This window comes from Ovis canadensis, chromosome 8 (assembly GCF_042477335.2).
Source record: "Ovis canadensis isolate MfBH-ARS-UI-01 breed Bighorn chromosome 8, ARS-UI_OviCan_v2, whole genome shotgun sequence".
Classification (NCBI taxonomy): Eukaryota; Metazoa; Chordata; class Mammalia; order Artiodactyla; family Bovidae; genus Ovis; species Ovis canadensis.
Genome location: NC_091252.1, coordinates 36,878,153 through 36,933,603, shown reverse-complemented (window position 1 = coordinate 36,933,603; position 55,451 = coordinate 36,878,153). Strand labels below are relative to the sequence as shown.

Genomic DNA, 55,451 nt, shown 5'->3' with positions numbered 1-55,451 from the left:
CTCTCTGCAAGTTTCTGAGTAACTGAACTTTGTTATAGCAACAGACTGGGAGATAGAATCAGTTAATCCCTGAACCCAAGGAACCCTTGGCCCATATCCCAGATAATGCAAGATACTGAAAACTGGTTGGGTCCCAGACTCACCTAAACACATTTCCCCTCCCCCTGGAAGATTGCAGCTTTTGACCACCACCAGCATGAGAGCCCCACCTCCCCATCACACCGTTGAACGCATGAACAGGCGGATTTCTGGGCCAGGCATCACCTGGAAGGTGGCAAAGGCCAGACAGGTACCTGTAGCCCAGCTGCTGCTCAGCGATGAGGCTGGCGGCCAAGCCGAGTGCCAGCTTTTCAAAAACAGCCCTTTTGATAACACTGATTACATTTCCCTCACCAGAGCCTTGGGCTGATTGAGCAACAGCCAGCTTCTCCGGGTAACAAAGAGGAGGGGGAAAGTAATCCAAACACAGGTTTTATTATAAAAACCTGGGAGTGAGAGAAGTCTGTTTATTCTGTAAGATAACACACCTGCTCAGGGCCCCGGAGGCTCATTTCCATCAGTTGCCATGGCAAACTCGTTATACTTCAAGGCCATGTGGCTTTGTTTCCTTTTGCGATCTGGTCCTTGTCCTACCTTTCCTAACAACTCCAGCACAATGACATGAGGCCTGCGACAGCATAATTGATTTCTCCTTCCCTCTATCAACAGTTCACATTTGCTGGGCACAGGACTGAGCCTGCCTCCTCCTTTGAACTCCTAGCTCACCATGAAGGCGTGCTTCAGAGAGCCATCCTCATTAACATTCCAGCTCCCCCTTCCCTGTCAGCGATAAACAAGCCCCGCATCAATGGCCTCCTTCCTTCCAGCTTTACAAACGAGTGGCTCAGTTCCCTGTCTCGCTGCCGATCCAGGTGCCCAGGCTTACAATGCGGGGCTGAGAAGCACGCGGGAGGGACTAAAAATAGAACAGCAGTTTTGGCCGCATACCAGAGCAGCTACTTCATCTCAACTTGCTTTGCACACTAAGCCTAATGGGATCCATCAGGCATGAGTTCTCTCGCCCTCCCTCTCTCTCTCCCCCGCTGCCATCTACCATCAGCACCTTCCTGGTGAAGGGAGCCAAGGGAAGTCAGGCAAAGGGCAAGAAGCCTGCGCCCTCCTGGTCTTGGTTCACAGGTCCTGAGAGACACAGGGGCTGCAATTACGCCTTCCATACAAGTGTTTCTGGAAAAGAGCAGGCAGGTCCAGACCATGGTCACCTTTGCCCAGGTACATGCCGATCCAAGACTTCCATTGTTTACCAAAGGCTCAAATATCACTTCCTAAACACCTGTGTAAGTGTAACTGAGCCCCAGACTCAGACAGTCCTTGGGAGATTCAATAGAGAACTGAACTACACTGAGCATCCCCCTTGCAGGTCCCACCTGCTTGGCTTGAGGCTAAAGATTTGTGAGTAAAAGCATGGCACAGATGGAGGGGCTGTGGCACACGTGGGTGGGTTGGCAGCACGTGACTGCCCAGGGTCTTTGAAAGCCTCCCACCAGCATCTCATGATTCTATCTGAAAGCCTTTTGCAATAGAAAATGAAACAAATCAGTATGATGTTAGGAACATGCTGTCCTGCCTGGGCACCAGGCCTTCCCAAATGCCAGCTGTATTGAATGAGCCGGGCTCCTTTATGTTGTTGACGTTCATCTCTTCCCAAAGCCTCCCCACTACCCACAGGAGAGGTAGCCAGACCCATCCATTTCTCATTGCTTCATCTGAAAGGTAGTGCAGGTGTTCCAAACAGTTATATATCACTCCAACCAGGGTCACTTTTATAGAATCAGAAGAGGGGAGAGGACAAAAGAAAAAAGGAGGGAGGGCGAGATGACCATCACAGTATTAAAAAATAAAAACCTTTGCTTTGTTGTTTTGGAAATTGACAGATACAACAAAAAGAAACCAATCTCCTAGCAGGTTTTGTCTGTAGGCTTCTGGAAGGTGTCAAGGTCTTTTCAACTGTGCCTGTTTCCTGGACGAGCAGGATAAAATAAATATGTCAAACGACTTCAAGAAAAGTCACACTCCATGTAATCACAACTATAATTAATTCCCCAAAGAATTTCCCACAGAACAAGTTGCAACGTGATCATTTAATCCTTTAGCCACCGCGGTGCAGCTTCCCTCAGGCCGCCTATGTTCATGAGGCTCAGTTTACCTCCAGGAGATACTGGGTCATTTGCTGAATAAATCTACCTTCAAACCCTAGAAAAGTTCTAGGTTCACAGAATAAATGTCTGCAGATGTGCAGCCAGGGTTATCTGGCTTCTAGCCCGAGGATGAGGCTTTGGTGGAGCCACGGTTTCTCTGTACCCCATTTTTCTCATGCATAAAACAAAACTGCAGAGGTGCGTGAGTTTTAGGTCCTTTCCAGACCAATGACTCCAGGGCAGAAATAAATGATACAAGAATTAAATTTGTATTGGTGATTTCATTCATCCTTTTTGGTTTGGGTGGTTGTTTATTGGTTGGTGGGCCTGGACAGAACTATTTATCTTGAAAAATACTGCATGATTCTTCAAGAGAAGAGGCATTTGTTCTTCGTGGGACATTTTCCCACAGTCTCACCTTCCTTCTCTTTCATTTGCCACTAGGAGGTGGGTCTCACTGATTCTTCTTGGTTAATTAAGAAGAAACAGAAAGATCCTGTGTTTTGAGAGACTTTCTGGATTGTTTCCCAGTGATCACAGGGCTTTGCAATTCATTTGGCAAACATGATGGTGACAATGGGGCATTTGGCAAAGTGGATGAGGTGGTTGATGAAGTGACTGAGGTTGAGAAGAATGCTGTTGGCAAAACATCATGAACCAAGTTCTGGAATGTTCAAAATGGAGAGCTTGCCCCTCTTGCTGACATGACTCTGAGAAAAACCCAGTCTTTAAATAGGTGATTTATTTAATAGGAAGCAAAGAAAAAGGGTATCAACAATTTTTCTGAGCACTGAGCTGAGAAAGACTTTGACTATAGTCTAATACTTTGACTATAGCCATGAACTGAGATGTCTTTGAATAATACAGAAGTTAAACAGATGCTTTGGAACTAGTCACTGACATTAAAAATTACATTTAAAATATTTAAAAGTTTGTTGTTTTTTTGGCCACCGTGCAGCTTGTGGGACCTTAGTTCCCCAACCAGGGATTGGACCTGGGTTCACAGCAGTGAAAGAGGCAAGTCCTAACCACTGGATCACCAGGGAACTCCCTAAACATTACATTTTAAATATTCAGGTCAGGTCTGAACAAAGCCTTGAGGCTAAGAGGTTTTTTTTTTATTGAGTCAGACCTACCCCACTTCCACCCCACAAATATCTGCAGATGAATGCAAGAGGACCAGGGTAATGTCTAAATAAACCAAGTGTTAATCTCTGTGTCGGTGCTCTAAAATAGTTGCTGTAATTCCTCTGATGTTTCTATCAGATTTCATAGAAACTCCAGGGGTCAAATATCCATCACTTGGCTAGTTGTTGTGTGTGTGTGTGTGTGTTTTTTCATTACCAGTGCTACCAGCTGTAACACTTTAATGACTATTCGTGGAACACAAGGGACTTTCCCTCATCATTCACCTTGGGGGAGGAATAGTGGCTGAGGGCTCAGGACAGGTCTCCAAGGAGAGGGAAAGGTAATAACATCACATTATTAAACCTCCGCAAACTAGAAACATTTCAGAGTAATCCTTGCTGATGCCTTTTTTTTTTTTTTACAACTGTGTGTAGAATCCTTGATGATGCTGTCACCTCCAAAAAAAGATAATAAAAGGAGAGAGAGAAGATTTAATGTTTGTGTGTGGGGTGTTTTCCAGGCAATTTGAGTTAATTAAACAAGCACATCAGTTTTATCAGGTCTCAAATGCTATGATGCTAAAGGTACTCATCAGAGAGTCTTAGGAAAGAGGACTTCCAGTATATGAGCTTTTCTTTTCCTAGTTTAAAAACCATTCACTGTACACAGTAGACATCTAGGTTATAATGTAAAGAAAACTAGTGTTCTTTGCAATTCATCAGCAAAATTCCTTACTTCTAATTGATAAGTATTTTTCTTTACTGAGTGACATATGGGCTTCACTGACAGCTTAGTTGTAAAGAATCTGCCTACAATGCAAGAGACTCTGGTTTTATTCCCGGGTCGGGAAGATCTGATGCAGAAGGGCTAGGCTATCCACTCTGGTGTTCTAGGGCTTCCCTTGTGGCTCAACTAGTAAAGAATACACCTGTAATATGGGAGATGTGGGTTTGATCCCTGGATTGAGAAGATTCCCTGGAGAAGGGAAAGGCTACCCACTCTAGTATTCTGGCCTAGAGAATACCATGGACTGTATATAGTCCATGGGGTTGCAAAGAGTTGGACACGACTGAGTGACTTTCACTTTCATGGTGACATATAAAGGTTGACCTATATTGTAATACAATTTAGCCTTGTTTGAGAGGTTAGGACTGCAAGGAGATCAAATCAGTCAGTCCTAAAGGAAATCAACCCTGAATATTCATTGGAAGGACTGGTGCTGAAGCTGAAGCTCCAATACTTTGGCCACTGATGCGAAGAGCCAACTCATTGGAAAAGACACTGATGCTGGGAAAGACTGAAGGCAAGAAGAGAAGGGAATGACAGAGGATGAAATGGTTGGATGGCATCATCGATTTAAGGGACATGAGTTTGAGCAAACTCTGGAAGATGGTGAAGGACAGGGAAGCCTGGTGTGCTGCAGTCCATGGGTTGTGAAGAGTTGGACATGGTTAAGTGACTAAATAACAGCAACAAAGAGGTTAGATAGACAGAGAAGAGGAAGCAATGGCTCTCAGCCCTGCCAAAAGTCTTCATATCAGCTTATTCTCTTGGACCATGATTAATTTCACCTTGTTCTATGTAGTAGACTATGTATACTATATATATTCATACACATACATATATGTACATATATATTTCATATGTGGGTATGCTTCTGTATGCTTTCTGTGGAGACCAGATGAGCAAGATATTATTCATGTGAAGGTACTGTTGAAGGTATTTTAAAAAGAAGAAGAAAATATCCCGGTTGAGAAAATGTAATTTCAGTCTGTTAGGAGATTATTATGAAAATGAAAACTCAGTTACTCCTCAAGAGTATTTATGACTTAGGTTCTAGGCTGTAAACCTTGTAGGATCATTAGGAATATTTTTGTCCACATAATTATAGAAATGAATCTCTGGTTTTTCAGAAAAGTGAAAGGACTTGCTTAAGGTCATGCAGCTCGTTAGTGTCAGGGGAGATCCCGGGTGGCCTAGTGGTTCGGATTTGGCACTTTTCATTGTGAGGGCACAGGTTTGACCCTGAACAGGGCACCGTCCCTCAGGCCATGTGGCATGAAACCATAGCTAGTTAGTGGCAGACCCAAGACTATAACTCAGGTCTCCCAATCCACAATTCTAGCCTGCACTGTATGTCCCCCCGTCTCTTCATACAATTCACAGACATTTTGATATATGTAGCCCAGGCCCTAAGAGCTATAATTTTACTTAGGATCATGGTAGTATGTGGTACAAAGTTGTATTGTTATTAAGTTCTACTAAAGGAATAAAACTTTCAAGATGAAGTTAAAAGGGGATGCTTAACTATCTGGCCTTCATCTTTTAATTCAAAGCAGTCTGTTACATCGGTCTAATGTTATACTGAAGTAGATTTATTGATGTCCCTGGAAGCAACTGCCCATAAAAATTAATATATCTATCTCCTTTGAGATAAGTGAAAACACAGTTTTACAAAAGAGTAAACCTTTTATTATTTGTACATGAATCAGTTTGGTCTGAGGACACACCGCATCTGGCGAACTCAGAAATGTTGCCCTAAGCGGAGAGTGTTTGTGGTCGCTGGTGTTTACAGTAACGTCACTTGTATTGTCTACTCGCTAGGTGCTGAGGGCCCATTCTGGATACTCAGAGTGTTGGGGGAACGTGCACGGCAGTGGGTTTAAGAAGCAGGGAATGCAGAACAGTCACGGCCTCCATCTCAAAGACAAGGTCCTTCAAGTTCTCAGGAGGAAGCGGCCCCTGCAGAACAGGTTTCCTGGGGGTTGGAAGGCCCCTCGAGGGACGGAAAACAACAGCCCTGAGTGCTGCCAGCTGGCCTCAGCCACAAGAGCTGTAATCTGGGGGTGGGGGTGCGGGGTCACAAGGGGACCACCTGAAGGGTGGGCAGAGGCCCTCGGGGAGGGGCCACGTACTCCTCCTCTCTGAGCAGCCGCAGAAGGATGTTCTTTTTATTCTTGGGCCAGCTGTAGATGTGAGTGTTCTGCAGCCAGGTGGGCACATGCTCCTAGGGCAAGGAGAGAACGACAAGCAAAAGTCTTCAGAGAAAAACCTGGATTCCAGACCCCGGGCTCAGTTCCCCAACACCCGCGGTTTTCCCTTCGCAGGCATCTCCTGCTGAACTCTCCTGGGGGCTGTGCTGTTTTGCTTTCGGAAGGGGTTTGCGTGTGAAATGCTCTTGGCTCCGGGTGCCAGCTGTGTAGCTCATTACAGTGAGCACATGTGCACGGCATGTCCCATCAGTCTCCCAGGCTACCTGCCCTTCGCCTTTCAGCATGCTTTTCAGCACCCTCCCCTGAAAGGGGTAGGACAGAGGTCACACAGAGCCACGTGAATTCCCCAGTGGCTCCGGCAGAAGTGTGCCAAGGCTGTGGGCATTCATCCAACTCATTATCCTTTCACTCCAGCCCCAGGTCTGACCCGCAGAAGAAGGAGGTTCCCCCACCACAGATCCCAGCGATCCGGCAAAAGCCGAACCTGTCAGCCAAGGATCGAAGAGAGCGCAGTTTCAGACTGCCCTCAGGGAGCGGACATTCTGTTGGGGGCAGACAGAGGATGCAGGGGGGCAGACAGAGGATGCAGAGGTGCAGTGTGTTTGACGGCAACGGAGGCCGTGGAGAAAAATAAAACAGAGATAAACAGGTGGGGAGTGCTGGGCAGGGAGGAAACATCTGCGGTTTTAAGGAGGGCACTAGGGAAAGATCTCCACAAAGCTTCCTCACTCTGCTTTTCTACATCTTGTTTTCTCAGTGAGACCTTTCCTTGTATGTTTTCAGTCGCTCAGTTGTGTACAGTTCTTTGAGACCCACGGACTGTAGCCCGCCAGGCTCCCCTGGTGTCCAAGGGTCGCAAAGAGTTGTATGCAACTGAGAGATTGAACACACACAGGGAAAGGTCTCACCGAGAAAACAAGTAAAGATGTTAAAAGTAGAGTGAGGAAACTTTGTGGAGCCAGCTTTGACCCCTGGTCAGAGAACTAAGATCTCACATGCCGTAGGGTAACTACTGACGCCACAACTAAGACCCAGTGCAGCCAAACAAACAAATATATTAAAAAAAAAAAAAGACAGTTACTGCCTTGAGGGGTTCATAGTCTTATGATGGAGTCAAAATGTAACTTCTCCAGGCAGTAGCATGCCAGGGGGACAGGTAGACGGGAGCAGTCTGCCCTGAGTGTGGGTAATAAGAGGATTGTTTGAAGAAGTTTAAAAAACATTAACAAAACCAACTAAAAGTGGGTCTGCTTGTTTTCTGTCACCATGCTCCAGAAATTCTAAACAATTACTCCCAACACTCCCACCCCAGCCACATACCGTTGTTGACTCCAGGTACTCTCAAGAGAGGGACTATTCAATATGTGGGGCATGAAGGGGAAGCAGTCAGGAAAGGCTAAGAGACTGGGTGCTAGAGGGCTGAGAGCTCACCAGACAGGCAAGCGGGGGAAGGGCGCTGCAAGCAGCCGGGACACAAGCACAAAGACAGAGGAAGAGGGTGGCATGCGGCAGGACACCTGAAACGGTCCACAGGGACCAGAGCACAGTGTCATTCATGTGCACAGTGGCAAGGCAGGAAGCTGAGCAGGCAGGCAGAGCCCTCTCCTCAAGGGCCTCGTATGCCACACAAGGAAGATGAGTGCGATCTGTAGTCGGTAGGAAACCCACCACGACACTTCTAAGCTGGAGACAGATAGATCAGATCTACATTTCGGATGCTCCTCTTTGATGGCAGAGCAGAGGATGGCTGGTACAGAATCGAAGTGGACACAGCACAGCGAGCAAGGAGATCGTGCAATGAGAGCAGTCAGAGGCTGGGCAAGGGACAGAAGGCACGCTGCTGGGCAGGCTGTGAACTGGGCCAGCCCAGGGGTCCTGGTCCCATAAACTGGACCCTCCTTCATTCAGGGCAGAAGTCTCAATGCAGTGCTGACATCCAGGGATACTCCAGGGCAGGGCTGGGCCTGAGCTCAGGGTGCTGGGATTTGCTCCCAAGACCTTCACTGCACAGCTGCCATCACTTCTCCAAGCCTGGCACAGGCTCTCAGATGATTTTCGTCCCTGTTCTCCAAATTCGCTGGCCTGCCCTTCTAGTGAACACAATCCCTCCTATGAGCCACAGCAAAGTTCCCTTTGGTAACTGTGTAGGTTTAATTCCTGTATTCTACAGCTTTGAGCACTGAGCTATGTTCAACAAAACATTTCCTTGCAACAGCCAGCCAAAAATGCTCACATCTTGACTTTTATGTACAAGAGATAAGAAGTATCAGATGAACAGCCTCTTTTTGTCTCATTGGCTAAAAACACAAACTACTTCTTTGTGTGTAATGGCTGTTTGAACAATTAGGGGAGCGATGGTCTATCAGATAAAGCTTTAAAATCTTCCTGATTCAGGCTTTTGCACCGAGTGCTACAACTTGTTGATCTTCCTGGCAACACTGCTAAGGATTGATAAAGAGCTGACAAGGTTTCCCACTTAAAATCCTGGAGATTTTAAACCAAAGCTGGACTTAAAGACTCGTTTGTTCATTTACCTTCTTAGCATTTGGGAAGAGCACAGGGATGAATCTGAAGTTCATGCTTCCTTGTTTGATGAACTCAATCTGCATCTGGAACAGAACACACTTGAAGGTTTAATTTCAGGACTGAGGATGAGGAATTAATGGTTCTCACAATCATGCAAGCCCACGAAGGATTTCTGTTCTGCTTCCCGTCAGTGCCGCACACTCCTAATTTTAAGCTGTCCATCACACATCCATGCCTTTTGCTCATTCGTCAATCACGTATTGAAAGCCTATTAAGAGTCAAGCTCTGTGTTAGACTTGGGGTTTCAAGGACTAGGATACTTTCCAAGGTGTGCTGAGCCGCCTCACAGCAGTTCACAGAAGCCTCGTGTGCATGTCTTCCCAAGTCTGTGTTCAGTGAAGTCAGTCCTGTGAGCATATTTGTACCATGGAAATGGACAAATGCTACAAATCAGGATTCTCCCTCCTTTTTGTTTTCTGAGGACCAGTTTACCAGGTACCACAGCTATAAAGCCAGCAGCTTACTGAGCAGATAGAAAGAAAATTACCGACCACAGTGCAGTGTGAAAAGAATGAACAAATTGCTGCGGTAGCCCAATGGGGCATCCTTTTCTCCATCAGTGGTCTGAAGGAGTTACAAGGGAGGTGTCATTTGGATACTAAAAGAAAAGAATTTGCTCAGGTAGGGAAAATGGAGGGAGGTGGGGGAAGGACGGCCTCAGCAAAGGAAATAGTATATGAGCAAATGTCTGGAGGTGTGAAGGAATGTTTGGGGGCTGGGACTGGTTAGGAATGCAGGGGGGGCGGGGAGGGTGAGGGAAGCGAAGCTGGAGGTCAATAAGATGAGCTCCATCTGCCAAGCCTTAGGTTCCCCACACCACTCTGACATAGCGGCAGCCCCCAAAAGATCTAGCTGCCAAGAACTCGATCAAAACCAGAAATTTCAGCATGAGAGGAGTTAGAGTCTTCCGAATCCTGTGACCAGCACAAAGCTTTCAGTCATCTGATGACAAAGGACATGAGGAATTATGTGTTCCCAACTATCTCATCTTCCAACTGAATTTTATAACTGAGAAATCTTCACCATGCATGGGAGTAAAAACAAAACCGAGAGGAAAGTGACAGTGGTAACGACTGAAATCACCATAGAAACCCCCTCATAAACACACACACACACAAATCTTCCAGGAGGTGTTTTCTCAGAATCACCTCCTGTTAAAAATCAGAAGATAACGCCAAAAGCCTATTTTAAAAGGGCGCTGGAGTGGTGTACTTAAAAGCACCAACCACACGAGTACAAACAGGCGAGAGGAAGGGCATAGCACTTCTAAGATAAACGTGAAGAACTGGATCAGTCTCTGACTCCCAGGACACGGCATCCTGTAAAAGTTTGCTTATCTACTAGGCTAGCCCAGCGACAGCGCTTTTTCATTCTCTCTCATGTTTCCAGAGATAGACCTTCTGGAAAGCTGTTGGCCCTAGAATGCAGTTATTCCAGGCTTTCTGTTTGACCCCTCTGCCCTGGAGTTTTCTTCTGCTTGGAGGGGACCAGGAGGTCAGCCAGCTGGGCAGAAAGGCACTTTCCTATCTGGCCTCTTTGATCCCTCCATCGATGAGGAAGGGCCTGAGACACTGTTGTTGCAAGAAACGGAGTTTGGAGACAGTCTGGTTCACGGCTGGGCGCTGTCAGACAAGCTCCGAGGTTCAGCTGCCTGTTACTGCCAGGCGACACCACACACCAGCAGAGCTTGACAGGTTTCCTGGGGAACTGGCAGCGACCTGGGGCCCTCAACACACACACGAGCTGACGGCCTGGGGACTGGCAGTTCCTAGAGATGGAGGGCTTTGGGGCCATGAAGTGCTTTGGCAGACAGTGAAGGGGAACAGCACCTAGAGCCAGCTGTGACCTTTTAGGGCAGAAACAGTACCCCTTTCTGGGCTCCCCCCAGGGGCTGCCAGGCTGGGTAAGTATGAAATAAGAGGGGTACTCATCTTACTCCTTGGCCTCACTCTTTGACCTCCCCACCTTGACTTGGCTTTTACTTTGGCTTGATTGTGAGCTCAAGTAAGGGGTCAGCACTTGGTAGAAGAGGAACCGGAGACTCTGAAGAACCAGATGGGGATATCCACGCATCCAGCCTGCCTTTCTCCTATGCTCCTCCTGAGGCATTGGATTTCAGTCCACTTCCCTTGAGGTAAAGCTGCGTGTCCTTGCCCCTCCTGATCCCTTGGTGCCCTGTGCTGCTTACTTATTCCACCTGAGCCACTTCTGCTTCCTGCCCCATCTTCCTGTCTTTATCAGGGACCTTTTATGTCCATTCCAGGGGCCTTCCCCACCTTATGGAATGTTCAAGCTGAAATGGAGCTTACAAGTTCTAGTCCAGTGAGTTTCGAGCCTTTTTAAGTCTCAGAATCCTTGGTAAACAAGCCTGAAAAAGGCAGACAGCTCTCGAGGAGGTGCCCAGCAGGTATGGGCACAAGGGCGGCTTCACAGGAGAATGTGACCGTCATAAGCCTAGTCTGGTATCCCAGTCAAGCAGGCGCCGTCTCCTCAAAGGTCAGTATGATCACAGAAAGCAGGGAGGCTGCTTGCCCATAACACAGTCCATTTCAAAACTGGATGATATTTTCAGCCAGAATGTTCTGTCAGATGCTAAGTCTAACTTCCTGTAAGGTTTCTCTGCTGGTTTTAGTTTGACCAGGCCCCCAGAGTTCAGGTGTTGCCTATCTATCATGACCTAGAACCATCCCTTCCCTTGACTGAGCATCTGATCTAGGCCTTATGCTCTACAGACTTTATTTCACCTAATCTTCACAACAACACTGTTCAGTTCAGTTCAGTTTAGTCGCTCAGCCGTGTCTAACTCTTTGAGACCCCATGAATCACAGCACGCCAGGCCTCCCTGTCCATCACCAACTCCCGGAGTTCACTCAAACTCGCGTCCATCGAGTCAGTGATGCCGTCCAGCCATCTCATCCTCTTCGTCCCCTTCTCCTCCTGCCCCCAATCTCTCCCAGCATCAGGGTCTTTTCCAGTGAGTCAACTCTTCGCATGAGGTGGCCAAAGTATTGGAGTTTCAGCTTCAGCATCAGTCCCTCCAATGAACACCCAGGACTGGTCTCCTTTAGGATGGACTGGTTGGATCTCCTTGCAGTCCAAGGGACTCTCAAGAGTCTTCTCCAACACCACAGCTCAAAAGCATCAATTCTTCGGTGCTCAGCTTTCCTCATAGTCCAACTCTCACATCCATACATGACCACTGAAAAACCATAGCCTTGACTAGATGGACCTTTGTTGGCAAAGTAATATCTCTGCTTTTCAATATGCTATCTAGGTTGGTCATAACTTTCCTTCCAAAGAGTAAGCGTCTTTCAATTTCATGGCTGCAGTCACCATCTGCAGTGATTTTGGAGCCCTAGAAAATAAAGTCTGACACTGTTTCCACTGTTTCCCCATCTATTTCCCATGAAGTGATGGGACCAGATGCCATGATTTTAGTTTTCTAAATGTTGAGCTTTAAGTCAACTTTTTCACTCTCCTCTTTAGTGACCCATTTTTTGAATAGTGACATGGAAGCACAAAGAGGTTTAATGGTAAAGAATCTTCCTGCAATTCAGGAGACCTGGGTTTGATCTCTGGGTCAGGAAGATCCCCTGGAGAGGAAAATGGCAACCCACTCCAGTATTCTTGCCTGGAGAATTCCATGGACAGAGGAGCCTGGCAGGCTACCGTCCGTTGGGTTACAAAGAGTTAGATACGATGGAGTGACTCACACTTTCACTTTCCATGGTCATACACCCTATACAGGAGGAAGCCAGATTTGAACACGGGCTATCTGACACTGTGTGTCTTCTCAGATGTGCTACTCTGGCTCTCTGAAAAGGCAGAGGACAGAACTGGACAGATGCAGGGAGTCTGCTCTCTTCACAGCCCTGTCTCCTGCCCTCCCAGGACTTCACATCTGTGGGTAAACAATTAAACCAGCAGAGTTCTGCTTTCCCGAATCTTGAAACTTAGAGATCACAGATTAATCTCCCTGTTACTGAGAAGGAACAGGGAGTCCCAGAGGCATGGGGACTTACCCCAGGTCCCCAAGGTAGATGGAGCCAGAACCAACACCGGCCTCTCCTGCCTCATTCTTCAACCATCAGCCCCCAACCTCAGTGGGTATCCAGTGAAGGACAGGCTTTCACAGAAGCAGAAGCCCGACTCCAAGGGCTGGCAAGGTACTGTGGTTTCATCACTCACCATTCGATGAATGTACTTAGTATGTAAGCCATGTTCATCCTCGTCCAGCTGCGACTCAGCGCCTTCCACATCCTGTTTGTATTTGGGGCTGATTGCTACGATTATCATCACTGTCTTCTGTTAATGAGAGGGAGAAAGCATGTTTATGGAAGTGTGGCGTGTGGTCCTTTTGGGGAAGGCAGGCTGGAAACTGGCCAGCAAGACTGTGAGCATCTTCTGATATATACTGCAGGGTGGAGGGCCAGCCCCCATCCATGGAAAGTGAAAGGCGAGGCCCCAACTCAGGCAGACTCCTGGCTCCCCACCCCTTTCCCCACTCCCCACTGCCCTGTCTCCCTCCCCAGCTCCCTTCAAACACAAGAGCCTCTCCTAAATGGACGCGGTTCTGCCCACCATCTTCCACAACCATCGCTAATAAAGGTCTAATGAAACCCAGAATGACTAAGTAAGTCTGCATTGTGGCAGAGAGGCTATGCCTCCCTCCGGCAGCGGGATCTAAGCTGTCAGTTACTGCACCCTTGACTGCCCTGCTTGCCGCTGACGCTTAGCCCAGTCGGGAGGAGCAGACCCTTCAGCACAAAGCAAACATCAGGCTGCAGACAAAAGGAAAAGCCTCAAAACCCCAGCCAGCTCAGACTCCGTCCCCCACTGGCTGACGCGGACAGGCTGGCGGCAATCAATTTCTATCTTGTTAAAGCACAACGTGTCCCAGTGGCCGGTATAGATTCTGTCCGTGAAAAACAAATCACAAGGCTGTGAGGGGGCGTCTGGGGTGGGGGGTGGGCGGCGTGCTGCCCTGCCTGTGAGGCTGCCCAGGAAGCCTCTTCAGGCTGGCTGATCCTGCAGAACACTTGGTGCTGGCCTCAGATTAAATTGAATTCTGCTGCTCCCTCCCTACTCCCCGCCTTCATTTCCTCCTTTCCTATTCTGGTCAAAAAATTGTTTGCTCTGATTATTATCAACCACCTGTGTCTGGTTCGACAGTTATTTCCTGCCTGTGCATGTCCAGGAGGGTGACCCCATCCTTCCTTTCCAAGTCTTTGCACGGCTGCCAACAAGGGAAGCTTTGTTGGGACTTGGTCAGCTTTGGCCTTGGTGGGTATGCCAGTGCTTCTTTCATAAAATAACTCCACAAGCTAATTGTCTTTCTCACCAGCAAACAAGCTCAGAATTTTGGAATGTACTTACATCCCTAAGGTAGCGTTCCATCCACTTAATGATATCAATGCCTCGGATTCTATCTTCAAATATGTCAATCTACAAGAAAAAAAGATGTGGAAAGTGGCTCATAATGAGAAGCTTTGTCTAGATGCAAAGCAAGAGAAAGCACAAGAGGCTGTATACATTTAAGGCTGAAAAAGTCACTAATGCTTTTTTGCAAAGAAGAGCCTGAAAGTCTAAAAATCAAGATGTAATTTTCTTAAAATGTTTATTTCAAGATTAGTAGGCATTTGAGTATTTAATATTTGTAATTATGTTTTAAAATTTTGAGGGACATAGTAGACCACCAAGTTGGATGTAAGCCAGCAACATATGCATTATATATATACACAAAACATATGCATATATATATATATATATGTATATCTGTAATTTGAAGGCAAACATGATTCTGGAGGATTTTAATGGATGTGTTGTATGCAAGTACTGAGATACAATATGGTACTTTGCTTGCATTAGCCAGTCATTACTATGGTATTATATCCAGTTTTGACCTACATATTTAAAAAGGATTGTGTGAAACTTGAAGCAAATCCAAGAAACAGTCACAAAAACAATTACTGAGATAGTGGGGGAAAGGTTTATGATGAAAGTTGAGAAGTAGAACTCTTGGGCCTTGAAAAGACTGGTATTAAATATCAAATTTTTGAAGGGGAGAAAAACCAGTTATTTTCCATTTTACAGAAGCCTAAACAAGACCTTTCTTGGGCTCAGGCTTGTCCTGCAGCCAGAGAGGAGTGTGTGTCTGCACAAGGTGCTCTTGATTGGAAGATGGATTATGTACAGGGATGGGTGATGCAGGGAGAGGGTACGTGAAGAGGGGTGATTTGATTCAGCCACACTGCTCCCACGTCCATTGTCCTCAGTGTCATGCTGCCGTTTAGGGCCAGTCAAGTTCCAGCCATTCAGCAAGCTTTCCATGCCGTCCATGATCCAGCGCCACCTCTTTTCCCCACACATGTCCTATCTACTCTACTCTCCACATTTGCGCTCCCTGCACCATAAAAGCACAGTGCAAGCCCCCCTGCTGTGTGAATCCTCCCCACTCACTGCCTTTCTCCTCCTCCCCTTAATGAACTCTACCCCGCTGTGACTACTGATGGTACTGGACAACAAGCACGTTATTATGGCATTCTTTCATGTACTGAATGTCTCATGGATGTCTGGCTTATCTCTTGAGCCGGGTTCTAAGCTTCCTATGGAACAAGATCCTGCTCTACACCAAACTCAGATATATACAGTATAGAATATGAATTTAGAATATGCGTTTTTAGACTGAAGGAACATAAAAGATGGAATGGCTTTCCTTTTGGTTTGGATGATTCCTGCTTTAAAATGTTCAATGGCCAATGACTACATTAGGTAACCTTGAGAGAGGCTTTGCAGTTCTCTGAGATTGCATCAGTTATCCATTTCTGTTTTATGAGAGAGAAGCAATGTATGTCAGGGCTGACAAGAGACCGGCAGCGTGGCTTTCCTCTTTCCACTTGGAAGGCTTTGAAAATGTTCCTGAAGTTCTCTAAGTCTTACTATTTTCATCTTGGTATGTGGTTAATAAACCTACTTCCTAGAGAGCTTGTGAGGATTATAATGAGTTAGAGTGGGAAAGGCACATCATAATGCCAGGCATAAAGTAAGTCCTCAATAAATGGTCATTCTTATTATTATCCCAGCACCTCAATCCTTCCTTGCTATGGAGGTAGGCATTCTGGAAGGAACAATGTGCTGGAGGTCTTCCACTGATCTCTCCAGACATCTACTAAAATATACAGCTTCTGTCAGGCCAACTTTTCCACCCAGCTCCTGTTACGAGCTGAATTGTGTCCCTCCAAATTCATGTTTCAGTATGTGTCTTAACCCCCTGTGTCCCAGACTATGACTGTATTTGGATATAGGGCTTTTAAAAGGTGATTAAAATAAAAGGGGTCTCGTAGGTGGGCCCTGATGCAGTATGACCGGTGTCCTTATAAGAGGAGACTATAAAGAAAGACCAAAGGAAAGACCAGGGGAAGACAGAGGGAGAAGATGGTCCTCTGCAAGGCAAGGGAGAGATTTCAGAATGAAACCGACCCTGCTGAAACCTTGATCTTATACTATGAGCCTCCACAACTGAGGAAATAAAGGACCGTTTAAGCTCCCTAATGGCACCCCACTCCAGTACTCTTGCCTGGAAAATCCCATGCACGGAGGAGCCTGGCAGGCTGCAGTCCACCGGGTTGCTCAGAGTCGGATACGACTGAGCAACTTCACTTTCACTTTTCACTTTTACGCATTGGAGAAGGAAATGGCAACCCATTCCAGTGTTCTTGCCTGGAGAATCCCAGGGACGGGGGAACCCGGGGGATGCCGTCTATGGGGTCGCCCAGAGTCGGACACGACTGAAGCGACTTAGCAGCAGCAGCAGCAGCCTGTGGTACTAGGTGGCAGACCCAGTAAACCAATATAGCGCCCCCTTTAGGTTGTAGGAGTCACTGTTTCCTTGCCTCTTTAGGCCTCGGGGTGGTAGACTCTCCTTGCTTTTGCTAGTCCTGGGATATTGCACTCCTCATTCTCTATGGGTTTCCTGTGACTCACCTAGAACTTTGAAAATGATCCATTTATTAAATTACCCATTAAATTAATTTTTATCCACTAAGGGGATTTTGATGTATAGATACAATAACTTAGCTATCCAGGATGAGGCTCTGGGATTTTACCACAAGCTTTAAGAACTTCCCTGGTGGCTTGGATGGTAAAGAATCCACCTGTAATGCAGGAGACCTGGATTCGATCCCTGGGTTGGGAAGATCCCCTGGAGAAGGAAATGGCAGCCCACTCCAGTATTCTTGCCTGGAAAATTCCATTCCCAGAGGAGCTAGGTGGGTTACAGTCCACAGGGTCACAAAGAGTCCGACATGACTGAACAACTCACACTTTCACTTTTCACTTCATAATGATGAGGATTAGGGTTTAGGGACAAATTTAAATGGGGCCTAAGCAGCCCCTAATTGTTAAGTTCACAAAAACCCGTCCTCTTCTCTGGGGGCAATCAGTATGCTTATGTGGAAAGGACTAAAAGTAAGATCTTTTCTACAATGTTGGCCTTATGTCCTGTAATTTGATTTTATATGACTTGCCCCAGTGTTTCTTATCCCAGAAACGAGAAATTGAAATGTTGATCTCTATATATTCATATATCTATATGGTCATGAAGTTGGGGTGTAGAGTGTATACTTGTAAAAATTTTCATATACTTCCATTTAAAAATAATTACAGACTAAAGAAATGTTTGAATAAAACTTCTGTTAGAAATGCTAAATAATCCTTAAAATGGACATTTAGTTACTAAGTATTCTTTCTTTATTCTTCAACATTTGTATTCATAGATATTTCCCTTAATTTTTCACTACTCTTTAGAATCCGCTGTTACTAAATACCCAGAGGAGGCCTCGGGGAAGGAAGAGAAGTGATATCAGTGTTTGAGGAAAGCCAGTCCTCCGAGTAGCCTCCTGCGGTATTCTATTTATCTTAAGGAAGACTTACATGGGTGTAAGCTGTGCTTTTCCAAGGCACTGCAGGGCACTTGAAGAGTGTGTGCTTCCTGAAATTTCTTGGCCTAAGTTCACAGTGGACTGCAGGGCTGGGGTGTCTACCTTCCTGAACTAGCCTAGACCAAACTGAGAACCCGGCCCTGGGTTGCAGAACCTGGCTCCCTGTTCAGAATTGTTGGTGCTGCGGCAGCAAAGTGTGGACTGCCAGCTGTGCACAGTGGGGTGGGGGGCCCTAGGCTGCCGGGCCTCCATTGCAAACCGTGCAACCCAATGCAGAATGAAAGGATCTTGTCAAATGAGCAGGTGACCTGGTAAGCCTCTTGCACCACAAGAAGCACAATCAAAGTGGGCATGATTGGTGAGGAAGGGCAAAGGTGCCAAGTGCAGTGAGAGCCGGCTTTCCTTTAGGCTGGGCACCAGCTGCATGCGTGCTGGGCGTTAACACCGTGCTAGCTGTTCAGAGGCACTTGTTTGTTGCTGCTGTTTAATTGCTTCTGTTGTGTCCAACTCCGTGTGACCCCATGGACTGTAGCCCACCAGGCTTCTCTGTCCATGGGATTCTCCAGGCAAGAATACTGGAGTGGGTTGCCGTGCCCTCCTCCGGGGGATCCTCTCAACCCAGGGATTGAACCCTGGCCTCCTGCACTGCAGGCAGATTCTTTGCTGTCTGAGCCACCAGGGAAGTCCTCAGAGGCACTTGGGGTCACTCAAAAGGCATGCAGGAAAAACATGCTGGAGAGTTTGGATAGTTTGAATTCTAGAAAACAGTTACCTAAATCCATAAGCATTTAGGTTATGATCACATAAATCAAATAATAGAGTTTAAGCCATCAACAACTTTTGACACGTTTCTCTTGTTTTTTTGTTTTCATTATACTCACTTTAATTGTTTGTTCTTTTCTTTGGATAAAATACTTACCGCAGTTTGGAAGCCGTTTACCAACAAAAAGTTCACGAATTTTACCACCTCCATGGCTGTGTCCATAGAATAAGTGATAAAGACTTTCCCTAAAGAGAGATTTTTGTCAATTATTAGAAACTAGTCAAATCATTCCACTCTAAACAACACTTGCAAATCGTATGCAGTGTCTTTCGGCCTTCTAGAAAAGTGTAGGGACTCCTCAGAATGAGGGGGGGGGGTGGTCTAAGGGCTTATAGCTGCAGCAGGGTGAACTGTCCTCAAGACATAGATCTGCAGGCCCAAAGAGGCAGGGGGTCCGTCCCAGGGTGTGCAGACTGCTCAGGGTGCATCAGAGAGAGTGCTGGCAAGCTGAGACAAGCAGAGAAGGTCTTCTGGAAAACCACATGATACATTAACAAAAAAAAAAATCCATCATCCAGAACCTGCAGGGCCTTAAGGTTAGGCCACCCCGGGTATATGAGACACACTTGGCACTGTGCCCAAGAAAATACTCTCACAGCAGGCCTGGAAGTTGAGCCCTGCTAAGAGGCCACCCAGCCGTGTCCTCTTTTGATCTCATGATGTGATGCTTTCTGCTACCCTGAACTTGATGAGAGCAAGTGAGGGGAGGGAGAAAGTGCTTCTCCACTGCCTCCTTCCCCTCACTACTTATTGGTCAGGGACTGGCCAGGAAGTTAAAGTAGACTAAAGTGCAGCTCAGAAATGTTATTAAGAACTTCAGTAGCTTGAAGCAGAGACCCTGCCTCTGGGCAGTCCAGCATCACTGACTCCCTTACTTGTCTGTGAGTCAGTCTAGAGCAGCAGATGGCATTGTGCCCACAAGCTTAACCCAGTCAGGATGAGAACCAGTGTTTTCCCAGGCTAATGTCTTGGGTAAATTATCTGGCTAGCGTGTTAACGTAGTAGATGAATAATCTCTCTCTGTTGGCATTTAGTCTGAAATCAGCTGGCTACATCTCAGGAAGCTCTGGGGCAGAGGGTGGAGAAGACAGTGGGGCCGGGTTGGCGAGAACCCACTTACTACGCTTGAAAGTGTTAGTTGCTCAGTCATGTCCAACTCTTTGCGACCCCATGCACTGTAGCACACCAGGCTCCTGTACTCATGGAATTCTCCAGGTAAGAGTACTGGAGGGAGTAGCCATTCCCTCCTCCAGGGGACCTAGGCTCTTGTTTTTGAAGCACCTCTCTCAAATGAGAGGATGTTCAGTGGTCATATCAACTCATTTAAGCAGCCAGGCATATTGATGGCACTCAATATATTTTCTTCTCGACACATACTATTCAACCAATTCCTCTGTATGAATTTTAGGACTCCCTTTATAGGTTATGGTAAAATTAATATGCTCTATACACTGATATCCAGACTATATCTCAACAGTATCCATTCTCCAGAAATGCTCAAAATTTAAATGTATAATATTTTAAGATTAAAACAAAATTTTTTAAATAAAAAACAATTGTCATAGAAATCTTTCAGAGCCTTAAATTACTAAAGAACATTGATTCCCCGGTTGGAATTAACAAATGCAAAGGGCTTAATTTTAAGTCTAGTTCAAAGCAGTGCCTAGATTTGTAAAGGGCTTATTAGAATTATGGCAAGCACAACAGAATATAACAATTTCATAACGGGTGACTGTTTTCTTAAGATTTCTGGAACTTACTGTCCTGACTGACCTTCATATGAGAACATTTTGGTGATATTTCAACATTTCTGGTTCTGGCTGCAAAATGTGGAAAAAGCATCATCACCTGACACTTAGTCGAATGTTTCTTTAAATAAAAGGCTTAGTTTGCATTTGGTTGTACAGCAGTATGGAGAATGTGAGACTGGTTTTTCCAAACACGATTGCTCATTCCTACAGGAAATGACCTCGTTCTTGAAGGCTGCTGCTAATTTATGGTGAGACACTAGGTCCCTGGCCAATACCACATGGACATCCAATCAATTTATCCAGGGACAAGTCCACTCAAGAGAATCATTTAGAAGAGGGAGAAAGCATGGGGGTTATTTGTTGTTGGAGTACAGTTGCAGAAAATCTAGTGGTAAGCACTTTGGGAGTATTGCAGGTAGTGTCAGAATCACTACAAACACACACAAAATCCTGGTTAGTTTTTAAACGAAAAGCAAAAGAGGACATTTCATTTCACTGTGTAGTATGTGAGAAATATCCAAGATTATAGATGAAGAATCATCAAGTACTCTCCAAGTGTAAGACGTGACCAAGAAGAAGGAAAAAACAACATTGCAAACAACTTACGCAATTCTTCTGGCAAATTGCTTGTTTTCAGAGTTCCTCTGGCTAGACGGTGACTCGGGGGTCTAGGGACAGCAGCTGGCGATGGAGCCTGGGGATCCTGTGGCCTCAACTCTGCAGGACAATCCAAGGACCCCTCAGGAGCACCACCTCTATTAGGTGCCTGGTTATACAGCTGGTCCCTGGAAAGGAATACATTCACAGTAAATGTTCATGTTGCATAAAGGCAAACCCTAGAGGGACAGAAAGCCTTTAATGGCTGTGGGTAATACCAGTGAGCTATCTTTCTGCCTCCATTTTTTTTCTGAGCCAGAAGGACAAAGGTTTGGTGTTTTTTTTTTTTTTTTTTTCTGCAGAGTTTTTGTCAATAAGCAGTTCAGCCAGCTGGCATTTGTAAGGGCCTGTGCTTGGGGTCAAAGAGGGGAGCAGGATTTGATTTCTGAATTTAAGGACTGTATAATGGGGAAGATAATTCTTATGTTCAGATCAGACAAGACCACCAACAAAACAAAGTAATATAATGGGTGACATAGAAGGTTTGATGTTTAGGCATTCAGATAAAAAGACAGGACTTTAAGCTCATAATAGATAACATTTGGGCTTCCCTGGTGGCTCAGACAATAAAGAATTTGCTTGCAATGCAGGAGGTACGGGTTCACTCCCTGGGTCTGGAAGATCCCCTGGAGAAGGGAATGGCTACCCACTCCAGTAATCTTGCCTGGAGAATTCCATGGACGGAACAGCCTGGTGGGCTATAGTCCATGGGGTCGCAAAGAGTCACAACTAACACAACAACAACAGATAACATTTATTGATGTATTAAAAGGTAGAAAAGACCATGTAGGTTTAAAAGTATCTGTGTTGTGGGGCCTCTTTGCTGGCCCAGTGGTTAAGACTCCTTGGTTCCACTCTAGGAGGTGCAGATTTGATCCCTGGTCCAGGAGCTAAAATTCTGCATGCTGCATGGCACAGCCAAAAAAAAAAAAAGTTATCTATGCTGCTAATAGTTCACAAATGAAAATCCAATTTTGAAGACCTACTAAAGACATTTCTACCATATTATCATATGGCGTCATTCTTATTATTTTGGTCACCAGTATTCCTATGAACAGTCTGCTGAGAAGAATGATCAGATGCACTCGTGTGAGATTTGGAAGGCAGAAGGACATGCGGGCCATGCTTCTGCCGCTTCTGTGGTTTCTGTTGCTAAGTGCTGCCATGGGATGCTGAGGAGGCCTCCCAGTGTTCCAGTACAGCTTCACAGTGTCAAGAGAAGGGCATGGGCATCGGTATTTCGCCAGTGCAGATCTTGTAGGCATGGAATGTTTCCAATAGCTGCGGTGGCAGCTTCCTGATTCTGGTTGGTGCTGGCAGCATGGCCTAGAATGGAGAGCCCTGTGGTGGCTTTCTGGCCCTCTGCCTCTCTGACCAGGCCAGAGGAAGCAGCCCCTCTGTTCCCCAGGTCTGTGATATTGCCCTGGGACCATTCCTGGAAGCCCAACCTAAAACCTCTAACCTCCAACGTCATAAGCACTCAATTCCTTATATTAAATCCTTTCTGTTTACAACAGCTAGAGTTGTTTCTGTTTTTGGTAACTGAATTCTAACTGCTAGGGGGACTAAAACTGTATCTATAATATTTTATTTCTTCAAAAAAATATGAAGTAAATGTGGCATTGTTAACATTTTTAAAAATCTAGGTAGCGGGAACAGGAATGTTACTTGTTATGTGTTTGCAATTGTTTTATGTTATAAATTTTAAAAAAGTTTTGAATGTAATATCTATGTGTATAAGCCTAGTTTTAGTGGATTATTGCTTTTGCTTTCATATTTTTACCCAAAAGAGTAATCAAAAAATTCTGAAAGTCCTATGTAACCAGATTTAAAATTATACAAAATCTCAACTATGCTATTAATAATATATTTCTAATTGTGGTGTTTGAGGAAGTTATTTTTATTTTATATTAATATAGTAAAAAATTTCTACACAATATGCCTTCATCTAATGGGGATCCAATTCCATATTCTTTTTGCATTAACTGCCTTTGTACCCAAAGTTACTTCAGTTCAGTTCAGTTCAGTCACTCAGTCGTGTCCGACTCTTTGTGACCCCATGAATTGCAGCACGCCAGGCCTCCCTGTCCATCACCATCTCCCGGAGTTCACTCAGACTCACATCCATCGAGTCCGTGATGCCATCCAGCCATCTCATCCTCTGTCGTCCCCTTCTCCTCCTGCCCCCAATCCCTCCCAGCATCAGATTCTTTTCCAGTGAATCAACTCTTCTCATGCGGTGGCCAAAGTACTGGTGTTTCAGCTTCAGCATCATTCCTTCCAAAGAAATCCCAGGGCTGATCTCCTTCAGAATGGACTGGTTGGATCTCCTTGCAGTCCAAGGGACTCTCAAGAGTCTTCTCCAATACCACAGTTCAAAAGCATCAATTCTTCGGTGCTCAGCCTTCTTCACAGTCCAACTCTCACATCCATACATGACCACAGGAAAAACCATAGCCTTGACTAGACGGACCTTAGTCGGCAAAGCAATGTCTCTAATTTTGAATATACCATTTAGGTTGGTCATAACTTTTCTTCCAAGGAGTAAGCGTCTTTTAATTTCATGGCTGCAGTCACCATCTGCAGTGATTTTGGAGCCCAAAAAAATAAAGTCTGACACTGTTTCTACTGTTTCCCCATCTATTTCCCATGAAGTGATGGGACTGGATACCATGATCTTCGTTTTCTCAATGTTGAAAAAAAGTTACTTAGTTGTATACAAAAGATGATTGCTCATTTGACAAAGCTTCCCAGGTGGCGCTAGTGGTAAAGAACGTGCCTGCCAAGGCAGGAGACCTAAGAGACACGGTTGATTCCTAGGTTGGGAAGAGCATGGTACCTTGGAGAAGGGCATGGTAACCCACTCCAATATTCTTGCCTGGAGAATCCCATGGACAGAGCAGCCTGGAGGGCTATAGTCCATACGGTCACAAAGAGTCAGATATGACTGAAGCGACTTCATGCATGCATGCTCATTTGACAAAGAAATCTTAGGGCCTTGATACTATTAAAAAAAAACTTTTATATATAAACAATATCATGGAGAGTAATGACCGAGTAATCTTTCTGTATTAAGGTTCTCCTTCCAAAGATCAGTAAGAAGAGAATTAATCTCATTACCTGAACTTACTTTTCATTATCTTAAAATGATAAATCCTTGGAGACCATAGCAAGCTTTAATTGATGTTATGAAAGTGATTGCTCTGTACTATTTACAATAAATAAATCCAAAATTATTTCAAAATAAAAGTTCACTTTAAAAATTACTATTGCCTCTCCTATTCAACACTACACATAGAGATGCTCAAATTTTGTTTTCTTGAAATTTTAGATTGCTTTCTGCAAGAGTGCTGATCTGACTATAAAATCATTACTTAATTCCATTACTTAAATTCCATTCTATTTTGTTTGTAAAAAAAAAAATAAGGCATCTGTCTGCAAAGAAAATCTGAGGGTTGTTGGCTTTTGAGTGAAGAGCACCTTATTTGCCATTGTAAATAGAGTAGGCTCTTTTTTCAATACACTTTTTGAGCTGATTACCTATTTCTCCATTTCTGAAAAAAATTGCTTCAATAAGAGGTTCATATCTCATTCCGTTCTCAAAATGGAATATAGATTTACTTTGAGTGATAGATAAAAGTTGTGCTTGAGCAAGAGCAAATGTTTTATCTACTCTCTTTCCAATTTTGTCATAAATTAGGAAGCTCCATTTACATGAGGTTTCCCTGTATATTTTAGATCTATAAATGAAGAGAAAAAAAAAAACTTGAGGAGTCAAAAAAGAACAATGAAGAGAAATATGATTAAAAGATTAGACAATAAAAGTCAAGAAAAGCCAAAATTATTTTTCTAGAAGAAATATTGGAAAGACCTAATAATGGTGTTAAACATGAGTGAATGTTTTATTACAAAATAACAGTTGTTTTAAATTTCTGTTGAGAACCAACTGAATTCAAAATTTCAAAGTAAGAAATGGACTTAAACAGATGTAGAGACTAGGGATATAAAAAAAGAATTTTGTAGCCTTGGAAGTCAGTCATAGTGAAAATGAAAACCTATTTCTTGATTCAAAAGGCCAAGAGATCTGGAAGTAAAAGCAGGTGTGACTTAGCATCTTAAGAGCCTTTCCTTCAAGGGTTTCATGTGTCTGGTGAACAGATTCTTATCACACAGCTTCCGTTTCCTCCTGACCTGAAAAGTCTATGTGGGGTGTTCAACTGTGAGACTTGGTCACCAGCCTGTGTGGCAAAGGAATAGAGTTCTGATACATATTGATTGCATTGGCGTCATTCTTTTTCACGTTAAAACTGTCTGAAATTTGGCCCCATGAGTTGTACTTACTGATACCTGGGGAGACCTGGGGGAGAGTAGTTTCTCTGTGGAGGCCTCTCTTCTTGGTCCCAGGAGCTGGGAAAACTCAGGATGACCTTCTGCACAGGGTGCAGGCCTCTCACATGGGCTCCAGGTGGGTCCTGCCCAGGTAGAGCTGGCTGGATCACTTGCTGGTAGGCTGCTCGAGGGTAATCATGGCCATCTGTAGGTGAAGACAGCAAAGAGAACAGGGAAGACTGTGGCTCCTTTGCATGAAAGCAGAGGTAAGCTCAGTGCAAATTTTTGTCTTTATACCAACTGAGGGCTCTATATATCATTTACCACCTCGGAGATGTTTGCCACATTTCTGTACTATTATTTACTTGATAGTTTTTGTTAAACTGAGTCACTGTCTTTATTGTTTTCCTAAACAAAAACACCTGTGAAATGATGAGTTTAATGTTTAAGCATCATTTAAATAAGATGCTTAAAACAATCCAAACTGAGCTGATTCCAGCCCCACAGCTGATAAGGACCAGGATTTGGAGGGTATCTTTAAGAATGGGGAGGTAGGACCACAGAGAACCCTTTGGTCTAGGATGAGCTATACCACCAGGTTTTGCTGTTACAGCCTTCCTGGGTCAGGTCACTTACATTCCAAGGGGTCCAGGTCACCACTATTCCTAACATAATTCCCCAAGTTTTAAAACCTAAGGTTAGGAGAAATTATCCTCATGATAGCTACAGAATCACTACTTGCTCATTTCCTTCCCTGGACATACCTCCCCTCCACATACATACACCAGTCCCTCTTTGCTGCTGTTCAGTTGTTAAGTCATGTCTGACTCTTTGTGACCCCATGGACTGTAGCATGCCAGGCTCCTCTGTCCTCTACTGTCTCCCAGAGTTTGCTCAGATTCATGCCCATTGAGTCAGTGATGTTATCTACCAACTCATCCTCTGCTGCCCCCTTCTCCTTTCTCCTTCAGTCTTTCCCAGCATCAGGGTCTTTTCCAATGAGTTGGTTCTTCGCATCAGGTGGCCAAAGTATTGGAACTTCAGCCTCAGTATCAGTGCTTCCAATGAATATTCAGGATTGATTTCCTTTAAGATTGACTGGTTTGATCTCCTTGCAGTCCAGTTCAGTTCAGTTCAGTCGCTCAGTCGTGTCCGACTCTTTGCGACCCCATGAAGCGCAGCATGCCAGGCCTCCCTGCCTATCACCAACTCCCAGAGTTTACCCAAACTCATGTCCATTGAGTCAGTGATGCCATTTAACCATCTCATCCTCTGTTGTCCCCTTTACCTCCTGCTTTCAATCTTTCCCAACATCAGGGGCTTTTCAAATGAGTCAGCACTTCACATCAGGTGGCCAAAATACTGGAGTTTCAGCTTTAACATCAGTCCTTACAATGAACACGCAGGACTGATTTCCCTTAGGATGGACTGGTTGGATCTCCTTGCAGTCCAAGGGACTCTCAAGAATCTTCTCCAACACCACAGTTTAAAAGCATCAATTCTTTGGTGCTCAGCCCTCTTTATAGTCCAACTCTCACATCCATACATGACCACTGGAAAAACCATAGCCTTGACTAGACAGACCTTTGTTGGCAAAGTAATGTCTCTGCTTTTTAATATACTGTCCCGGTTGGTCATAACTTTTCTTCCAAGGAGTAAGCGTCTTTTAATTTCATGGCTGCAATCACCATCTGCAGTGATTTTGGAGCTCCAAATATAAAGTCAGCCACTGTTTCCTCTGTTTCCCCATCTATTTGCCATGAAGTGATGGGACTGGATGCCATGGTCTTAGTTTTCTGAAAGTTGAGCTTTAAGCCAACTTTTTCACTCTCCTCTTTCACTTTTACCAAGAGGTTCTTTATTTCTTCTTCACTTTCTGTCATAAGGGTGGTGTCATTTGCATATCTGAGGTTTTTGATATTTCTCCTGGCAATTTTGATTCCAGCTTGTGCTTCATCCAGCCCAGTGTTTCTCATGATATACTCTGCATATAAGGGACCCTCAAGAGTCTCCTCCAGCACCACAGATTGAAAGCATCAGTTCTTCAGCACTCAGCCTTCTTTGTGATCCAACTCTCACATCGGTATGAGACTTCTGGAAAAACCATAGCTTTGACTAGATGGACCTTGGTTGGCAAAGCGATGTCTCTGCTTTTTAATGTGCTGTCTATGTTTGTCATAGCTTTCCTTCCAAGGAGCAGTGTCTTTTAATTTCATGACTATTATGACCAGTGCAATGATTTTGGAGCCCAAGGGGGAAAAAAATATGTCACTGCTTTCAATTTTTCCCCTTCTATTTGCCACAAAGTTATGGGAATGGATGCCATGATACTTGTTTTTTGAATGTTGAGTTTCAAGTCAGCTTTTTCAATCCCTCTTAGGAAGAAGTAAATGAATGAAAACTTGGCTCATATCCCTGGGAAGTAGCCAAGCAGTTGGCAACACCTCACAACTGTGTCAGTCCTCTCTTGCTAAAGGCCATGTGCACTTGGGGCCAGGCAGTTAGAAGAGGGCAGGTCTTCAAGCAAAGCCAGTCTTCACATCAACTTACATGAATTTCTAACCTGGGAGAAAGTTAGCCCCAGCCAGGCCCAAGAGTAACAGAATCCCAAAGGATTAAAGGCAACCAGGCTGACCCAGGGCGAGAAGAGAAGTGAGGGCCAGAGGAGGGTAGCAAGGAACCCAGGAAGGGTGGGAGAGGAAGGCTCTGAGGGAACTGTCCAGATCCAATGGGGCCTGAGTGTGGGAAGTCTGAGAGGCTGAATGCATGTTGGGGTGAGCTCAGCCTGTAGAAGGATTGGAGAGAGGCATGTATAACCCTGCAAAAAGAGCCATGTGGATCCCCTCCGAGCACGTCCTGGGGATCCAAGTATTGCCACCTCTGCCCAAGTAAGAACTTGGATGATCAAGCAGGCATAGCTAGTTAGGGCAAGAAGGAACCTTGATATTCAAAAGATTGTTACTGGTCTTTATTCTTCTCCTGATTACAAAAGTGATAACCAATTTGCCTGTCGTGTAGGTAGGATACTTGCAGGGAAATAGGGTAAAACAAAACTTGCAAGTGAGAAATAACAGAAGAAGCAGATCGGCAGCACCAGGGTGTGGAGGGTGAGGATGTGGTTAAGATTTTTATTGGTTTGCTAAGTAGCCAAGAACTGTCTAGAGGAATATGGCCTCAAGTACAGAAGACTAATAATATGTGTGTTCATTAGTGTGGCCACTACCGGGTCCGCACTGTGTGGGCTCAGGAAACGTGACTGGTGACCCTGGAAATGTGCCCCAGCCAGTCTTTCAAGCTTGGTCAGATTCCCTGGACTTAGTCTATTGTCTGCTTTGACCCATGACACCAGGTCATGCCTCCTCTGGCAAAACTGACCACATCCCTCTGAACACAGCTTGTCTTGTGGCCCTGACCATGACCCTTGCTCTGCTCTTGCTTAGGCCTGGTCATGATATTTGGGGCTTAAGGAAGGGGAAGAGGATAAAAGGATCTGCCTGGGCCTACCCGCTGGCTGACAAAGACCAGGACTTGGATGGCATCTCTAAGAATGGGGAGACAGGACCACAGAGACCCCTATGATCTAGAACAAGATAAAACAAGGTTTTGTTTTTATGGCCACCCTGGGTCAGGTCAGATAAGTTCCAAGGGGTCCACCTCACCAGCTGGAGTTTCAGGGCTATAGGCCTGGTCTCTCTTGCTGCTCTTTGCCCCAGTCGTTGTTCAGTCACTAAGTCTTGTCTGACTCTTTGAGACCCCATGGACTATAGCCCTCCAGGCTTCTCTGTCCCCAGGATTTCCCAGACAAGAATACTGCACTGGGTTGCCATTCCCTTCTCCAGGGGACTTCCTGACCTAGGGATTGAACCCATGTCTCCTGCATTGGCAGGCGGATTCTTCACCACTGAGCCACCAGGAAAGGCCCTTTCCCAGCTAGAACAGAGCAAAAAGTGCCAATGCCATCAGGTCATTAGGCAAGGGCTAGCCATGTTTTTGGAGAAGGCAGTGGCAACTCACTCCAGTGTTCTTGCCTGGAGAATCCCATGGATGGAGGAGCCTGGTGGGCTGCAGTCCATGGGGTCACTAGGAATCGGACTAGACTGAGCAACTTCACTTTCACTTTTCACTTTCATGCATTGGAGAAGGAAATGGCAACCCACTCCGGTGTTCTTGCCTGGAGAATCCCAGGGACAGGGGAGCCTGGTGGGCTGCCATCTATGGGGTCACACAGAGTTGGACACGACTGAAGCAACTTAGCAGCAGCAGCCATGTTTTTAGGTGAGTCTTGTATGGATAGACCCTTTACAAAGCTAGCTATAGATAGAGCCCTTCAGAGATTTCCTATTGCATTTAAAATCCACCTTGATAGGCAAAACACTCTCCGACATAAATCACAGCAGGATCCTCTATGATCCACCTCCCAGAATTCTGGAAATAAAAGCAAAAATAAACAAATGGGATCTAATTAAAATTAAAGGCTTCTGCACAACAAAGGAAAATATAAGCAAGGTGAAAAACAGCCTTCTGAATGGGAGAAAATAATAGCAAATGAAACAACTGACAAACAACTAATCTCAAAAATATACAAGCAACTCAATTCCAGAAAAATAAACGACCCAATCAAAAAATGGGCCAAAGAACTAAATAGACATTTCCCCAAAGAAGACATACTGATGGCTAACAAACACATGAGAAGATGCTCAACATCACTTATTATTAGAGAAATGCAAATCAAAACCACAATGAGATACCACTTCACACCAGTCAGAATGTTTGCGATCCAAAAATCTGCAAGCAATAAATGCTGGAGAGCGTGTGAAGAAAAGGGAACCCTCCTACACTGTTGGTGGGAATGCAAACTAGTACAGCCACTATGGAGAACAGTGTGGAGATTCCTTAAAAAAATTGCAAATAGAACTGCCATATGACCCAGCAATCCCACTGCTGGGCATACACACCGAGGAAACCAGAATTGAAAGAGACACATGTACCCCAATGTTCATCGCAGCACTGTTTATACTAGCCAGGACATGGAAGCAACCTAGATGTCCATCAGCAGATGAATGGATAAGAAAGCTGTGGTACATATACACAATGGAGTATTACTCAGCCGTTAAAAAGAATACATTTGAATCAGTTCTGATGAGATGGATGAAACTGGAGCCGATTATACAGAGTGAAGTAAGCCAGAAAGAAAAACACCAATACAGTATACTAACACATATATATGGAATTTAGAAAGATGGCAATGATGACCCTGTATGCAAGACAGCAAAAAAGACACAGATGTGTATAGCGAACTTTTGGACTCAGAGGGAGAGGGAGAGGGTGGGATGATTTGGGAGAATGGCATTGAAACATGTATACTATCATGTAAGAATCGAATCACCAGTCTATGTCCGATGCAGGATACAGCATGCTTGGGGCTGGTGCATGGGGATGACCCAGAGGGATGTTGTGGGGAGGGAGGTGGGAGGGGGGTTCATGTTTGGGATCGCATGTACACCCGTGGTGGATTCATGCCAATGTATGGCAAAACCAATACAGTATTTTAAAGTAAAATAAAGTAAAAATAAATAAATAAATAAATAAAAATAAACTCAAGGCCTGATCCAAAAAAAAAAATTGCACACATGTGCACACACACACACACACACACACACAATACCCTAGGAATAAACCGGACCAAGAAAGTGAAAGGCTTTTATGCTGAGAACTATAAAACATTAACAAAGAAAATAAAAAGAGATTTCAATAAGTGCAAAAATAAAATAAAATAAAATAAAATCCACCTTGCATGAATGGGCTCCCTGACCTTCTTGATTTTATCTCCTACTATACTCTCAAAAGTCCAGCAAGCCCTAGCTACCCTGGCTGTCTTTCTTCATCTTGAACGCCAAGCTGGTCCCCACCTCTGGGAGCCTGAGTCTGCCATCCCCTCTGCTCAGAGGGTTTTGCCCTGTATCTTTACAGATCAACTTCTTGACATTCAGGGCTCAGCTCAGATATCATCTGTTCACCAGTTACTTATCCCATCTCATCACTTTACTTTCTTCCTAGCACTTTTCACGTTTGTGTAAGTAAGCATGACTCCTACTTGTCAACTTCTTGCCTGCCTTGCCTACTAGACTCTAAGCTTTGTAAAAGTACACACTGTGTCTGTTTGCCACCACATCTCAAAGCGCAGTGCCAGTACCTGGGGGACGCTCAGCCTATGAATGAAGACTGAAAGAGACAAAGTCAGCTTCATACATACGCACAACAAGCAACGCCATGTGGGATGGCACAATCTGCCTGCTAGGTCTTGGGTCTTCTAGGGAGTCTATTTCTCATCTGCTATCCATCTGGGGTATTTTTCAGTCTCTCCTTTGGAGGTAGAAAGAAGAAAGAAAAGGCAAAAGAGGAGCAACTTTGCTAGTGGCCTTGAAAATTTTTAATGCTTGAAGCCATTCTTGCTTCCCATATCCATTAATAAATGCCTAATAAGGTTTTATTTGCTTTAAAAGGACTACCAAGCTCTAATCATAGGGTTTGTTTCTTTTCCAGAAAGTGTATGTTAGTGCTGTTAATCAAAAGCCTTTGAAGCAAGGTCATATGATTTCAAACAGATTATTTCTCACACATGTTTTTGTCTCATAGCAACAAATCATATCATTAAAATCACTAAGGCATGAGGACTGAGTGTTTGATTAGCTGTAACTCTTGTTTCTGAAATGGCCACCTGTGATAAAAACTTACAGTGGTTTATGTGGGCAGATGAAAATGATCCACCTCAATTTTAAAATTAGGGTACTGACAAAATAGTTCTCTATGCTGTCTTTTGATTGTTTAAAACAAAGAAATATTGAATATTAGACGGTCAATCAAAAATCAGATTTCCTTAGTGGAACTTGACTGGTTTCACTGGAATTTGGCTGGTTGTGTGAAGAAGTTGAGAAAAAAAAAATCTACATTTTCAGATAAATGAACGTCTTTTCATTGCTCCAGTTTTGATAGTTTCCTTCTACTATTTTGACCAAGGCTTGCTAGATTAGTTGGGTATCGTATATGTACTAATGGCTAATATTTTCTGAGTACTTGTTACATGCCAAGTACTGTTCTAAGTTCCTTATTCAGGATTATAGAGTTTAATTTTTTGCTTTCCTGAAGATGAAGTTAAACTGAGTAAAAAATCCAAATCCCATATCGCAGTCCTTGCCTCCTTCATTTTCTAGCATCATTCTCTCACTGCTCACTCTGCTGTGTCTCCATTCACTTGCTTTCAGTACATTAACAATACTAAAGTCCTTGCTTCCTGGACCTTCTCATCCTTTAGATTTCCGCTCAAATGTGTCTTCCTCAGAGAGGCCTCCTCTCACCATGCTGTTAATGCTTGCTCTAACACCTGGCTATTTTCTTTATAATGTGTACTCTTTGTTATTTTGTTTGCTGATTTCTACTTATCAGTAGACTTATCTCCAGTAGACTATGAACTCCACAAAGACAGGGTGTTGTATTCACTACTGTACACCCAGTGCCTAGCATAGAACTGGGCAAATATTTGGATAAATTGATGAACAAATGAGCCGGTCTGTTTCTAAATCCTAGGGACCTCCTTTCTTTCCCCTGCCCTCCCATAAGACAAGTGAAGAGATGGCCTTTCAAAGGCTTAAGATCACAAAGCCTCTACTCATAATTAGGGAATCACTTCTTTTTCTAGGAAGTAGGAAACAGATTTCTTTTTATTCATTCAACAGATATTACTGAACTTCTATGGCGAGGCATGCAATGACTAGAGATAAAAAGGCTATAGTTCTCCTGAGCTGCTCAAAATAAATCAGGAGAGAAAGAGAAAATCTGTTTGTCTGTGGATGTCTGTTTTGAAACATAAACCCACACTAGTCAGCGTATGAGTAGGAGACATGCAAGCCAGCAGCCACCTACACGGTAGACTTAGGAACCTCTCCCCAAGATATCTCCCCCAGAGACTTGTGCTCTGCGCCTAGAATTCCATCAAGAAGATGGAGACTAGAAGGTGGTGGGGGATGTGATAGACAAGTGATTTGTTAGCAGAGTAACTCCTAGATTCTGATGCAGTGTTCATCACTGAACAAAAATACAAATCTTGCACAATCATGCATGGGTGCCCAGAACTGTATGTTACTCGTCAATCTTATGATCCTCTTGGCTTGAGTTACACACGGTCTTCGTGTTACTGGGCTTTGACCACTTGGAATTTGTAAACCAAATCCTAAATGAGGTTTTCCACTTATCAGTCAAAACATTCAACATTTTTCTTCCTTATTAAGAATGATATTAAAAGAATTTATGAGGGAGAAAGTAAAATATGATTTTCAAGTTGTCAAAAAAAAACAAAACATGATGATATAACACAATCAGTTTAGCCAGGAAGACAAGATGGCCAACATAAACTGTTACAGGAACTCCCCCAGCTGTAAACAGCTGTAGTTCCTGAAAGGGACTGCCTTTCTTTATCATCTCTTCCATCTGCTTTGTTTTTTCCTTACTTTTAACTGCGCATGCATTCTAGCACACAAATAATCATGTTTGGGGTCTATACGAGCAATAGTGGGCATGTGTCCACGGGTTTATTTTATTCAGTCTCTTTGGTATAGAAAGCAAGAATTTTACAGTAAGATAAGAGCACTTTAGACTTAATACATTCTTTTTTTTTTTTCAATTTATTTGCGTCAAGGGTTTTATTTGATTGTAGAGCCATGACCTCCGTTCTGGTGACCTTCAGAGGAAGGATTTTGAGGCAGTAAGAGGCTGACTTCTCTGGGGGATGATGGGGAAGGAAAGAAATAGACTTTTCCACTTTTTGTTTTCACCTACTTTGATAACTTTTTTTTTTTACAGGAAAACAGTGACTAGTAACCAATGTGCTTTAACTTGCAGGGGCTAAGCTGTGCCATTTGCATGATGAGCATTTATTTATATTTTCACTAGCAGATGAGGAAGTAATGCTCTTCTAAAGCCAAGCAGAATCATGTAGCCATGGTTTCCAACTGCAAGAGCATTGCTTAGGTGAACAGCTCTTTTAAAGCGGTTTTGTTGGCAATTAAGTGCAGTGATAGGCCTGACACGAAACGGAGCATTTGTACACCTGCTTTGACTGCTTAAAATCTGTGCCAGTGAGAGGGATCTAGAAGCAGAGGGGCACTCTACAGGGCTGGGCTGCAGGATCTATTTAAATAACAGCAATAATAACTAAGAGCTGCTACTTATCGATAGCTTACTACAAGCCAGCCACTTTCCTAGTGTCTTTAATACATTATCTCATTTAATCCTCACAGCAACCTTCTTGGGAGCCACTGCTATCGGAGGCTTCAGAAACATTCTGGGTTTGCAGTGCCCTGAGGACAAAATATAAGCACTGGTTTTCCCAGGTAAAATCAGCCCAACTCTGACCCTCTTCCCTGTAATTAGGGGCCCCTGGAGGTTAGGGCCAAGGCACATGTGGGGTGATTTAGGGTGAGCCCACATGTTCTCATTTCCATTTTCTCTTTTCTTTTTAACTTTTACTTACATTATAAAAGTAATCCCTAAAAAAAAGAGCAATGTCTGTTTGCTATAACAAATTTAACAAAAGTATAGAGAGTTAGAAGAAAAATCTCCCTGTCTCTCCTAACTCTTTATTCCCCTCCCCATCACAATCACTGTTAATGGGTGTGGCCATCTTCCAGTTTTTTTCATGCTGTTTTTAAACATATATAGTGAAAAAAAATAGCATGTATGGGATCCACATAGCATGCTTCTTTAGTCTTTTTTATGTCAGAGTGTAGTAACAGGGACCTAATAGTCTATTGTATAAATAAATCACAACTTATTTACAATAATTTATATCCTTTATAACATAATTTGATAATTATTTATAATAATTTCCCCTTATTGATAGGCATTTTAGATTTTTATTCTTACTCTAATGCAACAATTCTTTAATAAATGTCCTCATTCATGTATTTTTACTCGCTAATTGACTGTGTCTATAGAATAGATTCTTACAAGTGAGATGCTGGACCAAATAGGACACGTTTAAAATTTTGATAGTGAAATTGCCTCCTGGAAGACTGTACCAATTTATACTCCTATCAAGAGTAGATGGGGGCTTCCCTGGTGGCTCAGTAAAGAATCTGCCTGCTAATGCAGGAGACACGGGTTCGATCCCAGATCTGGGAAGATCCCTCATGCCACAGAGCAACGAAGCCTGTGTGCCATGACTATTGAGCCTGTACTCTAGAATCTGGGAGCTGCAACTACGGAAGCCTGCGTGCGCTAGAACCTGTGCTCCACAACAAGAGAAGCCACCGCAACGAGAAGCCCGTGCACGGCAACTAGAGAGCAGTCTCTGCTTACTGCAACTAGAGAAAAGCCCTAGCATAGCAACGAAGACCCAGCGCAGCTAAACATAAACAGATAAAATCACGAAATATATAAAAAAACAAAACCCAAGAGTAGATGGGAATGTTCATTTCCCCATAATCCCACTAACATTAGATATTGTCCCAGGTCTTTGTTTTTGTGTATCTGATTAGGAAAAATATATATTTAAAATTTTTGCATTTCTTAAATTCAGTAACGTGAAGCTGGGTTTCATACACTTATTGGCTATGTATACACCTTCCGTGAATTAGTCCCTTCTCTTGTCCCAATTTTCTCCTCTCTTCCTTTCATCGCTTGCCTTCACTCCCAGGATCCTAAGATCCCCCCTTTTCCTCTCCAAGTCAATAGAAGGATATAATACAGAGAACAAGGGGAGGCAATCTGAATAAAGAAAGCAGGTGTTACAGACTATGAGTATTCCCAGCGGGCGTGTTTGTATTTTAACAGAGCCTGCCCTGGGAGGGCAGTGCTTACCTCCAAGGACTAGATTGCTAATGATGACATTTCAGGGTTCAACAGGAAAAATATCTTCAAGTGGGAAGATCTTTCTGGGACCCTCAAATGATAATAGTCCACGCTTTCTCTGTCTATCACAATGAGGCTTTCTCTTGCTAGTGGTTTAAGGCAACTGCTTGGGACTTAGTATCACAAAGCCCTTGATGAAGTATTCATACGTTCACACATTAATCTAAGGAATTAACCAGAAATGCAGATAAAAGCATAGGTACATGATGTATCATATAATTGCTTATTGGATTAGAAATGGGAAACTAAAATATCCAACAACAGAAAATAGCTTAAAAACAACTTGATAGATCCATCGGATGAAATACTATGCAACATTTTGAAACAATGCTAGAAAATTATACTGAAGTTATTTTAATATCATATTAAATATACACATGCAAAAAACCCCAGTAAATATGTCAAACCCCAATAAGGAATTGTATTTGGGTGATAGAAACATGAACTAGGCTTTTGGGCATATTTGAGTTTTGAAAGTGAACAAATATTATGATCAGAAAAATTACCTTTAAATGCAGAGAGTAGAACCTTAAAAAAAAAAAAAGTATTGTGGGATTCCTTTTTAACCTAAAAATCATTGAGAAAAAAAATGCAAATCCTGACCCTGCCAAGGTTCAGTGATTTGTGCTTAAGGAGCTTCAGCAGCACACTCACCCTGTTCCTGAACTTGGAGCACCAGTGGTGTTCTTGCTTCACAGTCAGCTGACCGCCCAGCATCCAACACCAACACCAGAGTCCCAGTTGTAGATCTCAGGGGCTCTTTCTCCCAAAGCCCTGCAGCTGCCTCATCTCTTAGCCTCACTCTTAACTCACATTCATTCTTCCCTGTTTTCTTTCAGGCATCATCTAAGTTAAATTCCTTTACCTCACGTTTTCTTTTTCTAAACTATGAGTTACCCTGTTGCTGAATTTGCTTTAGGAAGCTTTATATTAAATGTACATGTACAAATAAATAAATTGTGATTGATTATAGGACTCGTGATTATTTCCATAATTATTTTAAAGCTAGGCATCAGATTTGGTCAGACTCTTCAAACTGTTTTTGATATGGTATTTATGTGCTAAGAAAAATATTGCATCTCCCAGCCTCTCAGCCAGTGTTTCATCTGTAAAGCCCTATTGCTATTTTCCAGCAGCCTCATGGAGACTTGACATCAAGAACTGTAATGGACCTTCTATCTCAGTCTAAGAGTTTATCACTTTCAGAGATGCTTACTGTACTGATGCATTTCATTCGTTCATTGGACATAATTTGTTGAGAGTCTTGTATGATATTGGTCACTGTGCTAAATGCTGGGGAATTATGGATTGAAAATACACAATTTGCTGATGTGAAAAGCTTACAGTCTGACAAGAGAAGTAAAAAAGGCCCAAAGGAGATGCCACGCTGGCATTAGGTGTGCCAGGCAGAGCATAAGGAAACAGAGAGCCTGAAGAAGGGAGTGATCTGGGGAGGCTGTCAGTGGGACACCTGAGCTAAGTCTTAAAAGATGTATGTAGCGATGGCTGCATACACTAAATACACTAGCCTTCAATGAACGAGGAAGGGCAAACTTTACAGTATACACATTAGAACTTGAGAAAACAGTTAAAAGGTATAGAACTGGTTCAAATGCATACAAGAAGGGGAAAAATCCTAGGTAGACAGAAGCATGTGGACAATGCAGGAGTCTATGAAATAGCTCGACATGTTAGGGGGCTGCCAGTCCTTGAGTGTGGCTGGATCGTAGGGTAGGTGTGGATGGTTCAACCTCCAAAGGGCTTTAAGCAACAGAAATACAGGAATGATGGGACCTTCATGTAATGCCATGAGTTTGAAGTCTCAGTGACATTCTGGGCACCTTCTGATTTTTTTGACTGAAGGCAAAAAAATTCAGAGATTTTTCTCTGGAAAATCTAAGGTGGAGAACAAGCATGTAAAGAATGCCCAAGAATTTGGACAACAAAAATTTCTAGAAGTCATTTGGGATGGCTCCCTGCCTCTAGGTAAGTTTCACTTCAGCTACCCTAGAGAGCAGTCTGTTTTCTTCTTAACGTTTCCTAGAGAGGCAGGTTCCAAGTGATACAGGCTCTGGGCCAAGATAAAGCATATTTCTAAAGCCTTGCAAATCCAAACACACATGGAGGGCGCCATAGGAAGCAGAGTGCCCTCCCTGCCTGCTGACCTGCCTGTACTTGTCTAGCGATGCGAGACTCTGACACGAGATTCCCGTTTACTCAGTTACCTGGGCCACGCCATCCAGAGGAGAGCAACTCACTTACATGGCACCTGGCGGTCAGGGCCTCCAGGACAATAGTAGTGATAGTTCCGCTGAGCTTGCCCGGAGGGCTCGGGGGGCAGCATCCGTGCACACGCTGGGTATCTCTGAGGTTCATACTGATGGAACTCCCTGGATCTGAGAGGTCTGGGGAGGTCCTGGAGGTAACACACGGAGGTGAGGGGTAGGGGCCTTTCCAGTTGCCTGATGCCCAGGATGTCCTGCGGCTGTGAATCATACCCCGTGTCTATTGTAGGTGGGTCTGGGGCTGCTCGGCTTCTGTGGGGCTGGGGCACCATCTCCTGGCTACCACTCTGGGGGGCTGCTGAGGCATTAGGTACACTTTGGTCGGATTTTTCAGAGTCACGGCCGGTGTCGGGGGAAGTTGCTGAAAGCCAAGATCCCAGCCATTGACTACGTTTTTCCGTAACGGAAAACTGGTGCTCCTGGGGGAAGGCTCCAGCCACAGACTGAGTCTCGGGCTCCCCGGCTGCACAGGAGCCTGAGGGGAAGTCTTTGCTGGGATCCAGGTGTCTCCTCCACAAGCTGTCTTCACTCTCTGCCAAGACTTTGGCGCGCAGGCAGGTGACCCTCGGGGACACAGGCTGCTGGAGATTTGATAGTTGCAGGGGCGGGTGAGCCTGAGGAAAGTCTATGGAGGAAGACTGAGCAGTCGGGGATGCAGACAAGTTGTTAGGCGCCGTGTTCCTTGCATCTGGAGCAGGCGGTTCTGACTCCTCTGCCAGGGAATATTCTGAGAGGGGTTTCAGCAACTGACTGGGGTATGGTTCCGATTCATCCACCTCCACAGGAATGCTTCGGTTCATTCTAGTGTCTGGAACAAGAGAAAACATGCCACAACCTCAGGAGTCAGGTCAGTTCTTGAAGTCCCCACTTCATGACCTTAAGGGACCCCATTCAAGATGTGGTTTAAACTAACAGTAGTGTGGCACCAATGTGCTGGCAGAGCCCCCAGTCATGTAAAATCATTTGCTTATCCTCCAGGGAAAGGCACTAAGGCTTATTAAGATCATTTTTTCTGGAAGGCTATTCAAAGAATGTGACTGGACCATCGTGTGGTAGAAGTCACACACCAGCAAGGGGAAGACACAGATGAAAACCAATGGCCAGTTTCCAAGGAAAGAGAAATGATCAGAACGTGGATTGCTTCATGTGTGTTTGGAATCCATGATGAAAGAAATATCAGTAACAGATGTGGAATGACCTCCAAAATATACTGTTAAGTGATTAACAAAAAAAAAGCAAGGTGCAGACCAATGTGTAAATGGTGCTGCTATTTTGTGGGAAAATATTAGAAGTAGGGAATATGTGAGTATGTGTGTGTGTGTGTGTGTGTGTGTGCGTGTGTGCACATCCGCTTGTACACGTATAAAATGTGTATGGAGGACACATAAGACATTGGTGCATTGGTTGCCTCTGAGAACGGGGCTAAGCTGAGGAAGAGGAGGATGAGGGAGAATTTTCACCTTCTGAGCTTTTAAACTATTGCTCCATGTGACCTATTGCCTAATTTAAAAAGAAAGAAAGAAAAAAAGAATTTTAAAGCCCGAGTTTAAAAAGCACTGGAAATGTGGGAGGGGGGTTCATGTTTGGGAATGCATGTAAGAATTAAAGATTTTAAAATTTAAAAAATAAAAAACTAAAATAAAAAAATAAATAAAGATAAGAGAAAAAAAAGAAACTTCAATATAAAATCATAATAAATGTGCAAAAATATTAAAAAAAAATAAAAAAAAAATAAAAAGCACTGGAAAAAAGGTCATAGTGACATTTTCCAGTTACAGCTATAGGTTATTTGGAGGACTTAATTCCCTCTTGCATGATGCCTGCACGACCATCTGGCCTGTGATGTAGCAGCTTCATGGGCAAGGCTCAATAAACTAGCCTTTAGCCCACAGCAGTCAGCCCATAGTCCAGGGAATACTGTTTTACCCACAGAAATAGAACTCTTAACCAGCATGACAGAATGGGAAGGAAAATTGGCCTCCCTTATCATTAGATTGGTTGCAATCATGCCCCAGAATACTTAGGCTCCAGGGGAAGGAAGGAGGCAGGTCAGGGGAAAAGACGTCTCTGAAGTGAGGATGGGGAGCCAGCAGGGAGAGAGGGAGTGAAGGAGTCCCAAGAAAAGACCCCAGCGGTCTGTTCCCCGAGGGCCTTGTACATAACATGCCTCAAATGCCATGCAGAGAAAAGGAGTGGTGCTGGTGGTTGGACCTTTAAATTCCTCTTTCATCCATGTAGAATTTCAACCACACTCACTCACTGAGGGCTTACTGTGCCCCAAGGCACGATGCCCATCAGTTCCTGCTCTAAGACAAGTCGGAAAAATAGGAATTCCCCTTCTCTTGAGCCTAGTACCCAACCCAATGGCAACATGACTGCATGCATTTTAAGCGACATGCTTTAGAAAATATTTTTATCTATTTGGCTGCCACTAGGTCTTAGCTGCGGCATGTGGGGTCTAGTTCCCTGACAAGGACCAAGGTTGGAACCCGGGCCCCCTGCACTGGGAGCCTGGAGTCTTGGCCCCTGGACCACTAGGGAAGTCACATGCATTTTAAAACGCTGCCCCGCAGAGCAGAAGTGGGATCAGTGGTTTCCCACATTTTTCCTCCTGGCCTATAAATAGAGATGTCAGTTTGCTATGTGTGTTCAGTAGTGTCTGACTCTTTTTCGACTGTATGGGCTGTAGCCCTGGATTGTGCGTGTGTGTGTGTGTGCGTGCACATCTGCTTGTACAGATGTGTATAAACATGTATGGAGGACACATGGGATTTCTCAGGCAAAAATAGTGGAGTGGGTTGCCATTTCCTTCTGCAGGGGATCTTTCTGGACCAGGGGTTGAACCTGAGTCTCCTGCATTGCAGGCGGATCTTTTACCGCTTGACCCATCAGGAAATCCCCAGTTTTCCTTGCACTTCCTGCCAAATGAATGTCCGCTAACACTTCTCTGACCCTCACTTGGTATCAGACTTACCCATCTGCTCCAAACAACCTTCGTACCACTTTCTCACAAGAGAAAATTCCCTCAGGCTCCAAGTCCCCGCTAGCCTTCCCTCCCTCCTTGCCGTGGGCTTTCTAGGTTGCTGTCTAGTCTGGGTGTGTTCCTGCCCCACGGCTCTGCAGAGAAGAGACCTCATCACCGAAACTGATTAGACCCTGGAAAAACACACATCTTTCCACTGATATCAGTTGATTAGACCTACCCAAAACACACATATTTCAACTACTGAGCATTTAAAAATGTTCACCATTGTTTTCCTTTCTTTCTCACAGTTTTTCTACAGCTCTGAAATTGGATATGCCATACAACATGCTCTTCAGCTGGTCAGGAAGCAAAAGTATTTTCCAAAGGACTGGCTGCATGTTACATAATCTTCAGCAAGCATCTGTGGACCCACAGCTGAATGATGGGGGTCGGGGAGGGGGACCGGGCGGAGGGTGGGGAAGCTGCCAGAGAACCAGCTAGCAAAAGAACTAAATGCTGCCGGCTATTTCTTGGTATGTGATTCATTTTCATTTTCTACACTTCAGGTACAATTGTTTATATTCTCCCTGGGTTTCAAATGTGAATGCCTTAGAAGTGCTTCCCTAAAACTTATAAAATTAAATTCAAAAAGTTGCAAATTCTCTTCCAGCTGAGGAGATTTCAAGGACTTGGAGGAAGCTAATAGAAAGGGTGACAAGTGTGGTCGTCTCCGGAGTGTGGTCACATAACTGGAATTCTGAGGTCGTGTCCTAGGGAGGGGAATTCTAGATTTGAAACTGGTCTGAAAAAGAACAAGTGGTTCCTTGGATGACAGTGAATAAACCTGGCATGGCAATGAACAGCCTTTCAGGAAAACTATGGGATTAGTAATTTTTAACAAACACAGTGACCACTGATGTTTTAAATTTGTCACCACAAATATTCAAACAGCAAATGACTACTGATCCCTGTTGTGTGTCTGACACTGTGCTGTGAACCCCCTCTTCTGAAGCATAAGCTCAATTAAAATTATTTTACAGTTGATACCTACAAGTGACACATAACTCAAGAGGTCCAAAAGGGTATCTAGTAAAAGGTAAACAAAATTATTTCTGGAGACATAAACATTATTCCTACCTTCAAGTGGTTTGTAATCTAGCCGAAGGTAAATGACTAGTACAGGAAATCACACTAACACAAACCGAGGGCCTTTGCACTTGCCATTTCTTCTTCTGCAAACACTCTTCCCCTACATATCTGTATGGCTTTCTTCTTTTTTAAGTCTTTACTTGGCTCTCACTTGCTCCGTGAGGGCTCCTTGGTCACCCTCTAAAATTTTCACATGCTCCTCTCACTCCGTCTCCCTTTCCCTGCTTTATCCTTCTCTCAGCAGTTGTCACCATTGTATATACTATAAGAGACATTATCAATTCTAATACTTACTGCAATATTCCTTGTGTGTTTTCTCTCCTCTCCCCCCAGGATGTAAGCTTCATGAGGGTGTGATTTTCGACTCTTCTGTTCACAGCTGTATTCCCAGCATCTAGAATTATACCTGGTACCTAGCAGGCACTCAATAACTATTTGTTGAATGAATGAAGGACCAATGCCTATTTTAGAGAGGAGACAGATCCGTGGAGCTGGAAGGATCCCTGACTGTGAGGAAGTCAGGTCCATGAAGGGTGATGGGGAGGATTTGGTGGGCCAAGTCCTCAGAGTTCTTGAAATTAGACCACATGGGTACCCTTCCCTCTTCCTCTCAAATATGTATTAAGCTCCACTAAGTGTCAGGCCCTGAGGCCAGGCCTGAAGAGGTCCCATCCACGACAGGGCTGACCTGAACCCTTGCTGGCAGCGTAACTGTGAGCCTAACCTGCAGCATGGTGGGGTATCTGCTCTCTCTGCTCAGACACGGGGTACCCAGCCTCCTCCTACATCCTCAGCGTGGGTGGGGCAGGCCTGCGGTCACCACGAGGGCCCCTCCGGCCCTAGACCTCAGCCAGAACTGACAGAACAACCCTGCCACCCTCCTGAGGGTGTCACGGAGAATACAACGCCACGTCAGAGGGCCATGAGCAGATCAGTGGGTTGGGTCAGAAGTGGCAGTTTTATTTTTTGGTCTTTAATGTCAATATTGTAATAAAAAAGATAACTAGACATCAAAAAAAATTAACTCAGTATCCCACCTCTGCTAACCATTTCCATTTTCCCTGTTTTATTCCAGACCTCTTCTATATGCTATCCAGGTGGTTGTATCCCAGGCACAGCCCGTGTTCCCATCTTCCTCAGAGGGTGCAAATTGGCTTTAAGCAAAAAAGCCCTGTTTTGTAGCCATAATCTAGAGAAGTCTGTGACCCCAGGGGGACAGAAGACCTCCCAGTTAGAAGACCTCCCACCAATGAACCCCACTGGTGGTCGTGCTGTGGGCAGTCTCAGCTCATCAGCACAACACTGAGCTCACAAAGTCAGCAGTGCCTGAGGCTGTTGGGGATGCAGGCAACAGACAAGTCTAGCTCATGGCTTCAGATCACTGGAGAAAGGGGGCGGCTGGCCAGCCATGGCCCTCAGAAGAGTTTCTGACTCAGAAGCGCTTTCTGAGGCTCACAATGCAGATGCCCAGGCCCCAGCCCTTGAGATTCTGAGGTAAGGCCAGGGAGCCCTTTTGTTTCTAAGTTCCATAGGTTGGAGAAGGAAATGGCAACCCACTCCAATATTCTTGCCTAGAGAATCCCATGGACAGAGGAGCCTGGAGGGCTACAGTCCATGGGGTCGGACACGACTGAGCAACTAAACCACCACCACCAAGTCCCACAGGTAAATAGGTCCTCTCATGTTTTACTAAGGGAAGTGTCATCTGTATGATTTGGCCATGACTATTGGGATTTTTAAATCTAATGTCCTTGGACCTAGTAATTTCATTTCCAAGAATTTCCTCTATAGGGAGATGCACTTATTTTGCAAAAACAAAGAGGCTCTGAAGATAGGCAATGCAGCAAAGTTTGTAACAGCAAAGACTGCAACCGACTCACCCATCCAAAAAGCTTCTGCTTTTTAAAAACTGTGTTTCGGCCTTGCAATGAATACTCCGCAACTTTTTGAAAAGACTGAGGAAGTGCTGTGTGAACTGATTTGGAACTATCTCCAAAATTTATCTGAAGTTAAAAAAGGGAGGAGCAGAACAGTGTGCAGAGTATATGTTACCCTTTGTCCAATCTAAGTCTGTCTGTGCCCACGCTGGGTGGTCAGAAAGCTGGAGCAGAGGGTGCCTCCAGGAAGGGAAGTGGGTGACTGGGAGTGGAGGCGGGCGGGAGACTTGCTTTTCAGAGCATTTTTTACCTTTTAAGTTTTGTACCAAGTGCCTGTATATCTACTTACAAGATAAAAAAGGGAAAGGAAACGCTCCACCAGTGATTCTGATGTCCACAAAGATTAAGAGTCAGTGAGAGAGAAGCACTGCTGACCACCCAGGGGAGAGTAAACTGTTCCTTAAAACACAGAAGACCATTCAGCAGAGGTGAAGACGTTTGTCCGCAGTGGGGATGGGTGGACTTGGAGTGGCAAGAGCTAGGAACGGAAGACTAGCTCCAGGTCCACGTGTGTGCACGCTAAGTCGCTTCAGTCGTGTCCGAGTCTTTGTCACCCCATGGACTCTAGCCCGCCAGGCTCCTCTGTCCATGGGATTCTCCAGGCAAGAGTACTGGAGTGGGCTGCCATGCCCTCCTCCAGGGGATCTTCCCATTCCAGGGATCAAACCCATGTCTCTTATGTCTACCTGCATTGGCAGATGGGTTCTTTACCACTCATGCCGCCTGGAAAGCCGCTCCCTGCCGCCAGGTGCATGCAACCAGGTGAACCAGTGATGCACCTGGGTCTGGTTCTTAATCTGATTGACTCAAGAGACAACAGTTTTCCTTCTCTGGAATCTCACTGCCCTTTGGACTGTGAGCTGCGGTTCTAGCCCTTAGATTCTGACCAGCATCTTTCTTCAAATCTGTTTTTCTGTCCCAGTCTCTCTGGCTTCCTCTCTGCTTTCTCTCCTTCCTGAGTAGCCCGGTTTGCAGATAATTATCAAGACATCAGCAGCTTTGACATCCCCTGTGGCAATGCTCCCTGGTGTCCCATTCATAGAATTTCCCATTCATTCATTCTGTCTCTCCCTCTCTCTCTCTCTCTCTCTCTCTCTCTCTCTCTCTCTCTCTCTCGTTGCCTCTAAGGCTTTGCTCACGTCTGTTCCCAGCAACCTTTCTTTCCTCCAGCACATTCTGCCTCCAATTATCCATCTGTCTGATCTCATAGTCCCACCTTTCTCCTCTCATAGTTCATCCAAAACTTCTCTTCCTCCCATCATGTCTGCCTGTCTTTCTGCAGGTCTGTTAGATTAGACCCTAACCCTGCTGTGCATAGAACACAAGTCTTTCAGCACACACCTTCAGATCTGATGTCCATGTTCACAGTTAACTATGGCTTCTGCCATCCAGACAGGCTTATCCTGAATCAATACATATTTCTATGATGTGGAAAATATGCGGGACTTAGATGTACAGGATCTAGAGTCAAGCTCCCTATGACTGGATTCTTTCTCTGCTAGTGGCATGATTGAAGCTGAAACTCCAATACTTTGGCCACCTGATGCGAAGAGCTAACTCATTTGAAAAGATCCTGATGCTGGGAAAGATTGAAGGCGGGAGGAGAAGGGGATGACAGAGGATGAGATGGTTGAATGGCATCATCGACTCAATGGACATGAGTTTGGGTAAACTCCAGGAATTAGTGATGGACAGGGAGGCCTGGCGTGCTACGGTTCATGGGGTCGCAAGAGTCAGACACGACTGAGCAACTGAACTAAACTGAAGTGGCAGGATTAGATGTGTGATCTTGAGAAAATTATTGAACTTCTCCGGGCCTCATTTTTCTCATCTGTAAAGTGTGTGGAGGGGAGATACCAGCATTTGCCCCACAGGAGGGTATTGCGAGGATAAAAGAAGAAGGTGTAAATAAAGTGCTGACTGTGGAGTCTGGCCCATATCAAGCTCTCAAAAAACAACGGTTATTTTGCTTTTATCTTTACAACAAATAGTTGGCTTTGGAACTGTTTTTCTAGACCATGTTTGCTTGTTTTATACTTGGATGCTAAAACTATTACATAAACCTGGCGTGCTGTAGTCATGGGGTTGCAAAGAGATGCGACTTAGTGACCGAACAACAACAAAGTGTATGGAGTCTGTGTCTTTTTAACCAACACGTGTATTTTCGGCAGATTCGGTATACGTCATCTCATCTGGTCCTGAAACAGCTGGGTCAGAGGAGGGATATGTGGTATCACTACCATTCCTACTATAGAGAGCCTTAGGCACGGCTTTTTCAAAGTCACAGCCAATTCCAGCCTATAGATCTCCAAACTCTTTCTGTTAAACCGCATTGATCAGACACTGGCAAACCTTTTCTGTAAAGAACCAGACAGTAAATAGTTCATACCCTGTGGACCACAAACTGTCTTTGTCTCATACTTTCTTTTTAGTTAGCTTATTTGTACACAACCCTTTAAAAATATAAATTCTTAGCAATAGGTAGGTATAGAAATAGACCATAGGCCACCTTCAGCTCAAGGGTTGTAGTTTATCAACCTCTGATACACATGTTACTGATAAATCAATATAAACTTAATGAAATGGATATACTTAAGAAAGCCGACCCTTTCTAACAATGATTGTTAATATCTGTCAAATGTTTCCTACAGGTCAAATATTGTTCCAGGTGTTTTGGAGGTATTACCTTATCCTCACAGATACCCTATTCGTAGGCACTCTGTCAGCCCTATTTTAGGAATGGGGAAACCAAACACAAGGAGGTTAAGTAACTTTCTCAAGGCCACAGAGCTAGTAAAGAGCAGAGCCAGGGTTCACATCCAGGCAGTTCAGCACCAGAGCCTGTGCACCGAATCCTCTTGATTCTTGGTTGGAAGCACGGACTTGCACAGCTTTTGGGGGCAGCAGAGAAAGGGGGTGGCAGGAGCTGAGTAAACCTTAGAAGCTTCTGGAATAAATAGGTTTCAGAACCATTCACCTTGAAGCTAAGGAGGCGTGGATACCTGCCACCTGTGTTTTATGAAGAATGGCCAGGCTGGAAACCTGTGATGGCTTTCCTTCATGCCACTACAATAGAGGATATGGGTGAGACTGCCGAGGCATCTTGATTTGAGAAAAGCACTTGATTGGATCTCATTAAATTTTAATCATAAACTGAATTCAAAATAAATTGAAAACTTGTTGACAGAGCACAAACAAAGGGTGATGATAAATGGCGATGCATCTAGAGAAGGGATATTTTCCAGGGGACGCCTCTGAGGCAAGGACGGATGGGATTTAATGAAGGTGTTATGTCCCTGGAAGAAGACAAATAGCAGAGCAAGAAGCAGAGGAAGGGCAGGAGTGAGCAGCCTGAGTAATTAATAACCCACATTACTAGCTCCTAAATGATCAAGTCTTGCTATTACCAACTGCTTGGGTTTTTTTTTTTTAAAGCATTCTTTGGGTCAACCATAGGGTTGAAAGGCCCTAGAGACACATAGCATGAATATTTTGGGGGGATATATTAATAAATATATAAATTTACAGCTAGGAAGAGCCTCAGATCCAATTTGGATCAGATCTTTGCAATCACAGATTCTCAAGGTCTTACTTCATTCTCCAGGGAGTAATTTTTTTTTTATAAGTGTCTGAAAGTTCTGGATTAAAAAAAAACAACAACAAAACTTTAAACTCATTAACATTCTTCATTTACTACCCAAATGCATGCAAACTTTCCCAACGTCAGTTGGCTTAGTGGAAGTTAGTTTTGAGTGAACTGTGTGGCTCAGGTTCAAATTCCAGTGAGTAAATATTTCCAAGTTTACTTGCAGAATTTCCCAGACAGAGAAGTTCTTCCACTTGGTTTGCCAGAGAACTGGAAGCAGTGGTGAGCCCTGGAGATGAGGGAGAGTTTACTGGCCCTTGTAGGTGTCCTGCACAGTACAGCTCACAGCAGGCTGAAGGCAGTGCAGCGTGACCCGACCTGATTACAAGTTTGCCCTGGAACTCCTCTGAGCTGCTTAACTGGCTGACGGGGCTAGTGGAATGGACTGACTCCACCATGCTGGAAGCTGGTAAAAACCGTTTAGAGAACAACCTCAAACCAGCCCATGGGTTCTTTTGTTTGTTTGTTTCAGATACGGTTTCTCTAAACACACATTTGTGATTCTTAATTCAGTCCAGACCCCAGAGTGAAGGAGAAGAAAGTGCAGAAAGGAAAAAATCCAGAGAGGGAGAAGAAGGGATGGAAAGGAGGAAAGGAAAATGGAAGAGAAGCCAGAAGAGTGGGAAACTCTGAAGGAAAAGTTAAACAAATTTGTCCTTTATTGGTGGAGGACAAAGGCTCACTTAAATTGTGATTTTGACGTGTTGCTGGGTAAGACAAGGGGCAGCTGGAAGGGGAGGGAGAGAACGAGTGCAGGTAAATGGCAAGAGTGTTGGAGGGGAGCTGCTGAGCCTGGAAGAGTCGGGCCAACAGCACAGAGGAGGAAGGGTGATGGGAGGCAGACCTGGGAACCCCGCCTGGGAGAGGAAGAAGGAAAAACACTGGAACCGTTAGTGGAGGAAACAGGGAGGTGGGAAAAGCCAAGTTCCCATCATCACTGAAGGAGCTGCCCAGACCTCAGCCAGCCTGGGTCTTCAGGGTGAAGGAAGGGCGTCATGCGGGCTGGGGCTCCCTTCGGTCCCAAGCGACTTGATTTCAGCTGCCTTGTCAGGAAATCACTCCAGACTGGCGCAGCTTCGCAGGTCACGAGGGGGATGAAAGCTCACCTTCCTCCCACAGCCAGTTTATAGCTTCAAGTCTCCAGGAAGTTCTGTGTGTATACACACACACACACACACATGCACACAAACACGCTTGCATACACACACGCACAGAGGCACAGAGCGAGCTTAACTCTCAGGCATCAACGCACATGTGGGTGAGCAGGAGGCCTGCTGGGCAAGAGACGCAAAGAATGCCGAATGTCTGAGGGAGAGGGACAGCCTGGGCTTCATGAACTAAAAATACCTTGGTGACAATGCACTAGGAGAAACAGAAGGGGCCCGGGGGAGAGCTGCTTGACTCTGATCCTCAGATGCTTTCTCACGGAAGGACTGCAGGGTTGTTTTGATAAGGAAATATGATCAAACATTAGGGGTCATTTCATTGGATCTGAAAGGAATTTAAAGTTTAATATGCCTCATCTGTATGCTCTTTTTTTCCCATGCAGCAGTTGCCTGCAATTCATATGTGTTTTGAAAGGCTAATCGAAAATTGTCTGTCATGGAAAAATGATTCGAATTCAGGATATTTCCAAGATTTCAACTCTTCAAAACATAGACTTAATTTAGGCAAACTACCCTCATAGCTGATCTTTCTGAGTGCCTGCAACTATGATTCTGAATTTCTGCAGTTATGACTGCCTTCTTATTTTCAGAGCATTTGAAAGTCACTAGCTCCTTAATTTTGAGAAGCAGGCTTAAATATTTTCCATCTTTGAACCCTCCCAAAGTGAGTATCCTGAGTTAACAGTTTTCTCCCCAACACGCCCAGACTTCACGCTTAGTCAGCTCACCCCAAGCACCGAGTGAAGCAGGGGCCGCTCCATCACAAATGACACAAGATGAAGAATGTCTGTGGGTGGTCTTTCTGGGTCAAAGCTTGGCTGGCAGCAAACTACAGTTGGCTTGATTTCAGATAATGGTGCATGTTATTTGAAAATAAAAATCAGTAACGCATCACAGGTGAAACATCTTGAAATTCCTGTCCTCTCATCCCAGGATGAGAGAGATAGCTATCTGAAAGCACGATGAGGACCATAGCAGGGCCTTCATATTCCACAGAAACAGCTGAGCAAAACCAAAAGCCCTGAGTCAGCCCATCCCACTCAGCCAGGGCCTGTGTGAACTGTATGGAGGGAGAGAATTAGCTCAAAAGAAACAATGACTTTTTTTTTTTTTTAAACAAAGTAGTGGTTTGGAAAAGGTTAAGAATTCAGGGTGTTTACCATCTAATAATGTGTCTGATCCTAGTCATCACCCTTACATGGTATCAGGATGTGCCTCACAGCTTCCTTTCACCTCCCATTAAAGGCCCCACACAAAGTGACTGGTCTAGCCAAGGAGTCATTTCCAGCTCCAGCTAAGTCAGTAACACAGCCTTTTGGAGCCAGGCCTGTGTGCCAGCTCTCTGGCGCTGCCTGGACTCTGTGGGCAAGTGCACAGGCCATTTCTTCCTGGGTAACCCAAATGGGACATAAACTAATTCAAGAAACCCCCTGTGTTCTATTTAACTTGAGTCAAAAATAATATCTAAATTCCAGGCAGCTCTCCCACACAGCCATGCGGCTGCCCAGTACCCTCCTCTACCCACCCCCAGCCTTTCACCCAGGCTAAGGCTTCACCTTTTATAGATGAGTGAAACGAATCAGAGCAGTTTATGTGGAAGAAACCTGAGCGCCCCTGAGGTGTCTGATAGTATTCTAAGTGCTAGAGGGTAAAGAAGGATTAAGTCCTTTTCCTCCAGGGACTATCTAGTAGGATAGGTAAGATTAATATATTTGAATCATCAGTAAAAAAAAACACATATCTTCTGAGACCGCCCACTATGGCTGCCCCTCTGGGATTTTCATCACCGACGCCTTATTTTCTTAGAAGTGAATTTCAACATAATCTTAGCTCACCACCCCCATCCACATTTTACTGATGAAGAAATCCAGGCCCGAGTCAAAAAAAAAAGAAGTAAATTGCCTAAGTCACAGAGTTGCAATGGCAACCCACTCCAGTACTCTTGCCTGGAGAATCCCAGGGAGCCTGGTGGGCTGCCGCCTATGGGGTCGCACAGAGTGGGTCGCGACTGAAACGACTTAGCAGCAGCAGCAGCATAGAGTCAGCAAGCAGAGGAGGGAGAATCTGAAACCAAGTTTCAGGTCCTCTGTTTTTATTATTTCTTTCCCTGTTCATTTAAAAATATCCCCCTATACTAAGAGACCATCTTGAACTTGACAGTCACATGAAGCTTGATAAGCTTCTAAGAGCAAATAATAGCATTTCTCTCCCTGTTTTTTCCTAAAGGCTCAGGCCGGCTGTCTGTGCCAGCAAATGCCTGGGCGGTGTGGGAGGGTGGAGGGCTGGGGCAGAGGGGCTGGCAGAGCCACGGCCAGCACGGAACAGGGCTGGACTTCCTGGCTCAAGAACAGGGTGTTGGTTTTTTCCCCTGAGTGAAAGAGGGATCAAGAAAACTCGGGATTTCTCCTTCCACCTCTGCCACTGATGCATCGTGGGGCTGGAAGCCAAACTCTTCATTTTTTATTTCCCCGGCTCCCTCCCTGGAGAAGGGGGGTGAGGGAGGGAGGGGGGGGAACGTCTTCTTCATCAAAACTCGTGGGGACACTAAGTCCTCAAACACAGGGGTGTGTGTGTGGGTGTAGATGTCTATTCCTCAAAGAGTTAATCTTCCCTCTCCTGTCTGAAATACTAAACCACTGGCCCTGTCTCACAGCCGACACGTAGCTGTCATGTTCTAAGCCGGAGCTGTCTCTCTGTACACGAACCAACAAATGAAAGGTGGGGAGAGGCAGGCGGAGGAAAGTGAGACAGCACTTTCGGTAAAGGAGAAAACATTGTTTTGGAAAATGGATCAGAAGTTAAGAAGTAAGGTTGGTCAGGTGACAACTGAAGCACTTACCTTAGAGCTGCCAAGGACAGACAGACCGGCTACGGGTGGTCACGCTCTCTCCTTCTCGGGGCCTCTCTACCTTGGGTTGCTCCAGGCCTCCCTGCACCCTCTCCCGGCCCAGGTAAGCCGTGGAACAGGCTCCGAAGCAGGAAGTGGAAGCTGTATGCAAATTTCTACCGAGGCTAGGAAGCCTCTGCTCAAAAATCTCCCTGTGGGCAGTGAATCAACAGCCGCTGAGAAGTCACTTTACTTCTTAAAACAGAAACCTTCATTCACTAGAAAAGGCCACTAGCCAATTAGGCTGCTCTTTTTTTTTTTTTCCCCATCACCCAGCTAAGTAACTGCTGAGGAATGTTCCCTGAACCTCAGGGTTGTCGAAGCACCCAGGCCTGAGACGATGCCCGGGGAGGGTTGGTAAGATGGGTTACTCATTAGCAGCTCCCGAGCAGGAAACGGGTGGGGCAGATCGTGGGGAGGAGTATGGAGCAAAACTTCTTACTGTCTCTAACTGTATTTACTGCTCTTAATCACAAAGGGGGGACTCACTGCCCATTCCCCGCCCCCACCCCAACCACCCCAACACACACATTCCTTACCCCATCCACAGGCATGAAAAAGTGACTATTTTTAAGAAAACACACACACACACAGTCTTCCTCTGGCTGCATTTTTCATGTCCTCGAGTTCATTTCTTCATCTTTCCTTCTTGTTTAATCGGTGCCTACAGAATTTGTTGCTGAGGGAGACCCTAGAAACAGGAAGACCAGGATGGCAGACCGTAATGAGAGCTGTGGCGGCCAGCGGTGGCCAGGGTGTGAGCTCAGTTACCCTCTAGCCAGCTGGGTGTGGGCAGGTGGACTATGCTCCAGCTGCTCTGCGTGGCTGGTTGAGTCCTGAGGGTCAGCCCATTACCCTGGTCATCTCGCTTTTGCCAATAGATATGACAGATAAATACATGTATGTGTATCTATATACATTTATTCACTGTTGTTTCTAACACTTATCGCTGTGCCCAGAACCTAGTAGGCAAGCACGACATAACTGCCAAATGACCAAAAAAAATGACAGAAATGTCTGGAAGAAGGCATATCAAACTATTAAGTAGTGATCGCCTCCAGGAAAGAGGGTTGAGGGAATGGGTGAGAATGGAAGGCTTTTATCCTATTCATTGCATAAAATATGTATACTATACATATATTGGGGGCTTCCCTGGTGGCTCAGTGGTAAAAAAGTGGTTAAAAGAAAAAAGTGGTAAAAAAGCTGAGATGAAGGAGACACTAGAGTTGCAGTTTCGATCCCTGGGTGGAGAAGAGCCTCTGGAAGAGGAAACAGCAACCCACTCCAGTACTCTTGCCTGGAAAATTCCATGGACAGAGGAGCCTGGTGGGCTACAGTGCATGGAGTCACAAAGAGTCAGACATGACTGAGCATACAAACACCAACATGTCTATATTGGATTCCTGTCCCCACAAGAGCGTGGTACTTCATTCATTAAAAAAAAAAAAAGATTTAAAAATTGCACTTCTTACCTTGGCCTTGAGTTTTCTCCCTCAAAATTATATTATAGGCTTTTTTTAGTTTAGGGGAAAATAGTGCTTTTTTGTATGGAGCTGTTGGTACCAGGATACTTTGAAAAAGCTATCACTATTAGGAGATGAGAATAGAAAAGAGTGACAAAAGGAGAAAAAAAAGAGGGAGAGCAAAGAAAGGGTGGGGTGAAGACAGTTTTCATTTCTTTTAGATGCCTTTAAATGGATTGGGAAAAGCCCAGAAGACGCTCCTGTCAACTACTGCCTTTGGAGTACAGCCCATCAGGAAGAACAAGAGGAATCTTTTTTTCTAGTTCTCCCACCAACCGTTTCCCCAGATGTGAGCCTAAGGGCCCTGCAGGGAGATACCAAGCACTGCAGGGCTGCTCATAATTTCTGGTGGCTGGGCCTTCCTCTGGGTCAGTTTATCCTGAGCAGAACAGCAGCACTTGAGGAAGGAGTTAACGGTTCCTACTTAGGAGCCCTTGCTGGGATCCCACTGAACAGCAGCCTGCGGATGTGAACGGTTTAGAGAGGAGGTCCTGAACACTAGAAACTGCTGTCTGAATATGCCTGTGACAGTCAAATATGGATGTCAGGGGAAATGTCAGGGAGCGCCTGGGAAATGAACACCTCCAGCCCTGCAGGAGACCCTGCTGGTGTTCTCCGGCTGATACACACAGCCCTTTGGCTGCCCCCACAGAAGAGGAACTCTTCACCCAGGAACTACCATACAGTACTTGTTAGTGTATTTAGTCCTCCAAAAAGTCTTGGAGATGAATTTACTCCTGTCATTCCCACTTGACCTTTAAGGAATCTGGAGCTCGAGACAGAGTCACTTCTAAGGTCACATAGCTAGTCTGTGGAGAAGAATTCCAGAACTGTCTCACTTCCAGTAGGTGGATATTACCTCCCCTTCCTCGGTCGCCCTGCTGAAGTCTGCCCTTCCTATGTGTTTGGGTGGAGCACACAGAACTTGCTTTCTTTGCACAACTCTTGACAATTTAAGAGAGGGGGGATAAAGGTGTAAGTAATAAAAGGATGGATCTGAAACTGTGCCAGTTAGCATGGTGCTGTGTTTATGCCATGCCGGCTGCTGTATACACAGTAGGCAGAATACTCAGGAGGCAGACCAGCCTTCTTGTTCTGGTCCAGGAGGCAGGATAGGTGTTTGCCAGGCTCTAGAGTCGCTCTGTATTCTTGCATAATTAGATAAAGGCCAGCTCTTCCCACCTTTGTAAACAAAACCATTTAGACCTAATGCTCTGGACTCACTATACTATGGTTTTAACCCACGAAAAGAGAGGCAAAGATGAAAAGATTCATTCCTTGGACAAACCTTTTCCATCTTTAAACACTATGATTTTAAGTGCTGAAAAGGCAGAGTGAAACTCTGACGCACCACGAGGAAGAGAAGAAAACTCCTGTCCTCCAGTCCCACAGGATGGTCCTCACTCACAGAGTCCCCAGCACTGGGGACTCTCCCTACAACTTGGTTCCAGGACTGAGGCAAGAAGAGAAGAGACGTCCTGGGTCCCAGCGCCTGGTCCCGCCTGCCCTTCTGGTTTACTCCAGTCCCACAGTCTTTAGTGATTACTTGCCTCATTCTGGACATGCGCTGGGTGCTAGGCTCACAAG

General features: G+C 44.8%; 1 protein-coding gene across 11 annotated transcripts; it reads right to left on the bottom strand.

Moving 5' to 3' along the window:
• Positions 1-5,772: 5,772 nt before the first annotated feature.
• Positions 5,773-53,146, bottom strand: TRAF3IP2 (TRAF3 interacting protein 2). 11 transcript variants are annotated; one of them, XM_069598098.1, is made up of 10 exons: positions 52,881-53,146; positions 52,294-52,493; positions 38,569-39,399; positions 25,420-25,606; positions 21,022-21,200; positions 18,761-18,849; positions 14,279-14,347; positions 13,091-13,207; positions 8,851-8,925; positions 5,773-6,330 (listed from the first exon to the last, which is right to left on the bottom strand). In XM_069598098.1, exons 3-10 carry the CDS (start codon positions 39,389-39,391, stop codon positions 6,184-6,186), a joined length of 1,686 nt encoding a protein of 561 aa, XP_069454199.1. In that variant the 5' UTR covers positions 39,392-39,399; positions 52,294-52,493; positions 52,881-53,146; the 3' UTR covers positions 5,773-6,183. The 11 variants fall into 11 exon arrangements, with proteins under 11 accessions (XP_069454199.1, XP_069454196.1, XP_069454205.1 ...); XM_069598095.1 differs by having other exon boundaries at positions 25,414-25,606; positions 52,881-53,117; XM_069598104.1 differs by lacking the exon at positions 38,569-39,399 and having other exon boundaries at positions 25,414-25,606; positions 52,881-53,117.
• Positions 53,147-55,451: the final 2,305 nt, after the last annotated feature.

Coding starts and splice junctions, on each gene's coding strand:
- TRAF3IP2 (XM_069598095.1), bottom strand. CDS start 39,391: ATGAACCGAAGCATTCCTGTGGAGGTGGATGAATCGGAACCATACCCC. Junction 18,850..21,021: donor CAATTTGCCAGAAGAATTGC/GTAAGTTGTTTG, acceptor ATCTCTCTTTAG/GGAAAGTCTTTATCACTTAT. Junction 6,331..8,850: donor TCTTCCCAAATGCTAAGAAG/GTAAATGAACAA, acceptor TCCTTGCCCTAG/GAGCATGTGCCCACCTGGCT.